The sequence below is a fragment of the Oryctolagus cuniculus genome, chromosome 10 (genome assembly GCF_051225735.1).
Source record: "Oryctolagus cuniculus isolate XC-2025 breed Fujian yellow rabbit chromosome 10, ASM5122573v1, whole genome shotgun sequence".
In the NCBI taxonomy this organism is placed as follows: domain Eukaryota; kingdom Metazoa; phylum Chordata; class Mammalia; order Lagomorpha; family Leporidae; genus Oryctolagus; species Oryctolagus cuniculus.
In genome coordinates, this window is record NC_142876.1 from 124171322 (window position 1) to 124242222 (window position 70901).

Sequence of the window (70901 nt, forward strand, 5' to 3'; positions counted from 1 at the left end):
CACCAACAGTGGATTAGGGTATCTTTTTCTCCACATCCTTGCCAGCATTTTTTTTTAATTTCTGGATCATAGCCATTCTGACTAGGATGAGATGAAACCTCATTGTGGTTTTTATTTGTGTTTCCCTGCTGGCTAGTGATCCTGAGCATTTTTTCATGAGTCTGTTGGCCATTTGTATTTTATCCTTTGAAAAATGCCTGCTCATGTCCTTTGCCCATTGCTTAGTTGGATTGTTTGTTTTGTTGTTGTTGAATGTATCCTGGATGTTAGTCCTTTATTAGATGCAGAATTGGCGAATATTTTCTCCCATCGTATTGGTGTCTCTTCAATTTATTCAGTGTTTCCTCTGCAGTGTGGAAGCTTCTTAGCTTGACAGAATCTCATCTGTCAACTTTTGCTTTTAGTGCCTGTGTTTCCAGGGTCATATCCAAGAAGTCCCCACCTGTGCTGGTGTCTTGAGAGCTTCCCTCTTGTTTTCCTGTAGTAATTCTACAGTATCAGGTCTTAGATTTAGATCCTTCATCCATAGGGGATTTTTGTATAAGGCGTGAGGTAGTGGCCTTGTTTCATACTTCTGCACCTGTAGATCCAGTTTTCCCAACACCATTTGTTGAAGAGACTGATTTTAGTTCCTTTGCTGATGTTTGCTGGTTGTAGCTGTGTGGATTAGCTTCTGGAGTTTCTATTCTGTTCCATTGTCCACCTGTCTGTTTTTGTGTCTGTAGCAGGCTGTTTTGATTATAGCTGCCCTGTAGTATGTCTTTAGTATGCTATTGTGATGCCTCCAGCTTTGTGTTGTAGTTCAAGATTGCTTTAGCTATTCAGTGTCTCTTGGGCCCCAAAAGAATTTGAGGGGAATTTTTTTCTAGATCTGAGAATACCGTTGATATTTTGACTAGGATCGGAATGAATCTGTAAACTGCTTTGGTAGTATGGACATCTTGATGATGTGAATTTTTCCAGTCCATGAACATGGAAGATTTTTCCATTTTTTGGTGTTTTCTTCTGTTTCTTTCTTAATGCTTTATAATGTTCAATATAGAGATCTTAGACATCCTTGGTTACCTTTATTCTGAGATATTTAAAATGTTTGTAACTATTGTGAACGGGACTGATCCTACGAGTTATGTCTCAGCCGTGGCATTGTCTGTGTATACAAAGGCTGTTGAGTTTTGTGTGTTGATATCATATCCTGAAGCTTTGCCCAACTCTCTTATGAGTTCCAATTGTCTCTTAGTGGAGTCTTTTATATATATATATATATATATATATATATATATATATATAATTATATATCTCTTATACATATATATATCTTTTTATATATAGAATCATGTCATCTGCAAACAGTGACAATTTGACGTTCTTCATTCTTCTTTCCAATTTGTATCCCTTTCACTTCTTTGTCTTGCCTATAGCTGTGGCTAAAACGTCCAGGACTGTATTGAATGGCACTGGTGAAAGTGGGCATCTGTGTCTGGTTCTGATCCTAGTAGGACTGCCTCTAGCTTCCCCCACTCAGTAGGATGCTGGCTGTGGGTTTGTCATTTATTGCTTTGATTGTGTTGGGGTATGTTCCTTTTATACGCAATGTGTTTGAGATTCTTATCATGAAATAATGTTGTATTTTACCAAATGCTTTCTCTGTGTCTGTTGTGATTTTATTCATCAATTTTGAACATTATACGTCGTGTTTATTGATTTGTGTAGCGGTAGAGGCCTCTGTCTATTAATTAAACTCGTTCCTAACTAAATGATTAAAGTTGTGGTAGAAGCCTTCCCAGGGGCAGAAGACAAAGGGAGGAGCCTGTCCTGGAAATGAGATGTGGCTGTTAACTGCTTGCCTGTGAGGTTACTACCAGCTCAGGCTCCTGCTTGCTCGCACCTAGGGATGGTGTTAACCCTTGCTAGACAGCGTGTAGCTCAGTATGTGTGTGGACAAAACATCATCGGTAACTATGTACACGTGCAGTACTGTATCGATTCCTGTGGCCACCATGAAACATTAGAGTAGCCAATCAAATGTATGATGTGGCCATGCAAGGGAGACAAAGAGACTAAAACCATGTGTAAGGAAATACCCCTTTTCTGGGCTCAGGCTCTTGGATAAAATTCCACCTGGGCCTTATGCAGGCAGAAATCCTAATGAAAGACTACGTCCTGTTAAAGGCCTGGGTGTCTCCTCTCTCGGTGGCTCCTGCTATGGAACCCGCCCTGCACACCAGGCACAAATCTCCTTGGTCTGGTGAAGGCCCCGTCTGAATGTTGCTGGATTCGGTGGGCAAGAACCTTGTGGAGGGTTTTTGCATCCGTGTTCATCAGGGATGTTGGTCTCTAGTTCTGTTTCTTTATTGTTTCTTCACCTGGTTTTGGAATTGAGGTGATGCTGGCCTCTTAGAAAGGGTTTGGAAGGATTCTCTCCCTTCTGATCATTTTGAACAGCTTGAAAGGAGCTGGAGTTAATTCTCTAAAACTTTGGGAGAATTAAGGAGTGAAGACGTCCAGTCCTGGGCGTCTCTTTGTTGGGAGGGTCTTCACTACTGACTCAGTCTTGGTCTTGGTTATTGGTCCATCTAGGTGTTCTGTCTTCGTGCCTTAATTTGGGTGGATTGTATGTGTCCAGAAATCTTTCCATTTCTTTTGGATTTTCCAGTTGGTTGGCATAAACTGGTTTGTAATGATTCCTATCTCAGTGGCATCGCCTGTAACCTCTCCTTTTTCCTCTCTGATTTCATTAATCTGAGTCATCTCCCTTTTTTTGTTAGTTGGGCCAGTGCTTTATCAATTTTGGTTTTTTGAAAAAACAGCTTTTCATTTCACTGATCTTTCGTGTTTCTTTTTTGAGTTTTGTTTATTTTGTCTCATTATTTCTTTCCTCCTACTAATGTGGGATTTGGTTGGTTTCTGTTTTTCTAGGTCCTTCAGGTGCATTGATACCTCATTTATTTGATGCGTTTGCAATTTCTTGTGTGTGCAGTAATTGCTCTAAACCTCCCTCTTAATACTGCACTTGCTGTGTCCCATAAGTTTTCATGGTGTATTATCTTCTTCATTCCTTTCAAGGAATTTTTTAATTTCCTTATTTATTTCTTGTATGGCCTACTCTTCATTCAGGATCATATTGTTGTTCAGTCTCCAAAGTTTGCATATTTTCTAGAGATTCTTAAGTTGCTAATTTCCAGCTTCCTTCTGTTGTGGTCAGAAAAGATGCATGGCATGATTTCAATTGTTTTTGAATTTGCTGAGACTTGCCTTATGGTTGGCTTGTGATCTTTCCTAGAGAAAGTTCCATGCAGAGATGAAAAGAGCGTGTGTTGTGTGGCTGTGGGGTGAAATGTCCCATAGGCATCAGGTAGGTCCATTTGGTCCATGGTGTGGATGAGCTCTGACGCTTCCTTGTTGATTTTTTGCCTCATTGATCTGTTATTGATGAAAGTGGAGTGTTAAAGTCTCATGTATATGTCTCCTTTTAGACCCATTAATATTTGTTTTGTGTCTATTTATACACTTGAATATTATAGGGTTTACAAAATATGTGTCAGCAAGCCATAAGAATGCCTGAATTCTTCCAGGTAGTTCAGCTGGTAGGAAAGTAGCCCGTTCATGGCTGAGATGGGACCTTTGGGTGACTGAAGGGCGTGGATGGACGTGTGGTGGGAACAGCCCCATTAGACGTGCCGGGAGTGATGGACGCTTCCGTGGATGGCAAGGGCTTGGACAGGCTGTGTGACAAGTGAGCACGCCACAGATGAACACAGCTCTGAGACAGGCTGCAGTCGCGCTGCTGCCAAATTTAGAGCCTCCCAGAGGAGAACGTGCAGTTGACTCGAATTTAAAGGTAAACCCCCGTGCGTCAGAGGAGAAACCGGAATGTACAGGAAGTGCCGGCATGAGGGAGGCTTCGCTCCGACCCTCAGGAAGCAATAAAGCAAAGTTACACCCTGACCATTTTCTTCAAATGAAGAGGCTGCATAGTGAGATGTGGAAGCATTAAAATAAAGTATTAAAATAAAAAGTATTAAAGTAAAAAAAAAAAAACGCAGCAGACTTCATTAAAAGCCACAGCTCTAAGTTCAAGAGTAGAAAATGTCTAGCTTTTAAATTTTAATTTGCTTTATTATGAAAGAAATAATTAAAATGTAATTGAAAATCACTTTCATTTCCTTAAAGTCAAACACTCGCAAGATGGCTTGAGAGAAATACCAGGGCAAGAGGCAAACTCTGGGGGGAAAAATGACTCCTAAGAGGGGCCAAGCTCATCCAAATTAACCCTGCTCGGGCATTAGCGTGTGGCTCCCCTCCCTGGGACGAGCAGTACGGGATTGTAAATGGCAGCTGAGCGGGATAATGTGCGGTTTTGGTGCACGTCACAGCCCAGTAAGTGCTCCTGGTGGACTGTGAGGTCTCATTTAGTCACAGGAAGGAGACACCCAGTTCACACTCGCTTAAGGAAACAGAAGCGAGGAGGCAGCTCCAGGGGTGGCCCTGGGGATCCAGCCATTGGGCTGCAGTGTCCAGTGAGCCCGCAGGATCCTTGTCCGTCCCCCTGTGCTACTCAGGGACAGGTGTTGTGTGCACTCTCGGTGGGCCACGTGGAAGCCACAGCTGTACACACTTGGGATCTGGGACCACACCTCCCGTTCCATAGCTCCCTAACTGGAGTTTCCTGGCTCCTGGGTGCCTGCGCCGACTCTGTTCCCACTCGTAAGTGGTTTCCCCTGCATTTCCACAAAGCAGCAGAAACCCCACTATGCAAGTTTTCCCGAAAGAGCGTCTGCGTTCTTTCTGCCATGTCCCCGAGCGCGGCAAGCAGAGGTCCTGAGGGATTGGTGGGTGTGAAGGACATACATGCCAGCCCTGCCTCCCTGGGGACGGCATCCCGGCCCCATCCGACCGCGGATATGCGGACAAACTGCATCTGTATGGAGCAGGTGCAGACTCCTTTCTCGTCCTTATTCCCTAAACACTGTAAGGTACAACCATCCACACAGCACCTGTGTTGCACCAGGCGTTAGAATTATCCAGAGGTACCCCGAAGTGTACCGAGCTTGTGTGCAGGACGCGAGCACCCCTGGTTGGTGGGGTCACAGCATCCCCGAGCCCTTCCCCCCAGTCCACGGGATAGCTGTGTGGACTGGAATGACCAGCACCGAGAAGTGAGTTTGGAGCCGGAAGGGCCCCACAGACACATTTTGTGGGAGGGAATCAGGGCCACGCTGCCTGTGGGTTGCCCTGGGGACGAGCCTAGGTTGACACCAGGATGCCCGGGAGGAAGTCCCAGGAGTCAGCAGTGACTGGTAACTGAGTCCCGGCCAGCCGAGGAGATGACCATTACCTCTGGGAACTGCAGTGGAAGGGAGTAGGAAGACTGGAAAGTGGACATAGGAGCGGCCATGCTCACAATCAGGAGGCACAGACGTGTGGCCTCCACAGGGCCCCCCACAAGGAGCACCCCGTTCTTTGCCCCAGTTCAAGATCTGTCCTCTCTGGAGACGCCTTGCCACCTGCTCCTTCCCGGAGTTGTCAGCCCTGGGACGAGAGCTGCGCCCTGGATCTCAGGACACAGCAGGTGAGGACCAAGTGGACAGGCGGAGGTGGGCAGCAGCGCTCCTGGCGTGTCGGGGTGGGGAGGGCGCAGCCACTGCGGGGAGTGCAGCAGTTTTGTGAGTAGAATTGGGCCAGAATCTGTACTGAAATGTGCTGCATCTGCGCAGTGCTGGAGACCAGTGTGGAGGGCGGGCACCCTGGTGTCCCAGGGGGCGCTGCCCGCTCTGCTCCCTGCTCCCCGGCTGTGTGCCTGCAACCCTGGCTCTGCAGAGCCGCACTGCCCCCCACCCCTGTTTTTATCGGGTCATTCCCATTGCACTGGGATACAACTCACGTGCTGTGAAACCCACCTTTTCAAGGGTGCCGTTCCAAGCTGTGTACATCTACAAAGTCGCACAAACTAGCCCCAGTGTCTGATTTCAGGGCCATGTGCCACGCCCACAGAGAGCCCGCCCCCATCGGCAGTCACCCCTGTCTGGCTTGGTTTTCTGTGATGGCTCCTTTTGCAGAGACGAGATCGGCTGTGGGTTTCTGCATCTGCCTTCTTTCATTGTGCATGTCTCTAGAACCATCCACGTCATAACACCGGTGGGTGCTGTGTTTCCTTTGGTGGCTGAATACCACTGCACTGTATGAATGTGCCGTTGTGTTCCTTCCTCCGCCTGTGACATTTGCTTTGCTTTTGCTCTGTGGCACTTGGGAGTAATGCTGCTATGGACACGCATGTGTAAGGTGTTTTTTTTTTATTTATTTAGTTTCTTGGAAGGCAGAGAGACATAGAGACAGAGGGCCCACCTGCTGGTTCACTCCCCTAAATGCCTGTGAAGGCTGGGTAGGAGCCGGGAACTCAGGCCAGGACTCCCACATTGCAGAGTGCATCACTTGAGTCCATGCAGCAGCCTCGCGGGGTCCACGTTGGCGGGAAGCTGCAATCAGGAGCTGGAGGCAGTGTCAGGGGCAGGCACTCTGACGGGAGCCGTGGGCGTCCTCCTGGGTCTTCCCTGCCAGCCCAGGGCCCCGCTCCATGTGTTAGCATGGACCTGTTTTAAGTTTCTCTGGGTGTGTTTTGGGAATTCTCATTCCTCAGATCTGGGCTCAAGGCTCTCTTTCCTCTGAGAAATTTCTGGTCCAGTGTATTCTGCCCCCGCTGCTCATTAAAGACTCTGGGATTCCACATGGCTTTTCTGCAGGAACCTGTCATGGTGGCTTTACTTTATTTGCTGGATATATTGGGTTAGTGGCCGTCAGCATTTGTTCAGTTAGCCGGAGAGGTTTCGACTTGGAAGCAAGGGTCCTGGCGTGCCCTGTCTCCTGTAAAGCTGGCGTGCCTGTGGCTCCTGCAAACCTGCTGGCTTCTCCCGTAGCTGTCAGCAGCTCACCCCGAAACAGGCTCCCGTGTGGAGGGCCATTCGCTGTCCTCCTGTGCAGTCGGCAGCTGCTCAAAGAGCTGTCCCATTTTCCTCCGCATTCAATCCTTATTTTATGTAACTAAGGAAGAAAGAGTTGATAAGGGAGGGACAGTTAACCAGGTGCATGAAGCCGCCCACGATATTGAATTCACTTGGAAAAAAGGAGCAGTAAAAGGTGTTACACTGTGTTCTCCACGAAGACACTTGTAACCGCACGTTGTGACTTGCAGCCTCTGCAATGTCATCACGGAACGTGAACCCTTAGAGAAACAGAGCAACTGTCCTGTGTGGCGAATACTACCTTCCAGACCCTGGAACTGAGCAGTCCCGACTCTCCATGCTCTGCCCATAAAACCAGCAGCAAGTCACTCTCTCTCTCTCTCTTTTTTTTTTTTTTTTTGACAGGCAGAGTGGACAGAGAGAAAGGTCTTCCTTTTGCCGTTGGTTCACCCTCCAATGGCCACCGTGGCCAGCGCGCTATGGCCGGCGCACCGCGCTGATCCGATGGCAGGAGCCAGGTACTTATCCTGGTCTCCCATGGGGTGCAGGGCCCAAGCACTTGGGCCATCCTCCACTGCACTCCCTCCCGGGCCACAGCAGAGAGCTGGCCTGAAAGAGGGGCAACGGGGACAGAATCCGGTGCCCCGACCGGGACTAGAACCCAGTGTGCCGGCGCTGCAAGGCAGAGGACTAGCCTAGTGAGTCGCGGTGCCGGCCAAGTCACTCTTCTAAGCTGAATCCCATCAGAGCTTAACTTACAGATCATGTGAAAGAACTAGCTGCAGTTTTTCAAACATTAAACAAGTAGTCTGCGTGCCACCTGCATTTTCATCTGGCAGCCCAGGGAACCCAAGCTTCTCGGAAGTTTTCCTTTCCTACAAATGATTTCATTGTGCTTGCTTTTATTTTTGCTTTTGGTTTTGTTTCTTGTGTATCTTTGGCCCCTGCTCTGCTGAGCCTGCCACGGTTTACAAAACCACACACTCTCAGCTTCTCCCACCTCAGCCAATACACCCCCAGCTTCTCCCAGATCACCCCCTACACCCAGCTTCTCCCAGCTCACCCTGTGCACCCTCACAGTTCCCACACTCGCCTGGCACCCCCTCACACTTCCCATGGCTCACTCCCTATACCCCTAGCTTCCCACGGCTCCCCCACACCCCAGCCTCTCATGGCTCCCCCACACCCCAGCCTCTCACGGCTCACCTCCCACATCCCAGTCTCTCACGGCTCCCCCGTGCATCCCAGCCTCTCACGGCTCCCCCACACCCCAGCCTCTCACGGCTCCCCCACACCCCAGCCTCTCACGGCTCACCTCCCACATCCCAGTCTCTCACGGCTCCCCCGTGCATCCCAGCCTCTCACGGCTCCCCCACACCCCAGCCTCTCACGGCTCCCCCACACCCCAGCCTCTCACGCTCACCCCACACCTCCACCCTCTCACGCTCACCCCACACCCCAGCCTCTCACAGCTCCCCTGTACCCCAGCCTCTCACGGCTCCCCCACACCCCAGCCTCTCATGCTCACCCCACACCCCAGCCTCTCATGCTCACCCCACACCCCAGCCTCTGACGGCTCCCCCCACACCCCACCCTCTCACGCTCACCCCACACCCCCAGCCTCTCACGGCTCAATCCACTTCCCCACCCTCTCACGCTCACCCCACACCCCCACCCTCTCACGGCTCCCCCCACACCCCAGCCTCTCACGGCTCCCCCCACACCCCAGCCTCTCACGGCTCCCCCCACACCCCAGCCTCTCACGGCTCCCCCCGCACCCCAGCCTCTCACGGCTCCCCCCGCACCCCAGCCTCTCACGGCTCCCCCCGCACCCCAGCCTCTCACGGCTCCCCCCGCACCCCAGCCTCTCACGGCTCCCCCCGCACCCCAGCCTCTCACGGCTCCCCCCGCACCCCACCCTCTCACGGCTCCCCCCGCACCCCAGCCTCTCACGGCTCCCCCCGCACCCCAGCCTCTCACGGCTCCCCCCGCACCCCAGCCTCTCACGGCTCCCCCCGCACCCCAGCCTCTCACGGCTCCCCCCGCACCCCAGCCTCTCACGGCTCCCCCCGCACCCCAGCCTCTCACGGCTCCCCCCGCACCCCAGCCTCTCACGCTCACCCCACACCCCCACCCTCTCACGGCTCCCCCCACACCCCAGCCTCTCACGGCTTCCCCCACACCCCCAGCCTCTCACGGCTCACCTCCCACACCCCGCACCCCAGCCTCTCACGGCTCCCCCACACCCCAGCCTCTCACGGCTCCCCCCACACCCCAGCCTCTCACAGCTCACCTCCCACACCCTGCACCCCGCACCCCTCACAGCTCCCCCCACACCCCAGCCTCTCACGGCTCCCCCACACCCCAGCCTCTCACGGCTCCCCCGCACCCAGCACTCCTCACAGCTCACCTCCCCCGCACCCCGCACCCCTCGCGGCTCCCCGTGCCCATCGCCCAGCAGCATGGCACCTTCACTTCTGAGAACATTCCATGGGAAAACTGCACTTTTGCTGAAACTCTTTTCATTGGAATTTTTATTCCCAAGTGGTTGAAAATTCACAGGAAATTGTTTTTTCTAAAAACAGGCCACATAGTTTTTGACTGTTTTTATTGTGTTACTAAACACAGTGATGTGAGCTGCATCACCCTAACCCCTTGGGAGTGGGCAGGTCAGTGGTGGTAAGTGTCCCCAGCGCCGGGCGACTCACGGCCGTGTCCTGTTGGCAGAACTGCCTGCCTCCCCAGTGTAGCTCTGAGCCGCGCAGCACCGACCCCCGGCCCCTCGCCCACCCTGCGGCCTCCAGTCTGCGGCCTGTCTCTGGGGTTTTGAGTGACAGGCTTATTTCACTATGTAGCATGAAGTCCTCGAGGTTTGTTAACACTGTAGCGTAAGTCAGGATTTCCATTGTTAAAGGCTGAGTAATGGTCCATCGAAGAGAATATACGTATGTGGTGGAATGAGGAGGCCATGCCAAGATGGCTGCTGGCAAGCGAGCGTCATTACTCAGGAATGGCTTTGAAACCCACCTGGCAACAGAGCCTGACTGGCCACAGGCTGTGATTGGATGGCTTTGGAAACTGCCTGGCAACAGGCTGTGATTGGTTGGGGCATAGACCGCCCCTTGACCGGATTGGCTGCCTTGGCTATATAAGCTGCTGTAGCAACTGAAATAAATGAGTCTGCGGGCTGCTTGCCTCTGGCCTGCTTTCACCCGCCTCCCGCCTCCCGGGGTCTGCGTGGTGACTCTGTGCCTCTGCCCCCACCACGCCCCTCCTCTCAGGAACGAATCCACTGCAACATTGTTGAGAAATCAGCTGCAACATCCATGTCTCTCATTTTGCTCATCCACTCGTGTCAGCGAACCCTTGGGCTGCCCCTGCATTTTGATGAACTTGATGATTCTGCTGCCTGGATCCTGGACGTGTAGATATCCTTTGAGACCCTGTCGTCAGCTCTCCTGCGTGTAACCTGAAGAGGAGTCGCCGGATCCCATGATATGTCTTGAAATACTGAAATATTAAAAGGCAGGTGACAAAGCGAGGGAGGGACAGAGGACCAGATCTTCATCTGTTGGTTCACTTCCCAAATGCCTGCAACAGCTAGCGCTGGGCCAGGCCAACGCCAGCAGCCAGGAACTCCAGCCAAGTCTCCCATGTGGGTGGTGGAACCCAAGTGCTGGGCCACCCTCTGCTGCCTTCCCAGATGCATTGGCAGAGCTGGACCAGGAGCGGAGCAACCGGAAACCAAACCTGCTCCTCACTGATGTGGGATGTGGGGGGTCCCAAGTAGTGGTCACTTAGCTCCCTGTGCACAGCGCCCCCTGCTGGCGCATCTTTTAAAAACTTTTCCAGGAACTTCCGCGATGTTGTGCACCATGACTGCTGTTGCGTTCTCCCACCACAGTGCCCGGGATGCCGATGTTGCCACGTCATCACTGACACTTGTTATTTTCCGTTCTTTTGCGTCACTGATGCAGGCCACCCTGAGAGGTGTGAGGTGGTCGCTTGTGGTGCCTTTGATTGCCTTTCCCTGCCGATCATTCTTATCCGGCATCTTTTTATGCGCCTTTGCATCTCGTGTTTAGAGAAACAGTTACTCGAGGCTTTTACCCGTTTCTGAATTGGATTGTTTTGTTGGTGTTGAGCTTTACGAGTTCTGTCTGTACAGTGGGTTTCAATCCCTTCTCAGATATAAATAGCGATCTGTCCTCTATCTCAGCTCAGTTTTTTTTTTTTTTTTTGACAGGCAGAGTGGACAGTGAGAGAGAGACAGAGAGAAAGGTCTTCCTTTGCCGTTGGTTCACCCTCCAATGGCCGCCACGGCCAGCGCGCTGCAGCCAGCGCACCGCGCTGATCCAATGGCAGGAGCCAGGTGCTTCTCCTGGTCTCCCATGGGGTGCAGGGCCCAAGCACTTGGGCCATCTTCCACTGCACTCCCGGGCCACAGCAGAGAGTTGGCCTGGAAGAGGGGCAACCGGGACAGAATCCGGAGCCCCAACCAGGACTAGAACCCAGTGTGTTGGCGCCACAAGGCGGAGGATTAGCCTAGTGAGCCGCGGCGCCGGCCTCAGCTCAGTTTTAAGATTGAACATTTCGGGGTTGGTGCTGTGGCATTGTGGGTTAAGGCCCTGGCCTGCAGCACCGACATCCAATATGGGCACTGGTTTGTGTCCCAGCTGTGCCACTCCCCATCCAGCTCCCTGCTGTGGCCTATGGCAGTGGAGGATGGCCCAAGTCCTTGGACCCCCTACACGCAGGGGAGGCCTGGAAGAAGCTCCTGGCTCCTGCCTTCAGATCAGCGCAGATCTGGCCATTGCAGCCATTTGGGGAGTGAAGCAGAGGACGGAAGACCTCTTTCTCTCTGTCTGTAACTCTTGCAAATAAATATTTTTAAATAAAAGAGTTGAACGTTTCATTCACAGAATTTAAAACTTTGTTTCTCTGGAAATGTTCTCATGACCTCTGCTCTGTTTAACACATATTCGGGAAGCCCCTGCTCTGTGCTGGGTGATCTCGTAGCCGTCAGTAAGACTCCCGCTGAGTCTCTACCAGGTTGCAGAGTGCACTGAGCAGTGTCTCACCCTTCATGGGTGGATGGAGACAGACTCTGAGAGCCCGGGGCAGGACCCCTCCCTTCCATGGGCGACTGGGGCAGCTCCAGGGACAGAGCCAAGCCCCTCCTGCCCCTGCAGCCTCGCGTGCACCGGCACTGGGTGACAAGTGAGTTGACAGCCTGCCCCTGCTTGACCAGAGACGGCATCCTGACCGTGAGATGCAAGCCGAGAACGCTGCCATGATGTTAAGGGTTTTGGCACTTTGATTAAATAGAGCAAATGGCAGACCAGTTGAAAGCCGCCGTGCCCTCTCTGTAAGAGAAGGTCCCAATTTGAGAGATGCTGAAGTTGCCGAGTGTAGGATGCACTCACGGAGGCTGCGCCAGCTCAGGGTCCGGTGCGTGTGCCCATGTTGCTGGGAATCTGGCTTTCAGACTGGTGATCCTGCCTCCCAGAGATCCTGGCGTCCACAATGCTTTTACCTCTCAGAAAAACTGAACACCTTTTATTTGAATCAAACACCCACGGCGGGAGAACGAGGCTGGGCCAGCTGAGTGGGTGGTGACAGGCAGAGGTCTGGGCTGAGCCGTAGGAGAACAGACCTCCTACTCGACTGTGAAGATTTCACTGCAGCCCTGGGGGCCCCGGCCAGAGGCAAAGCTCAAGCGCCCTGGCCTGGGAGCCATGGGGCTTCCCAAACCCTGGGCCTAGTGGGTGAAAACTTGAGTAGAAATGGAAATAGGACTGTGTGGTGGGTTGAATTATGTCTTCCCCCCAAAATATGTTCCAGTCCCAACCCCCACTTCCTTGGAATGGGACCCTCCTGGGAAAGCGGCCCTTACAGAGGCCATCGGGTTACCATGGAGGGGCGTCGTGAGTAGGCGGCTGTCCTTGTCCAAAGCGGAAGCCAGAGACAGAGATGGGGCGGGCGCTCATGTGGCTGGGACGCCTGCACCTGCCCACCAAGGAGGAGCAGACACCGCCAATGCCTGGTCCACTGCCTTGTGGGCAGTGCTTTGTGCTGCTGCGGCCACTGGTGATGGCACTGTGGACGGTGGCCCCGGGGAAACTGGGCAGGCCCCTTGCTGCCCTCCATCGGTCACCCATGGGTGGACGCCCATGCACTGGGGAGTGCAAGTTCATGGTGAAGACGTGAAACGCACAGTCCCAGGACACCCCAAGTAACGAGGCAGGAGGGCATCTGATGGAGGCAGGGAGGAGAGCGGGGGACACAGCCACACACCCCCTTTTCTGCAACATTTTAAACAGGGCTGTTGAGGTTTGACTCACACTCAGAGCATCCAGGCCAGAGGTTTCTGCACCCCGTGGGCTGTGGCGTGGGTTCTGCACCCCGTGGGCTGTGGCGTGGGTTTCTGCACCCCGTGGGCTGTGGCGTGGGTTCTATACCCCATGGGCTGTGGCGTGGGTTCTGTACCCCGTGGGCTGTGGCGTGGGTTCTGTACCCCGTGGGCTGTGGCGTGGGTTCTATACCCCATGGGCTGTGGCGTGGGTTCTGTACCCCGTGGGCTGTGGCGTGGGTTCTGTACCCCGTGGGCTGTGGCATGGGTTCTGTACCCCGTGGGCTGTGGCGTGGGTTCTGTACCCCGTGGGCTGTGGTGTGGGTTCTGTACCCCGTGGGCTGTGGCGTGGGTTCTGTACCCCGTGGGCTGTGGCGTGGGTTCTATACCCCGTGGGCTGTGGCGTGGGTTCTGTACCCCGTGGGCTGTGGCGTGGGTTCTGTACCCCGTTGGCTGTGGCTTGGGTTTCTGTACCCCGTGGGCTGTGGCGTGGGTTTCTGTACCCCATGGGCTGTGGTGTGGGTTCTGTACCCCGTGGGCTGTGGCGTGGGTTCTGTACCCCGTTGGCTGTGGCTTGGGTTTCTGTACCCTGTGGGCTGTGGTGTGGGTTTCTGTACCCCGTGGGCTGTGGCATGGGTTCTGTACCCCGTGGGCTGTGGTGTGGGTTCTGTACCCCGTGGGCTGTGGCGTGGGTTCTGTGCCCTGTGGGCTGTGGCGTGGGTTCTGTACCCCGAGAGCAACTGCAGAGCTCTGCATGGCTTTGAACAGGTGTGTGGCTGCCACAGGGAGGCAGAGAGCACGCCCAGCACCTCCCACTGCAGCCCAGTGAGAAGACCAGCAAAGGGTCCCGGTGGTGCTGGCACAGCCCCCGTGCACAGACACAGAGGGGGCAAGGTGGAGTCCGTGCTCGGTAACTGGGGGTGCTGCCTTGCCCGTGGCACCCGTCTTTCCTGCACCTGGGGGTGCCCGCTGAAGACTTGCAGGTGGTGGAGAACAGAGTGAGGCCCAAGCAGCCGGAAGCCCTGGCCTCCAGCCCTGCAAGGAGAAGTTGTTCTAATTCACCTCCCCCGGCAGAGCGGAGGAGGAGCAGGTGTGTGCCCCTGGGCAGAAGGGATTTTTTTGGCCTGGAAAGACGGGGGGGCTGGGGCTCAGGATCCACAGTGCTGACCGTGTGCAGTATGGCCTCCCTCCCCAGCAGAGGGGGCGGGGGGATTGGAGGGCGCCGCTGGAGGCCGGAGATGACGTGGTGACAGACCTTGTCACACACCAGCTGTTTCCTGGCTGAATGGCACGGAGCAGAAAGTGCGTTTCGGAGGCAAGCAGTCAATCTCTCGCACACTCCTCTGTCGCGAAGCTGGCTTCTGCACCGGCCGAGCTCTGCTCTTCGGCCCTGGTGTCTGCCGGGAGAACGTGTGGCGCCGAGCGTTTCCTGGGGGCAGGGACTCGTCATCTGTACACGAGTGGCCCACACTGGCACGGCGCGTGCTGCCGTGAGAACCTGCAGTGGGACCTCCACCCTGCCTCCGTTCAGCGACCCAAGGCCACTGCTGGGCTCCCTGAGGGAGACCCTACTGTCTGCATTTCTGGCTCCCGGGCGCCTGCCGGAGCGTCTGACCTGTGGGCTGGTTAACATGCGTATCCTGCGTTAGATTGCTGTCTTAGTGTTACTAGATTAATTGGAAATACAGCTTCCGGAGCACTGGAAGTTACTTCTCACGTGTGTTTTATGGCGGGCGGCCAGCTCTTGACCCCTTTCCTGCCGTACGTGCTTCTGCTGTGGTGGGTATGTGCTAATACTGTGTCGGGCACGTGGAGACGGTGGGACAGCTGGGCCAGGGCGTGGGGATCAGTAACCACAGTTACTCTGGAGGGTCTAATTCCACAAGGACACAGGAGACTTTTTAAAACCACAGTGAGCCGTTACTTTGTGTGGTTCTGATTCGCTAGTTTTAGGTGCCAGGGTTTAGGCAACAGGGGTTCTCTAACAGCATGGTTCCAATGTTGGCTGCCACAATATGTTGACTCTGAGTGATGGGACAGAGCAGGCTTTGCCGGGGGCTCTCCCGTCCTCGCTGTGAGCGACAGATGGGAGATGCAGCCAGTGATTCATCCTGTTACTTCTCAGTCTGCCAGCAACTCGGCACCGAGCACCTGGCGTCTGGTCCAGCGCAGCAGCGACGCTGGTAGCTGTGTTCCCTTCTTGTCTCCAAGTGAGAACCACAGGACGCGCTCCCAGCGTGTGTGTGTGTGTGTGTGTGTGTGTGAGTGTGTGTGTGTGTGAGAGAGAGAGAGAGAGAGAGGGAGGGAGGGAGGGAGGGAGGGAAGGAGAGGGGGAGAGAGAGAGAGAGGGAAACGGAGAGAGAGAGAGGGAGGGAGCAAGTGGCGGAAGAAACAAAGTAATGATTCTCGGAGGAAAATTCAGAGCTGACTTAGAGCTAAAGGAAACAGGTGGCTGTGGGAGGGGCGATTCCAGCCGTGCACGTGTGGATATGGCCAGAGCCGCTGTCAGCTTCCATGGTGGGGGAAGTTTGTGATGGAAATGAGGAAACCAGGCAAGGGGAAAAAACCCAGAGCACAGCTTCCCGGGGAAGGGCCTCTCAAAGATGCCTCACAAGCCGCGGGGAACTTCTGCAAACCTGGAAAGGAACACACTCACTCAGCCCCGGAAGACACGCTCACTGTCCGCCCTGAGTCACGGCCAGCAAGGTGGCACGCACCATCGACACTCCTCCTGATGCTTTTTTAAAACAAAGAAATAGTTATTTATCTAAGTAGGAAGTCAGGGTGTAGGAACGCATTGTGACTAGTGTTAAATTCCCTACACATCTGCGCTAAACAAGGAGACAGCGTGTGGTGTTCTGGCAAAGCATTGGTGACAGCCTCTAACAGGTGCACTTGCTTCAGCCAGCACTGTAACTTTGCTGTAAGGGACGCCCTGTGAAAAGCTAGGAGTGCCTGTACTTTTGTGTCCGTGATAAGCATTTCAAGACTCATTTATGTCAAAGCAGAGTTTCAGAGAGAGTTTCCATCCTCTGCTTCACTCCCAGATGACAGGATTGGGCCAGGCTGAAGCTGAGAGCCTGGAACTCTATCCCGGTCTCTTCCGTGGGTGACAGAAGCCCAAGTACCTGGACCATCTTCCACTGCTTTCCAAGGGACGTTAGCTGGATCGGCAGTGGGGCAGCCAGGACTGGAACTGACACTCACTAACGATGCCAGCATTGCAGGCAGCAGCTTACTCTCTGTGCCACAGCACCAGCCCCACAGTCAACTTCAGTAGCGATGTGCACATCACATGCAGAAAATGCCAAGTCCTACATGGACGGCCCCACGCTTTGGGTACCGTCAGGGTGAGGAAGAAGGTGGTCAGCTGTCTCCCAGACGTCTCCGGGGGGAGTCCTGGTGCTGAATGTTCACACTGAGCTCTGGAGTGCAGCGCCCGCGGGTGTGTGGGGAGCAATCCGGACTAGACTGAGTTACTGGAATTAAGACTTATTCTATGCATCTGCTCTCCCACAATATGGCGCTGGGAGAGAAGTAAACAGCTTCCGCACAGCTGCCTCCAGTTCAACTAATAAACTGTAGGACTTGCTATTGATTGGAGGAGAGCAGCGTACTCGGCGTGTGGGCAGCCGAGTTAGGATTGGCGGAGGAAGACTATAAAGGAGGAGAGAGACGGCATGCACCAGGAACATCTATGGGGAACATCTAAGGGGAACACCTGTGCAGCCCCCGAGAAGAGCCGGCCGGCGGTGTGCCGCTCCCCTGCGGAAGTGGGGAATGCGGCCGGGGGGAACTGCCCTTCCACGGAGGTGGAAGGGATAGTAGCCAACCCGGGAAGAACCAGCAGCAAACCCGGGGAGGGCCGAGCAGACGAAAGAACAGCGCAGGGTCCTGTGTCGTTCCTCCACGAAGAGGGGGAGCGACATAATGGTGCCGTGACTCGGATAGGAAACCTGACTCGGATAGGAAACTTAGGAGGGAAGAAATGACTCGGATAGGAAACCTAGCTCGGATAGGAAACCTAGGTCGGATAGCAAACTTAAGAGGGAAGAAACGGGAAGAACTGGGAAAATACCGGAGAGAGAGACTAGCAAACAGCCTAGGGAAAAGCCGGACGAAAAGGGTGCCGGAAGAAGCTATTGAAAGCCTAGGCATAGACTCGGATACGGACTACGGGGGGAAGCTGGGAGAAATCTCTAAGGTCGAAAGCGAAAGTGAAAGCTAGAACAAACAGACTCGGATGCGGACTGTGGGGAGAGGCCAGGAGAAATGAGGGAGGAGTATTGTTGGAGGAAAGCTTGGGGAAACATACCGGGTAGAGAAAAATGTTAGGGAAATTGAAGCCGCGGGGGGCAGGCCAAGGCGGACACGAAAGCCACTTTGGGGTTCTCAAGTTAGCCCGGGAATAGGGGGCGAAAAGTTGAAACCAGAAGCTGAAACGTAAGCCAGATTGGGATCCGTCTGATTAGCCCGGGGAGCAAAGGACGGGAAGCCAAACCGTGGGGCGGAGACGTATGCTGGGTTGAATTCGCCAGGCTAGCCCGGGGAACTTAGATTGAATGCTAGTGGTGGACACGTAAGCTACGCTGTGTTACTCGCGGAAGCCGCCGCGTGCAGAGAGAGCACGGGGCGTGAATAGATAGGGAACGGGGCTGGCGCGAGGCCGTGGTGCAGACGCGAAGGGCGTGGAGACCGCGGAGCGCGTGAAGCCAAGCCGCGCAAAGCAGGGAAGCTGCGCAGATGAAAGAGGCGCGGGCTGAAGCGGCTCAGCCGGGAAGCAGCCGAGAAGTAGCCTCGGGGCGGGCAGCGGGAAGCTGCGGGGATAAGAGAAACAGAAGTTTAGAAGTAAAAGAGAAATAGGAATGCTGGAAGATAGAAGTAAAATGGGAGAAATAGGAATGCCCGGAGATAGAGAAATAGAGAAATAGAAAGGCCTCCCTACAACACTGCAATGTGAGAGCTTGGATTCGGTCTGCCTGATTAAGTGAGGCGATGAGCACGATGAGCACCTGGGCGGCTAGCAGCTTATGCGCTGCAGGTCACCGAAGACAGGCACGAATTAACATCAGTAAGGCCTCCCCACAAAAAGGCAATGAGAAGGCTTGGATTCGGTTTGCCTGATAGAGCTTGTAAGCCCCTGCAGGCAGAGCAGAGCATGCGCTGCGGGGCACCGAACACAGGCACGCATCAGCGCCTAAAAACCTCCTCATAACATGGCGAAGAGAGGACCCGGATTCGGTTTGCCTGATTGTAAGAACCTGTGGCAACTCTAGCAAGTAGAGCAGAGTGTGTGCTGCGGGACACCGAAGACAGGCGCGTATCAACGCCAAAAATAAAAAGAAAGGGGGATCTGTGGGGAGCAATCCGGACTAGACTGAGTTACTGGAATTAAGACTTATTCTATGCATCTGCTCTCCCACAATATGGCGCTGGGAGAGAAGTAAACAGCTTCCGCACAGCTGCCTCCAGTTCAACTAATAAACTGTAGGACTTGCTATTGATTGGAGGAGAGCAGCGTACTCGGCGTGTGGGCAGCCGAGTTGGGATTGGCGGAGGAGGACTATAAAGGAGGAGAGAGACAACATGCACCAGGAACATCTATGGGGAACATCTAGCTGAAGGAACACCTGTGCAGCCCCCGAGAGAGCCGGCCGGCGGTGTGCCGCTCCCCTGCGGAAGTGGGGAATGCGGCCGGGGGGAACTGCCCTTCCACGGAGGTGGAAGGGATGGTAGCCAACCCGGGAAGAACCAGCAGCAAACCCGGGGAGGGCCGAGCAGACGAAAGAACAGCGCAGGGTCCTGTGTCGTTCCTCCACGAAGAGGGGGAGCGACAGGGTGCTCCTGGGTCTTCTGCCCACCCGCACGCCCGTGAGTGTCCTCCGCCGTCTTTGGCAGCCTTCGCTCACTCGTGTTGCTGCTCCGAACCCTGGTGCATGACTGTGGCGTGGCTCTCCCTGGTGACAACCACATGTGCCGTGTCTGGTTGAGGACTGTTGTGACTATGCGCCAGCAGTCCCTCTGGGCTGTGGTCCACTTACACGCTTCCTTCACGGGTGTGCTTGGGAATGAGACGTGCAGGTCACAGGTTACACACGTGCTCAGGTCTGCTCAGCACCACCGGCTGTTTCCACAGCAGGTGCACCGGTTGTCACTCGCACCTGCGCCACATTTCATCCACAGCTGACACCAGTGGGCGTCCTGATCACTTGTTTTCTTTGTAAAAGTCCTGGTGGATTTAGCGATGGGTTTTATTTGCATTTCTCAGTGACTAACGAAATTGAGCACTATTTAGCTTGCTTACTGACTATTTGAATGCATTTCCTTGTGAAGTAACTTGCAGTGTATTTTGTCTATTTTGAAATCGGATTTTCCTTTTTTTACATGTTCATTGGTTTTCAGTTATACAGATGCAAGTCCTTGTTGGGAGTGTCAGTGTGGAAGACTGTTGAGGAACCGCGTTTTGACTGTTGTCTCTGCTCCTTATTGCTTTTCTGATTTACCAACGTCTCTGGGTATCTTCATCATTTCCTACTTCCTGCTCGCTCGCAGGAGAGTTGATTTGCTAGAATGTGTGTGTTTGTGCGGTGGATTTTCACTCTTCCCTTCTAACAGTCTTCACTCGTGACTTGAACTGCCCCCTACGGTTTTCCTATTTGGTTTTCAGTCGTCACTCAGCTCGGAGCACTTCCTGGTTGACTGTGGTTTCTCTTCTCTTACGGGGTCAGGAAGCGCCGGGCTGTGTTACCCGACATGCGACATGCGGGTGCTCTGCCCTGCTTCATGACGGGTTTGCGACTTCCCTCCGCCTCTCTGTGGTTTCGGCTGAGCCTTGCGCAGGGCGCCCACACCGTGGTCACTGTTGGTGAAGGTGTGGCAGCCGCCTGAAAGCGCTGTGTGTTCTCCGGGGGCTTCCCATGGTGCGGCGGGTGATTGGCAGACCATGCTCCCCGCGGCCGTGGGGGGCCTGTCAGCGTTGGCACGGAGCCGGCGTGAGCACCCACCCGGGCCTGCTCTCTCCTCTGCCCTGTGTGTGTGTGGCTTCCATTGAGAGGCTCTCCCCAGGTGGCTGTGAACCCGGACCACAGCGTCTTGGTGGGTGGACTGGTTTAGCCCCGTGAGGAGCCTCCGTTTGTCTCTGCTGGTGCTCTGCCCCATGCGCCTGCTCCGTCTCTTGGGAGGCGCGTGTCCTGAATCACGTGGTGCACTTTTGGTCCTGACTGCACCATCCCACCGGCATGTTTAAGACGTGATCCCATAAGCAGCAAGGACTGGGGCTCCCACACACGTGGCCGTGCCCCCAGGTGGTGGCTCCGTCTCCCACATGCACGGCCGCACCCCCAGGTGGTGGCCTTGGTCTCCCACACGTGTGGCCAGGCCCCCAGGTGGTGGCCGTGCCCCCAGGTAGTGGCCGCCTCCCGTACTTTCAGCGTGGCTCCTGCCTCACCAGCGGCGCCCTCTGTGTGGGCTCAGCTGCGCGGCCGTCTCTCTCGTTGTTACTTCATTTCCCCGTGGCGTTTCATTCCTTGCTCTACTCCACTCCGAGTGATCTCCCTGAACGTGACACAGCCGCAGTGACTTCTTACTCCTCCATCTGGGACTTTGCCGGCTGACGCAGGTGTATTTCAGCTGTCCCGGCCTCTGGTGCTGCTATAATCCTGTCTGCAAAGCTGCAGCTGCCCTGGTCATCAGAGCCTGCTTCCTGCCCTAACCTTGCGGGTGTACAGCACAGTTGCCCGCCCAGCGCTGGTCCACACACACTCCTGGGTGGACCCACACGCACACACACACTCCCGGGTGTACCCACACTCCCACCCACCCGGCGCTGGTCCACACACACTCCTGGGTGTACCCACACACACTCCCGAGTGGACCCACACTCCCACCCGCCCAGCACTGGTCCACGCACACTCCTGGGTGGACCCACACACCCGCCCACCCAGTGCTGGTCCACACACACTCCTGGGTGTACCCACACACCGCCCATCCAGTGCTGGTGCACACACACTCCTGGGTGTACCCACACACACTCCCGGGTGGACCCACACTCCCACCCGCCCGGTGCTGGTCCACACATGCTCCTGCATCTCCGCACTCCAATGCATGCATTTTCGCTCTGCTGGGGCAATCCGCGAAGCATTCCCTGCAGCGCAGCCCTGGCAGGCATAAATTCTCCATGCTGCTGCTTGCTGACCTTCACGTCTGAGTGGGTCAGCTGTGCTGGGAGGACCCCCTTTGCTGCCCTGAGCCATCGCCTGTCCTTGTCTCTCCCTCTGTGTCTGCCCCTGCTGCTGTGAGAGAGGTCGGCCGCCTGCCTGCCTCTCCTGATCCCAGGCTCCGGCTGGCTGGGCACCTGCGCCTAGGCAGGCTCCCTTCTCCTGCGGTCGGGGCAGCGGCACCGTGATGGGTCTGTGGCTGTTCCGCTTCTGCTCCCAGCACTTGTGCCATGCGTTTCTGTCTGTTCTGGAAGCTCCCCGCTGTGTTTTCCGACACTGCGTGCTCCTTCCCCGCTGCAGTGCCACACGAAAGCTGGGAGGCATCTGTGGCTCTGCAGGGTGTTGCGTTGTTTCAGAGAGACGCTCCCAGGAAGTCGCCGGCTGAGAGCAAGGCTGGACGCGAGCGGATTTCCCAGGCAGTCAGGGCAGTGCCTCACGTGGCCCTCTCGCTGGCCGCGTGGCTCCCTGCACGTGGGTGCTGTTATGCTGCAGCCGTCCGCAGGGAGCCAGGACCAGAGAAGGCCGAGGTGCTCATGGCTGTGGCTTTTGACGGCTGGATGTCCCCACGGGCTCCCACAGGGAGGCCGCCAGGCCCTGCAGAGCCGGTGTCCACTCACTTAAGTGCAGAGTTAGCGTGAGATGAATAGAGGTGGAAGGTGGGGGACAGGGAGCTGTGAACTCAGCTGCTCCTTAGGGGTGGCTGGGGAGGGAACCAGGGCATGGGGAGCACGAGGGCCCTGGGGGGCTCCCCGATTGCTGCGTCCACTTGGATTTAAGATGGTCCAGTGCACCAGCAGCTGCCTCCCCCCATCCAGTAGAGAACTCAGGGTCCCCCTGTACCTGCCCCTGAGTGTGTGTCGCCTGCAGGGCAGGGCCTGACCTCCCCTGCTACTGGTTTCAGGCCTTGAGGTCAGCAGGATGGGCATTGTCCACGGTGCACCTGCCACAAGGGGACTGAGCAGAAGAGACAAGTGTGGGAGGTGGGGGGACAGCTCATCTGTACACGGGGGGAGGCTGCTTTGGTGGTGATTCCTCGCTCACTCCCACCCCCAGCTGGTAGCCCCCACGTCCCCTCCTTGTGGGCCAGACTTGGTCTGCTTCCTCCACATGACCCTGCGGGACTTCTGTGGTGAGGCCAGAGAAGGCTGTGCCCCCGCAGGCACTGCTGTGGGGAACCTGTACCCCAGTCCCTGCGGTCACCACCCGCCCAGCAGCAGGGCCGCTGTGGACCCCGTGGGAGCCCCGCCCTCGACGGCCAGGCCAGGGGACCCTTCAGCAGGCGGATGTCTCAGCCTACCACTGACCACAGCCCTTGAGAAACTAGCTAGAGTGTCCGGCCTCAGCCGCTGCTGAATTCCTGAGCCACACCCATGCAGCGAGACAGAGGGGTGCTCTCTGTCCCGGAGTTTGGGGACAGCTTGCTGTGCGGTCATCGGAACCACTGGCCATGGTGGGGCCATTTCAGCGTGCATGCCTAACCACAGTCTCGTGTGAAACTGTTTAAAACTGACCAGGGCGCATCCGTCCCTGAGTGGAGGTCCTTCCCCGGCTCCCGCGAGTGGAGGTGGCTGGAGAGCAAGCATTGCACTAGCCTCTGTGCCTCGAGGTGGAACTCAGGCCAGCCCCCGCACGGTCCCACTCCTGGTCACCAAGGGACGCCCAGCCTCGCTTCCTTGCCCGGTGTGGTGCTCTGGGAAGGATGGTCTCTCCCGTGCAGACCCCTTGCAGTTAGCTCGGAACACTAGAGCCCCAGCAGTCCTCCTCCCCCCTTCCTCTTCACTCCCGCTCCTCCCCTGGCCCACGAGAGGAGGGGAACAGGCTGAGACAGGTCCCCGAGCTGCAGCCCCGCACGCCTGTCCCCCCGGGAGAGGCACCCCAGTGGTGCTCATCACACGCTGCGTGGATTGTGTGTCACAGTGGCAGGGTTGTTTGCAGCCGGGTGAATTGTGTGTTACAGTCGCTGGGTTGCTGGCAGTTACGTGAACTGTGTGTTATTGGCGCTCGTGGGAACCTGCGCGTGTGGTGCCAGTCCCAGGCCTCGATGCTCTTACTTGCTGCCTGCCAGTCCTTAGGGAAGACAATGTGACCCAGGAGACAAAACTGTGCTTGGGAGACCCGGAGAGCAGGTGCAGGTGGTGATGGGATATGCGTGTGCATCTGGGAAAAACATTCAAATGTTAGACAGCACTGCTTCCCCTGGTCCTCTGCTCCAGTGCTGATTGAGGCCCGAGACAGCCAGGTGGGGCGCTGTGGCTTGGCCAGGGTCTCTTCTCCAGGCTGGGGTCTTGCAGGGAGGGGTCTGCCGCGTCTGGTTCTGCCTGTCTGCAGAGCTGAGTGTGCGCATTCCGCTGGCACGGTCCCCGCGGCAGCACGGGTCCCGGGTGTAGCAAGTCTGCGGCTCAGAGCCCCCTGATAGGCTGTTCTCCGCCTCACCCAGTTCAGAGAAACAAGACCTCAATGCAGACCGCCACAGGTCTGGGTGGGGATTAGTGCTTGTGATTCCTTTAATGACAGAAACGCCTTGCCAGAATATGTGGAGGACGTCGGAGAGACCGCACAGCAGGGCACGAAAGAGGAGGTGACTGTTAAGCCCCAGTGCCGGGCCCCCAGCGACCCAGCACAGGTTAGGAAATGGAGCAGGAGCAAGCATTTCATGAAGAGGCAGTCGGGCATTTGTGTCCAGCGTCAGGACGGGAACTGAGAGGGCAGGGGTAGAAGAGGATAAGCTCATTCACAGTCACCATTTTGCAAACAAACAGAAGCTGTTTCAGCCACACCGGGAGCAGGGTACTGGCCTGCGTGGGTTTGCCATCGTCACAGAGAACAGGAGCAGAACCGGCGGCACAGAGAACAGGTGCAGAACCGGCGGGCACGGGCCTGCCTGCTCCCGCTAACGTACTCTGGAAGAGCTTCTTGGGAGAAAGGCTTATCTCAGCCCTTGCTGCGGGGGTTACAGCTCAGGATGGCTGGCCCGTATCCCACCTCTCTGCAGGTACTGTCACACGGTGAGCCTGGGCGTCCGGGCTGAATGTGAACTCAGAAAGTCGTCCCCCCGTCCCAAGAGCCACCCTCTGAGGTCAGAGCCGGCCCCACCCCTGTCATGTCACGTGCACCAGGGTCCTCCGGCCGCTAGCATCAGGTGCGTGGGTTGTGGGGACATCTGCTACCAGCCCACAATGTGGAGGCGTAAGAAAGCATGCGTGGGTGGAGTGAGGAAGCTCGCCATCAGGCCACACGGGGAACAACCCTGAAAGCAGACATCCTTCTTTACACTCAAACGTGTACAGCCCATAAGGATCAAAGTTTGCGTAAGAATGCCAGCTGTAGAGTTTCTTGGAATTTTTTTTTGGAAAGTTTTGATTATTATTGTTATTATCCTATGTGGTTCAAACAGGAAGTGAGGAAGTAGATGGCTGGGGCTGGCATGGTGGCACAGTGGGTTAAGCTGCCCGGGGCAGTGCAGTGCCACCGTCCCATTTCAGAGTGCTGGTTCCAGTCCTGGCTGCTCTGCCTCTGACCCAGCTCCCTGCTAATAGGCTTGGGAAGACAGCAGTGCTGCCCTAAGTACTTGGGGCCCTGCCACCCCCATAGGAGATACTGATGGAGCCCCTGCCTGCAAGCTTCCGTGTGGGGAGCGAATGAGAAGATGGGTGCACGCTCTCTCCCTCTCTCTCCCTCTCTCTCTCTCTCTCTCTCTCTCTCCCCCTCCCCCTCCCTCCCTCCCTCCCTCCCTCTCTCCCTCTCCCTCTCTCTCCCTCTCTCCCTCTCTCTCCCTCTCTCTCCTCTCTCTCTCCCTCTCTCTCTCTCTCTCTCCACCCTCCACCCCCCCTTCCCTCCTTCCTTCCCTTTGAATAGTCAAGCTTTCTGATTGGAAATTAAAGAATAAGGAGAGGGGCATTTCACCTTTGGGGTTTTTTTCTTTTCTCCAACATATTTTTCCTGTAAATGGAGAAACGTCCCAGGGTTTTCCAGTTTGCTTAGTGGACTCCGAGCTGCATCGCACAACAGCCCATGGGGCAAGGAATTTAGAAGAAACAGTGTCACCTGCTCCTCTTCCCTGGCCAGCGTTTGTTCCGCCCCTGTAAATACCTGTGTGCATCGCGCACAAAAATGGAAACAGAAGGTGAGAGCAGTTAAGTTTTGCATAACGGGGAAGTCCACATCCACGGGAAGGGTGGGGTGTGTGAGAAGTGCAGCCGAGGAGATGCTGACAAGGGAGAAGCTGGGGCAGTGGTAAGCAGTGACCCCGATGGTGCACGGCACACAGCGGCTTGTGGTGGGGGAGGCCCCTGCGCCCACCCAGGTCTAACTGAGTGGCCGAAGACAGCGGCTTCACCTCCCTGACCCTGGAGTCTTTGTCACTTTAAACAACATGGTCTTTCCCATCGATTTCTGGAATTATGTCCCTAAAATGTGACAGTGTGTAGTTATTTTGTGTGCTAGGTGTTTTGTAAGCAATTGTAGGAGCAGAGTAACCTGTCTCTGTCGTATACCTGGATGGAGGGCGGCGACCTGGAGACCAGAGGGTGGGGCCCCTAAGAGCCCCTCATTCCCTGCCCAGCCCCTGCTCAGCCCTGGGCGAGCCTGTGCCAGACAGGGGCACCCAGCACACAGGCTGCGGCAGGGCTCCCCTAGGTGCCTGTGGTTTTCTGCCTCGGCCATCTGTGCAGTAAGCCCGTGTGTATTGAGACTTGAGGAAATCGCTGTCTAGAATGTGGCTCATAGTTCTGTTGAGAATAATCCCGCCGCAGAGGTCGGCTCTGTGAGGCAGCGGGATGCAGGTGCGGGGGTGCCGTGGGAAAGCCGCTGTGTGGGAGGCCACGCCCGTGGCAGGGTGTTTGGAATCAGTCCTGCCTCCATTCTCAGTCCAGCTCCTTGCTGGTGCACCTGGGAGGCAGCAGAACATGGATCGAGTGCTGGGGTCCCTGCCGCCCACGCGGGAGACTGGGATGAAGCTCCTGGCTTTCCGCAGCCCAGCCCTGGCCGTTGCTGACATCTGAGGAATGAACCAGTGGATACACGTGCTGCCTGTCTGTGCCTGTATGTGTCTCTGTCTCTTCCTTCCTGCTACCCTCTCTCCCTCCACCTCTGTTACCCTGCCTTTCAAATAAATGAATAAATCTTTAAGGAATAGTGTAAGAAAATGAATATACCAGGGGCTATTTGCATAAAGGAAATGTGTTTTTATGTATTTTTAAAACCACCTGTTTTCTTAGCCATCATGGTCAATCCATCTTAGCCATGATTTCATTCAGCTTTTTTGAGCAGAGTGGAGGTTCCCCGGGGACAGCCATTATGGCGACTGCTGCACAGTCAGCGCTAGAAACATGCTCGCCACGAGTAAATATACAGCAGTGTATTTACTGATTCTCTTCTCTTCTGCGGCACAGTAGTTTAATTTAAAATTATTAAAATAAAAATAAACATGGAAAAATCAGAATTTCCTATGGGTATAGCAATTTTTAAAAATTGTCTGGGGAGACAGTGCTGTGGTGCAGTAGGTCAATCCTCCACCTGCAGCGCCAGCATCCTATGTGAGCACTAGTTCGAGTCCCAGCTGCTCCTCTTCCAGCCCAGCTCTCTGCTGTGGCCTGGGAGGGCAGTGGAGGATGGCCCAAGTGCTTGTGTTAGAGTCCGAAAACGCCCACTGCCCGAGGGACATCTCCAAAAGACCTCTCTCATGCAAATTGCAAAGGGCTTTATTTTTATTTTTCCAGCATGCTGGGGCTCTCTGATCAGACCAGAACAGAGCAGCCCCAAGGAACTACAGCATAGGGTTTATAAAGGCAAAACCCGCAAAATCCGGAGCGGGGGGGATGCACAGTTGCTATACAAGGTTGCTAAGATCAAAAAGAGAGTACATAGTTACTGGGGTCAACATAACCTAAGACCTAGGTGAAATTAATATCCATCATAATCTTGACAATACCAGTTACAATCGTACAATTATCATTTATGATCTTGACATTAATCCAAATTATAGGTAAGACATAGACAAATCTCATCTTTATCGTTAGCCCAGGTGCAACCTTTCCACTTTCAAGCTTGAGCAATCATGCTAGGGGGTTTCTGTGCTCTGCCAAGGGTGATGTAGTGCACTGCTATTGTCCGACTATTTGAGATCATAGTTTCAGACCAGAGTCTCAAGGGGGGGGGGGTGTTACTTTCCCAGAATGCAGTCTCAAGTGCTCCAAAATGGAGTCCCTAGTGTCAAGGTGCTACTTTACTTGGACCCCTGCACCTACATGGGAGACCGGAAGAAGCTCCTGGCTCCTGGCTTCAGACTGGCCCAGCTCAGGCCATCATGGCCAATTGGGGAGTGAACCAGCTGATGGAAGACCTTTCTCTCTGTCTCTCCCTCTCACTGTCTGTAACTCTGCCTGTCTAATAAATAAATAAAATCCTTAAAAAAATTTATCTGGATCAGGGTTTCCAAGATTGGGGTATAGGGACAGGATGATCCGAGTCGGGAGGGGCAAACTTGGTAATTGAAAAGGAGAGAAGACGCACGCCCGAGACAAAGCTGTGGGAAACTCGCAGCGGGAAACCGGAGAGAATAGTAGAGCCTGGGCAGGTCCACGGCAAAGGAACAGATAAGCAAGGGAAGTGGCAGCGGCTCGGACCAGGGAGGTCAGCTCTGGCCCCCAGCAGACCAAGAGAGATAGGAATCCACGGGGGCCATGGAGCTGCAGACAGCAGCGGGAGGAGAGCTCGGCTGACTGATTTTGAAGTTCCTCGCGGGGAAAAGAGAGGAAATATAGAGGAATAAATGGAGAGGTCGGGCAGCTCCCTACCTGCCTCCCCCCACACACCCGGGCTTGCAGCCGGCTGGGAAAAACCACTTTGCACCTTCGTTTGTTTACAGTTTTGGACGCAAGCAGGGGACTACGCCCTTGCCTCTCATGTGAGCCCATCAAAGGCGGGGGTCACCTCACCTACCCCCACCCAGGAATGAGAACCACAATTCAGAAGAATTTCTTCCCCCACCATGCAGGCTGTACAGCAAGGAGAAGTCCTGTCAGAAGCCTGGCTGCAGTAGGCGGGGCTCCACACACCTGAGCTCATACCTGCCCCGGCCACCATTGAGAGGTGCGCCCGGCTCCAGGAGGCGGGGCTCCACGCACCTGCTCTACACACACAGACCCAAAGCAGCTCAGAACAGAAGGAACCGACCCCACAGGAACGTTTCCACGATTAGCAGTGCAGTTCATTAAGCAGGGTGATCTAAAGCTGCACACACCAGGGACTAACAGCAGAGAGTCCGCAATTGTGCAGAAAGGGGGGTGACGCCAACAGAAGTGAACAAACTCCTCCAACCAAATAACCAGAGGAGAGGTGCAAAGCCCCACAGGGGTCTTACATTGGATTCCTACTCCACCCTGGAATACTGAACGGAGCACCCAAGCCACATCCAGCACACACCTCTGGTGCTCACTGAAAGTGTACATGTCCCACCAAACACAAAGACACAAATCAAAGAGAAGGGCAGCCAGACAAAAAATACACAAATACTGAAAAACAAAGGAAAAACCCTAGATAAGGATAAGGAAGAGACTCTCAGCCCCCCAACGGAACACAGCACTTGAATAGTGGAAGGTGAAGATGAAGAGATCGAAGATGCACCAGAAATGAAATTCAGAAAATTAATCATCGGATTACTTAGAAGCAATCAGAAGCAAATTCACAAACTAAATGAAAAGTTTTCCCATGAAATTGAAATGTTAAAGAGAAGTCAGAATAAAATACTAGAAATGAAGAATTCAGTAGGTCAAATAAAAAATGCAGTGGAAAGCGTTAACAACAGAGTAGGTGAGACAGAAGAAGGAATATCAGAAATAGAAGACAAATTTCTGGAAATATTACTGTCAGACAAAAACAGAATAAGTTATAGAATACTGGAAAGCACTGTCAGAGATCTACAATATTCTATCAATGACCTAACATAAGGATCGTGTGAATTCCGGAAGGTGTGGAAACAGAGGAAGGATTAGAAGGCCTTCCTAACGAGATAATAACAGAAAACTTCCCCAATATGGAGAAAGATAGAGACATCCAAATACAGGAAGTACACAGAACTCCCAGAAAAGATCTTCACCACGACACACTGTAGCAAAACTCTCCACAGTAAAACTTAAAGAAAAGATCTTAAAGTGTGCAACAGAGAAATGCCAAATCACATTCAGAAGAAACTCAGTTAGACTCACTGCAGACTTCTCATCAGAAACCCTACAGGCTAGGAGAGAATGGTGATATATATTCCAAGTCCTAAGAGAAAAAAAATATCAATCCAGAATAGTGTACCCTGCAAAGCTCTCATTTTTGAATTGAGTAGAAATAAAGCCCTTCCATGACAAACAGAAACTGAAGGAATTTATAACTACCCCTCCAGCCCTACAAAAAATGCTCAAGAATTTGCTGCACACAGAAATATGCTCAGTGCTATGAAAGAAGATGAATGCATAAAATGTCCCAGTAAAAGTACAAAGGAAATCCAAATAAACAATCGGAATATTTATGGAAAAATGGCAGGGCCAAGCTGTTACTTAACGATAGTCACTCTGAATGTAAATGGTGTCAATTCTCTAGTGAAAAAGACACAGTCTGGCTGAATGGGTTAAAATAGAAAACCCATCTATTTGCTGTCTCCAAGAAACACATCTCACCAACAAAGATACACACAGACTGAAAGTAAAAGGATGGAAAAAGATATCCCATGCTAACAGAAACCAAAAAAGCACTGGTGTAGCCATCCTAATATCAAACGAAATAGACTTTAATACAAAAACCATTAAAAACGACAGACACTATGTAATAATTAAGGGATCAATTCAACAGGAACACGTGACTATTACAAATGGATGTGCACCTAATTACAGGGCACCTGGCTATTTAAAAGAAATGCTAAAGAGAGACATAAAATGTTATACAGTAGTAATGGTGGACTTCAATACCCCACATTCAGCAATGCACAGATCAACCAGACAGAAAATCAGCAAGGAAACAACGAAGTTAATTGACTCTATAGACTGAATGGACCTAACATATCTACAGAGCTTTCTACCCTACAGCCACAGAATACACATTTTCTCAGCAGTGCATGGAACTTTCTCTAGGATTGACCACATGCTAGGCTCTAAAGCAAGTCTCAGCAAATCCAAAAAAATCAAAATCATACCATGCATATTCTCTGAACACAGTGGAATAAAGTTGGTAATCAACAAATCGGGAATCCCAGCCTGGTACTGGTACAAAACGAGAAGGGTAGTCCAATGAAGCAGCATAGAAACACCTGAAAGCCATCCCAATATCTAAAACCAACTATTCTTCAACAAAGGAGCTAAAATCAACCCCTGGATCAAGGACAGTTTCTTCAACAAATGGTGCTGGGAAAACTGGACCCCCACAGGCAGAAGCATGAAACAAGACCTTTACCTGACATCGTTCATCAAAACCCACTCAACATGGACTAAAGACCTAAATCTATGACCTGACACCATGGAATTGTTAGAGAACATTGGGGAAACCCTCCAAGACATTGTCATAGACAAAGAGTTCCTAGAGAAGATCCCATAGGCATAGGCAATCAAAGCCAAAATAGACAAATGGGATTACATCAAGTTTAGAAGCTTCTGCACTGCAAAAGAAACAATCGGCAAGGTGAAGAGGCAACCGGTAGAATGGGAAAAAAATATTTGCAAGCTATGCAACTGGTAAAGGATTAATAACCAGAATATATATTAAGAGATCAAGAAACTCAACAACATCTAAACAAACAATCCAGTTAAGAAATGGGCAAAGGACTTAAACAGACATTTTTCCAAAGAGGAAATCCAAATGGCCCACAGACACATGAAGAAGTACTCAGGATCACCAGCCATCAGGGAAATGCAGATCAAAACCACAATGAGGTTTCACCTCACCCCAGTTAGAATGACTCTCATACAGAAATCAACAAACAACAAATGCTGATGAGGATGTGGGGGAAAAGGTACCCTAACCCACTGTTGGTGGGAATGTAACTGGTACAGCTACTATGGAAAGCAGTATGGAGATACCTCAGAAATCTGAATATAGTCCTAGCACATGACCTGGCCATCACGCTCCTGGGCATTTACCCAAGGGAAATGAAATCAGCATATGATGGAGCCATCTGTACTGCATGTTTATCACAGCTCAATTCATAATAGCAAAGATGCGGGATCAACCCAAATGCCTGTCATCTGAAGACTGCATAAAGAAATTATGGGATATGTACACAATGAATACTGCACAGCAGTAAAAAAAAAAAAAAGAAGATTGGTCATTTGCTGCAACAAAATGGACAAACATGGAAAACATCACACTTGGTGAAATAAGCCATTCTCAAAGGGACAAATTCTGTATGTTCTCACTGTGATAACTAATAGAACCTAAAACGCAGCATGTAGAAATGAAATCGACACTTGGAGAAGCAATGGTTTTGAACAGCCCTTCTCTTGACTGTTGAGGAAGAGTTTTTTATTCTGAATTTTTGGTTTTCTTTTCTTTTCCTTTATAATGCTTTCCTTAGCTCTTTCTCTTTCATATGAATCATTGAACTCTATACTAAACGTAGAGTTAATCATATATGTATAAAGTTAGTTTTAAATAGATTCTACTCTGTCTCTGGATCTTTCTCTCACTCTCTTACACTCTCCTCCTCTCTCTCTTTTTCCTTCTTCGCCCCCTCTCCCTGTTCTGTCAGGTTTCCCCCAATAAACCCTTTCCTTTACTCCAGTGTTTGGTGTGTTTTGTGGCAGCCTTACACACAGCACCTATCCTTATCACACAGGCAATAAAGCTTTCCTCTGAGAAAAAAAAGCTCTTATTAAGGGTAAGAGTGAGAATAAGAAAGGGAAGAGGAAGGGGGGTGTGAGTGTGGGTGGGAGGGTAGGCGCGATGGAAGAATTACCATGATTCTAAAGCCATAATGGTGAAATACATGAAGTGCATACCTGCAAAGCAGTATAGTCCTACATACTTTCCTATGACTCACTTCTAAGGGTACAGGTAGGTTAACAACTAGCCATGGGACCCCAAAATCCCTTAAGCTGGCTGATAAAAATAGAAGCTTAAGTGTTAAAAGACCAGACTGATAGGATTAAGTGGTAAAATGACCAATTAGATAGGATCAAGTGATCATATATATATATGTATGTATATATGTGTGTGTGTGTGTGTGTATATATATATATATATATATAGGATTAAGTATATGGAAACAATGATAGAATTAAAATGGCCTGAAGGCTCCAACATGGGAAGCAGTCCACACAGCAGACTCATGGAATGACAATAGCTTTAAGTAGCACTCTGACCTCAGAATCAGCCCTTAAGGCTCTCCAGTCTGGCTGGAAAGTCCAGGGAGAGCATGTCAGGCATGGAAAGCCAAGACACAGTGACAAAAGATATCCTACATAAAGGACCCCTGTGGGTGAGACCCCAGGGGAAAGGGGGCCACCAAAGAAGGAGGTACTTGTCTCTGAAGGGAGGAGAGAATTTGTACTTTGCTTATGGCCTTGTTGAGCTACTGGATCCAGAAAGATCCCATAGCTGAGGCAGCTCATGTCGAGAGCCTTGGGCGATTACTGATGTCATACACAAGAGTGTTATTTGTTAAATAAGTAACAAGAGCACTGTGCACTAACTTCCTGTGCAGAATCTGTGTCCCCAAAGAGTTGTATCACGAGACTCGATAGTAAAACTTGCTCTCAAGAATCACTTCCGTCCAGCGCTGCGGCTCACTAGGCTAATCCTCCGCCTAGCGGCGCCGGCACACCGGGTTCTAGTCCCAGTCGGGGCGCCGGATTCTGTCCCGGTTGCCCCTCTTCCAGGCCAGCCCTCTGCTGTGGCCAGGGAGTGCAGTGGAGGATGGCCCAGGTGCTTGGGCCCTGCACCCCATGGGAGACCAGGAAAAGCACCTGGCTCCTGGCTCCTGCCATCGGATCAGCGCGGTGCGCTGGCCGCAGCGCGCCAGCCGTGGCGGCCATTGGAGGGTGAACCAACGGCAAAGGAAGACCTTTCTCTCTGTCTCTCTCTCTCACTGTCCACTCTGCCTGTCAAAAAAAAAAAAAAAAAAAAAGAATCACTTCCTTTGAGTGTATTAAATGGAGGATATTATTATGTCTCATAAGTTATAATCATGTGTAACAGCTCACAAAAGATGTATCATCCGTGGATTCTGCTTCAAAGACAGTTAAGTTGCTAAGCAGTAGCAGAGCAGCCTTTGTAGAGACTGTTGAAAACCACTTCTCTTAGTTTTCCTTACTCCATTTGTTATTTTTTTTCTTTTTCTTTCTTCCTTTTTATTTTTCTTTCTCAGGTAAAACAGAAGAGGGAACATGGAGTGGGGGAGGATGGGTGGGATTGCAGGTGTGGTGGGGAGAATTGCTATACGTACATAATGATGTGTTTATGAGAAACATGAATTAAAGATAAATTTAAAAAGAAATACACTACATAGTATATGTTTGGTAGTAATATTTCAGACATATATTTTAGGAAAGATGACTGTTATGGATTTCTATAATTTTATTTATGTTAAATTTTTGAGGATTCCCAAGATTTAAAAAATGCATTTTTAAATGTTACGTGATAGAAGAAAAATTTGATTTAATCACTTGTGTAAATTCAAGATTTTAGAACCAAGAATACACATGGTGAAATGAGAAGCAAAATGGATGTTTATTTCCTAGTAAGTAACAGAGAAAAGGCAAAAAATGGAATAAGAAAAATAAGTTCTGTGTTGTTTACCAAAAAGAAGCAATTCAAAAATGCAATAAAATGTGTGAAAATTACTGCGCATTCAATCTACTCATGAAGTCCTTGTGATGAGCGTGACAATGGTGTGACACTGCTGTAGTTCTGTTTTTATAAAACAGAAGCTCAGAATTTACTCTGGAGTTAAATAATGAGACTATTCATAGGTTAATATGCGAGGGCATTCAGAACATTCATGGAAAAATGCAATTAAATATAACTTTATTTGGTGTACATGGAAAAACAGCTTGTCTGTTTGTCCTCTGCTTTCATCAGGACTCATGGAGGGAGCCTGTTGGCCCTCTTGTGCAAATGTCCGCCTGTGTCTGTGCACAGTACACATGTGTTCACGTGTTTCTGTTTCATGGACCCGTATCCCTCTGTGTGCATGCGCCCAGAATCGGCGCTGGTCTGTGCACACTCTGTGCAGATACCCCGCCCCCGTGATGGCTGCGGAGAGCTCAGGGGCATGAGCGCATTGAGGGGTGCTTAAACAGTGCCGACTCGCGACTGGACGGAGCCTTGTGCCGGGCGGGAGCGTCTGTGTATTTACCCTGCGGCAATGCACAGCTCACAGCTCGTTTTGAGTCAAAGGGTGTGAACGTAGAATGGTGTCCGTGAGTGCGGCTTCCTCCTCCCGTGCCTGGGATGGGGAAATCTCTTGGCTTTTCAAATGTGGACTTGAAAAGAGATTCCAGCACTTCCAGTTACTGCGAGGTCAGTGCTGCCCACTGTCCCTTTATTTACACGTTTGTCTTCACGTCACCACCGCCCCCGCGACAGTCCCCTTGCCTTGGGGCTGATTCGGATCTGCTGTCCATAGTGTGTGCTCCCAGCAGGCACTGGCAAAAGAGCCACCCCCAGGGACCCCCTGTCCACATACCCTGCCAGAGCCCGCAGGCGGCCAGTGGTCTTGGGACCTGTCTGTACCTTGTTTTGTAGTGCCTGGTCTCTGCACACGCCCCCTTCCCCACCTGGGGCACAAGGAGGAGTTCAGAGTGAACAGCGACAGGAGAGCCCGGTCGGAGCAGGTTCTACGGGGGGGTGGGGGAGTGGGGGGGGCGTGCAGCAGGTGCAGACAGACAGCTTTCACCAGAGGCTCTGCCTGGAGGAGCCCGGGGTGGGGGGTGGGGGATAGGAGGTGGCAGAGGGCTCTTCAAGACGCTGGTGGGGGTCTCTCAAAGAGGGGGAAGGGTGTGAGGGAGGCTTGAGTGGCAGCAGGAGGGGGCAGGTGGAACACCAGGTGCAGCCAGAGCCCAGAGGCGGGTCCTGTGGTCTGCGGGCCCGCGGGTTCTCTGTTCCTTGCTTGGTTCTTCTCCGTGAGGGAGGAGAGTGTGTCTGCAGCTGTGAATGGGGGGCTTGAGAACCCAGTAGGAGGTGTGGCGTGGAGCTCCGGGAGTGCCGGGGTGGCCTGAAGCTGCGGGCTGCATGGGACGATGTGCAGGCCCCCGGGATGGATCATGCGTGTGCGCTGAGCTTCCTGCACACAGCGGAGTGGAGGAGCCAGACGTGAGAAGTCAGTAACAGGGCTCTGAGGATCTGAAGGCCTAGTTGGATGCATCTCATTCGTGAACGCAGCTTCGAATGTTAGAAGTTTGTAAGCAGAAACCTCCCTAAACAGGCTTGAGTGATTCCTGGTCTCACTGGAGTATCTTAAGAGGTTGTAGAAGCTTCCGGAAGAACTAAAGGTGGATTTTTAGCCAGCCACGTGAATAGCTTTAGAATCAGTTATGCTGTTGGTCCTGTTTGTTCCGAGGCTATCCCGGAACCACACGGACGTGATTATTTACGGCTGCTGGGTTTTCCTGTAGTGCTTTGGTTGCATGGGTTCCCTGTGTGGTCAGGGAGGGACAGTGTGGTTTTCATGGCCGGTCAGTGATCTCAGCATGATCTTGTCGCACCAGATGTAAGCCTCAGTCATGCACTGAATTCCCAGACACGCTCATCTGCTTCCAGACACGGTGTCGCGTTACTGCTCAGGCTGTTTCGACAAATGTTTCTTGTCCTGTGGCCGCACTTTCCCACAGGATAAAGCACAGAGCTTTCGTTTGTTTTAGAGAACGTGGGATACACTCCTGTGCATTCTCCGGACGACCTGTAGGATCTCCAGGATTCAGACAGACATCAGTGTCGGTGTGCTAACCGGAAGGACATTGAACTTGGAGTTCACCGCGCACAGGACCTCACGGTTTACAATCCTACAAGACTCCATGGTACTGCTGTGGAGTGAACAAGGACATCATCCCAACAGAGCTCTGGACGCTGCTTCATGGGGCCATTGCTGACCTTCAGCTTCCGCAAAGGGCAGAAAACCCTGTCAGCAGAGCCCTGCTAACCTCTATTTGCTCGGCCCACCACTGCTTCTGGGAAATTTGCACCTCCCAGGTTAGTGCTGGTAAAACACAGGAAACTGAAGACAGAGGATGAATTCTCAGGTTTCTACCACCCACAGATAGTTTTAATATTTCAAAGTTTCAGTATTTAATACATAACTTCGTGGAAGTATCTAGCATCAAAAACTCGTGGAAATGACTCAAAACTTAGTTTAAGGGCAGGCGTGTGGCTCAGCAATTGAGACACCGGTTAGGATCCCTTTGTCCCGTGTCAGAGTCCCCGCCTCCACCTCCCTGCTAGCACGGGGCTGAAGTGGCCCTGTTGGTGCAGGTCCTGGGGTTGTTGGGCTGGGGCTCCGGGCTCCTGGCTCCTGGCTCCTGCCCTGGGCTGGCCTGGTCCCATCTGCTGCAGAGGTTTAAGGAAGCAGCCAGCAGGTGGCACTACTCTCTCCCTCTCTCTCACATCATTAAAATTGTGAAGTTTATTTTGGTCCAAAATATTTTGAAATCTATACACAGTTTCTTGATAGCATACACTTTCCGCGAGTCTTTTGGAGATTCTTGTGTACATAACTGTTTTGCACCAAAATGAGCTTATCTTCCAATTCCATTTTCAAAGAATTTTTCAAAACATCTCATGTTCTTCATCAAGAATCATTTCTTAGGCAAATATTTTTACTTTGCAAACCTGGCCGCCTTCCTCCCGGATGCTCCCCCGTCAGCTCCCTCAGGACAAGAAGCTTGCAACGTTCTTATCTCCACGGACTTGAAGGAGCCGAGATGTCCTTACTGCCGTCCAGGCCCACAGGGAGATGGGAGAGAAAACCCTTCCTTTCAGGTCAGCGCTCAGGGCTCCCCTGGGTGGAGTGGAGCTCAGGGCCCTGCTGGCTCCCCTGGGCGGAGTGGAGCTCAGGGCCCTGCTGGCTCCCTTGGGCGGAGTGGAGCTCAGGGCCCTGTGCTGGCTCCCCTGGGCAGAGTGGAGCTCAGGGCCCTGCTGGCTCCCTTGGGCGGAGTGGAGCTCAGGGCCCTGCTGGCTCCCCTGGGTGGAGTGGAGCTCAGGGCCCTGCTGGCTCCCCTGGGTGGAGTGAGGCTCAGACCCTGTGCTGGTCTCCTGGGTGGAGTGGAGCTCAGGGCCCTGCTGGCTCCCCTGGGCGCAGTGGAGCTCAGGGCCTGTGCTGGCTCCCCTGGGTAGAGTGGAGCTCAGGGCCTGTGCTGGCTCCCCTGGGCAGAGTGGAGCTCAGGGCCCTGCTGGCTCCCCTGGGCGGAGTGGAGCTCAGGGCCCTGCTGGCTCCCCTGGGCGGAGCTGAGAGCCCTGCCTTGGCTATCTTGGGCCTTGGGGATTGGTTGGGGGGAAGGGAGCAAGAGATCAAGAGAACAATAAAGGCTGAAAATATTTCACCAAGATTCTGCCCCCTGAAATACGGTCAGGTTGGTATTTCTACCTAAGCTATTCCCTGGCTTCGGCCGCTGCGGACGCTGGTTACAGAATTACAGGCACATTTGGGAGCTACGGCTCGTTAAAGAGAGATGCATTTAGACGTACTGGAAACTGTCCATCGTGACCAAGTGTTCCAAAGCAAGTGTGATGGCTCAGAAGTCGGGTTTCAGCACAGGGAAACCTTTCTACAAGGCCTTGATTCTCCTGTCTAAACGACCGTTCTCGGGCCCAAGCAGCCATCAGTGCTGACCTGCTCAGGGGGGTAAAAGCTGGATACAAACACTCTGTCTGCCGGGACTTGCGTTTGGAGAATGGATCGAATGAGATAACTAAGAGGGTTGCAGGAGAGACGTCTCCTCCTTGGCACTGGCTGCCGTTTAGTAAAGCCACGCGCCCCACCGGAAGCAGCGTGTTTTCTGGAGAGCAGACGAGACCTAACACCGGAGCAGGGCGGAGACCATGGCGACGGTGACCTTGGTGATGGCTGTGTTATCCTTGCACTGCCTTGGACGTGTGTGCTGGGTGGTGTGTGTGTTGTTCCTAGTCGTGTCTCAGCCACGTTGTACCTGGGGTGCAAGGCAGACCCTGCACAGCTCAACATCACACGGCAGGAATGTGTGAAATATGGATGAGGTGCGGATCGATCGTCTCAGAAATGTAGATTAGAAGGAAGGCAGGGTGCCTTCCACGCTGCTTCTCCTCCGTGGGGCAGCATCCGTCAGTTACGCCGCCCAGCCCCCACAGAGAAGGGGCTGTTTCCATGGCCACGGCAGACACCAGAGGCAGAGGTCAGCTTCCGCTAGCTGTGTACCAAGGATCGGAAGGTAGCCCAGTGCATTCATGGAGTCATTCACACGTTCTGTCCTTCATTCAACAAACGTTTACTGCATATGCCAGATACTGTATCGGGCGGGCACGGCGGCGTCGCGGGTTAAGCCTCTGCCTGTGACACTGGCATCCCATATGGGCGCTGGTTCAAGACCCAGCTGCTGCATTTCTGATCCAGCTCCCTGCTGGCATGTCTGGGAAAGCAGCAGAGGATGGCTCAAGCCCCTGAACCACTGTGGGAGACCAGATGAAGCTCCTGACTCCTGGCTTCAGCCTGGCCCAGACCTGGCTGTTGCAGCCATTTGGGAAATGAACCAGCAAATGGAAGATCTTGTGTGTGTGTGTGTGTGTGTGTGTGTGTGTGTATCCATGTCCTCCTCGCCATATAATTCTGCATTTCAAATAAATAAATAAAATACTTATTCTCTATAAAATGGTGCCAAATTTAAAAAAAAAGATGCTGTGTTGATTTTGTAGAAAAGTCAAATACAGAGTTAATGGCACAAGTAAAACTCAGAGCTTCACAGGGGCTGTGAACGAGAGCTATGAGAGGACAGCACACACCAGAAAAATTCAGCCTAGTCGTGGGGCCGGGGAAGGCATCCCTGGAGAAATTCCACATGGGGTGAGGGCTGCAGGGCGGGCAGGCGCCAGCCAAGTGCAGACAGACCACGCACAGGGCAGCGTGGGCAAAGACCTGCAGCAGGAGGAAGAAGACACGGAAGGCGTGGGGGACCCGGAGGCCCCGCCTCAGACATGGCAGAGGGGACCCAGAGCTGGCTGTGGGCGCCGGCAGAGCCTGGGACGCTGCAGACAAAGCTTTGGGAGCTGGAAGAACCGAGGCTGCAGGCGTCAACACGGAGGAACGAGCTCAGTGCACGAGCGCCCCAGCGACCATGTTCGCTTTTTATCCTCTCTCTGGGCGGAGGCAACTCCGGACGTCACCGGTTTCTGACTTCCTGGACGGGAAACTTACACGGAGCTGGGTTTCAGGTGCTGTCTTTTGGAGCTCAGGACTCCTTGTTTTGCAGACTGTTTACAAATATTTTGCAGAGTGAAGAAAATATTTTCAAGGTTAAAAAAATTGTCCTTTATCAGTTTCCTGCTACTACCAAGGAATTTACAATATCCTTCAGAAACCTTTCTGTGGTCAGTACAATGTGACTCAGGAACAGGCATAAAGAAAATATGTTTTAAATTTGGTAGCAGCCGTCTCGGTTCAGAGCCTTGCTCTCCCAAATTTAGGTTTTGTGTTGAATGTTCCGTACTGACTGCCATCGTGGGCTCTTATTCTAAAATCTGAGCCGCGACCCCTCGCACCGTGATAAACTGTTTACGTCTGGGCCACTCCTGACGAGAGCCATGGGCATGGTTGTGTGCCAGTGGCTCGGGCTGTCATTTCTCGAGAGTATGGGAGCCTGGGGGGCGTTGATTTGAGGTTTAATGATTTTTATCAGAATGGAATAAGCGTCTTATCTCTGGATTCGCTCTGCCTCTGTCTGCAGCTGCGCCTCAGCCTGCGGGGGCTTCTCCTGGGCTCGGTGCCCAGCAGACGGGCTTCGTCCTTGTTCTGCGTCGCGCTGACTTTGCGCCCATCCTGGCACCCGTCCTTTGGCTTCCCCTGGATCTCACGGCTCTGCAGAGTTGACACAGGCATTTTCCTCCTGTCGCCGTTCCTCCTGATGCGTTCCTCCATAGTACGTTTCGGAAACCTTCTATTTTTTACTGTAAAACCTCACCGGCTGCTCTTTGAGGTCTGTTCTTTGCCATGAGATACAAGCGAGTGGAACATTTCTATTGAGAATGAAAAACGCAGGATCAAGCTGGCTGGGGAGCGCTCGCGTCTGTTGGTCCCTGCTCTGTAACCAGGCTGCGTCAGCAGGCCTGGTGGACGTGGCTGACGCCAGCAAGTTCTCCCACTGCCAGGTGCATTCTGTGGAGGGCAGAAGCCAAAAGAATGTTCCTGCTCCTCCCGCAGTCCTCCCGTGGTCCCGCTTTGTGCCGGGACTCACTGGTGGAGAGCGAGCGCCCTTGCTCTCCTGTGATGGTTCCCGGGAACAGTCAGGATTTCTCATGAGTGTTTCGTGGTTTGCCTTCAGACGCGGCACATTAAGCAGATTAAGTTCTGCAGATGGAAAGTTAAAAAGATCCGGACGGTGGTTACCTTCTGTGAGTGTTTGCCGAAGCCTTGCGTCTTTCATGAGGCCGTTCCCCTACTTCCTCCTTAGAAAGAGCATCATTAGAATGGTCACTGTCCCATCACCGCAGCGTCTGAAGTCTTGTTTGCGTTATCAGTGCGATGACTCTGGCCTCCCTCCCTGTCTCTGTGTGTTTAGTAGACGAAGGCCTGGGATCTTTAAGAAAGTTGGGCCTGCATGATCGTCATGGTGCTGGGCTCCTTGTCATCCCAGGGGCCAGCCTGGCCTGCCAGAGGATGCTCCCTCACAAGCCACCTGCCCAGGTGCTCGGCTTGAACCTGACCTCCATGGTTCAGTGTTTTCCACGTCTGCAGGGAGACTGAGCCCTGAGGGTGCATCACACATAGGAAACACAGGGGACTGACAACTGTCAAGGATGGGATCTGATGTTGCATCCCCAGGGTGGAATGGGCGTGATAATACCGGCACAGTCCCGGGATTACGTTCTGAGCGAAGTTCTAATAGCAGCCTTTGGCTGGAGGTCTTATTTGGTTCCACGCTGAAATTTCAGATTCAGGTACGGGCTTTTGTTAATGCACAGTGTACTAGGTCATCCCTTCTCATGCTGAGTGCCCTACTTGGGAGATGCATGTGCAAGGGAAGTCAGTTTGGGCACAAACCTGTTTTGAAATCTGTGCATCAGAGGGATCATCTCAAAGTTCATGGGCAGTGCTATGAAAATCCACGCGTGAACTTCACAAACAAAGTTTCAAACAAAAACAAAAGCAAGCATCTCTCTTAACTGCATTTTCAGCAAGCTTTTTGAAGCCCTCCTGTGTGTCACGGCCTTTTCTCTGTAGATACTGGAAAGCCTGGTTCTAGAATCTGAGAAAAGCGCAGGGATTTCCCCAGACTTCCCCAGGCATGAGCTGGTGACTCCACAGAACGGCGGCCCGAGCCGGAACTCGCTCGTGGAGCCGCTTGAAATTCCCGAGGTTCAGTCGAGAGGCGTCCCCCTTCCCGGCCATCGTCCGTGAAATGTGCAGCTTTCTTCTCTCGTGAATCCCACGGTTTCTCACGTGGGCTCGCAGGTGTTGCAAAGGGGGGCTTCGTCTGAAGTACAGCTTCCGTCTCTCTGTTAGGCCTGCCCCTGCGTCCCCCATTTGTTCAGGGATGGACATGGGAGGTGGGGCCTGGGCTGTTGTCCCGCGTTCCTTGCTCTCCGGTTCCTTTTTGACTCCAGATCCTCAAAGGCTGGCTTAGTGGACTGTTTGGACATGGGTGGAGCGGGGAGTGGGAGGACGATAACCATGCAGGAGGGAAGGGCTTTGTACCAGCCAGCTTGCGTGGGGTGAGCACGGCTGGTGTTGCTGTCTTGTGCTGATGCCTGGCGTGCTCTGACTACCTCGTTCTCTCTCACGTCTCAAGCTTGGACACGGCGGTCACTCCAGGTCTGACTCTTCCCGGGAGTGCACAAGGCGTTCTTTGGAGACTCCAGTGGGGCCTTCAAGTGCACCGCCCTGTTCTCTGCTCACCTTTGCACAGGCCCTCGGGTAGCTCCTGCCCTTGAGCCCATCCCCTCTCCATGGCAGGCAACTCCTGGCCACCATTCTTTCAGCCTGGTGTGGCCACTGGGTGTTCAGGGAGTCCATGTGGTGGAGACAGAGCTGCTGACCCCACACTTGGCCCTGGTACCATGGACAGCTCCAGGAACCAACCAAGCCCTCCCAGTCCTGGAAGGAAAGGGCAGCTGGTCCCTTCCTCATCCCGCGAATTTATTTCAAGGAATTCCTCGCATCAGTCTCTCGCTGTTTCTCCAGCTTGCATGGGGTGGTCCCTAGAGGGCTGTTGCTGTCTCGTTGATATCTCACCCGGCGTTAACATCTCATCAACATCACTCCTTACGATGCTCACTTATCCGTGGATCTCGGTTTTGCCGTCGGAGCCAGTATTTCTCTGTCAAACGAGCAGGAATTTGGCCTCCATTACAGCAGTGTTGGGAGGGGTGGGAACTGTGAGAGGTGAAGAAGTTGTTCATGGCGGCCACGCGTTTCCCTGAGACTGGGCCAGGTCTCGCAGGAGTGAGCGCATCCTGGCCGTGGTGGAGACTGGTTGGTTCCCAGGAGGGTTGGGGGGAAGGCTGCCGGTCGTGCTCCCACAGGGCCTGCCTGCTCTTCGGCTTTCAGGCCGTGTCGTGACACACCGCGAAGCCCTGGGCAGGTGCCGGCAGCGTGTCCGGGGCTGCTGGCCTCCAGAACGTGAGGCCGAGCAAGCTTCCTGCCTTTACCGATTACCGAGCCTCGAGTGTTCTGTTAGAGCAGCAGGAGATGGACGAAGGACGTGGTCACCGAGGAGCAGGGACACGCTTACTCTGGGCTTACGGAGGGCACGCCTGCCCTGCCTGGAGCCCCCTCAGGCACATTTGCAGCACTGTTGGAAGCCACGGGAGAAATGAGACATTTGCACTCTTACGAGCTCTTGATGGGGCCAGCACCCAGGTGTGAGGGAGAAATGCTGCATTGTTTTTCTGCGTCTGGCTATTTCAGTTCACATGGAGTCCTGCATGACATCCATCTTGCTGACCATCTTGGTCATCTTGGGACCAAGTGCTGTGCACGGCTGGATACTGTTCCACTGCGTGTATTTTACATTCTCTTTGCACACTGATCTGTGTACGGCTGGATACTGTTCCACTGCGTGTATTTTACATTCTCTTTGCACACTGATCTGTGCACGGCTGGATAGTGTTCCACTGCGTGTATTTTACATTCTCTTTGCACACTGATCTGTGCACGGCTGGGTAGTGTTCCACTGCGTGTATTTTACATTCTCTTTGCACTGATCCCAGGACAGACACATTGGTTGATTCCAGTTCTTGGCTCTGGTGAATGGTGCTGCAGTGAGCTGCCGGATCAGTGTCTCTCTGATACAATGTGTCCCTGTCTCTTGTCTGTGTACTCACTAGGCAGATTGCCAGATCACATGGCACTTCCCTGTCTAGTTTTCTAAGAAGTCTTCATACTGCCTTCCACCATGGCTGCACTAATTTGCATTCCAGCAACACTGTGTGAGCTCCTCCTCCTCCCGTCCTCACCACCATTGGTTAGCCTCTTTGTGATGACAGCCATTCTAACAGGGCTAAGTTCTTATCTCACGGTTTCGCTTTGCATTTACCTGATGACGGGTGACGCTGAGCACATTTTTCATATATTGTTGTTATCCATTTGTATTTCTTCTTTTCAGGACTGTTAAAATGCAGACATCCTGAAAACCACCTGCCCAAAAACTAATTTAAAAAGCCCTTGGGGCTGGCGCTGTGGCATGATGGGTCAGTCCTCCGCCGGTGGCGCCTGCATCTCAGAGGAGTGCCTCTTCTCGTCCCACTGCTCCTCTTCTGAGGAGTTCTCTGCCATGGCCTGGGAAGGCAGAAGAAGATGGTCTGAGTGCTTGGGCCCCTGCACCCACATGGGAGACCCAGAGGAAGCTCCTGGCTCCTGTGTTCAGATCAGCTCAGCTCTGGCTGTTGCGGCCATTTGAGAGAGTGAACCAGTGGATGGAAGACTTTTCTCTCATTATCTGTAATGCTAACTCTCAAATGAAGAAAGAGAGCCCCATTGGTTCAGCAAGCCTGTGCTCTGTGGGAAAGGACGTGAGATGGAACCGAGCACTATGGGAAGTGAAGCTGAGGACAGGCGCACTCGGCCATCTCCCCCTCGCCACTGAGGCGCCGCTGCTGCACCCTGGGTGTTGTCCCAGATGGCCCGAGCAGCTGCTGGGGAGCCAGCCTCCGACAGGACACCCCGTTTCCATGTGCCACGTCAGGAGCGCACTGGGAGAGCCCCAGAGTGGGTTCTCGGATGAGCTCCTTCCTGGCGCCGTGCGAGGTGGGATTGCCCCTTTCCACGGGTATCTCATCTGCGTCGAGCTTCCCACCGGAGAATCTCTGAGGATGGCAAAGTGTGGGTGGCCGATGAGCCCTGTGCGTTCCATGTGTTTAGCCTGGGGGATGCTGTTGCAGTTTGAAATGTCTCCAACAGTTTCTATTTTCTTTGAGCAAGTCCTTTGAACTTCACATTAATCTACAGTATGTCCCTGGTGGTTTTAATGGAAAAACCCACGATCACTCACATTATTTGCCATTGGATCAGGCTGCTGCCTCTCTACCGTGCCCACAGGCACGCTGGCATAAACCCCAGGGACAGCACTGTTTCTAGGCTCAGAAGATAAATGCAGATAAACGCTGCTTTCTTGGGCTAGGGAGTAGCTCTGAGCGTGTTTGAATCTGATGAACACTTTGAGAGTTTTGAATTTGTTTCCTTTTCAAAGGTAACAAAGGAGCTCAAGTCTCCACATTGTATCCAGAAACAGGATTTAATCCTAAGAGATGTAAACATGAACATCTCAGGCAGAACAGCTCGCATAATGCCTGGGACTTTTCATGGGGCTGCATGGTAGCGTGGCAGCTATGAATCCTGCCCCTCGGCGACGTCTCTGCTCTTTGCTGGGCTGACCTAGCGTAAAGCATGGCTTTGCTACCTCCTCTTGGCAGGGAAGGCATTTGAGGGCTGGAAGCGTGCAGGGGATTTGCCTGTGCCCTGGGCTGAGCACTCCGCAGCCTGTGAGCGACGTGAGGCAGGACTCTGCTCCTTCTCCAGCCTCCGGCGCTGTGCCGGAACCAGGAGGCACCACCAGATGTTTAACCAAATAGCGGAGCTGCAGACTTCTGGCTCCAGCTTAACAAGGTCTTCCCGCCAGAAGAAATTAACAGACCGGTGACCAACAGGGAAATCAACGCCGTCAATCTTCTTCCCAGTTTCCTGAGGACTTGCCCTGAAATGCTGTATGGCAGTGGACAATGCGGCTATGACAGAAATGTTTCTTTTCCAGAACGGGGCTCTTTGGGCAGACCCTGTCCCGGCGGAAAGGACAGCTGCTCAGGGAAAAATGAACTATGCTTTCTGTACCGTTCTGGAGAATTCGGGGAGAAAACGCGGAGGAGAGCTTTGTCATCCCACAGACGGCGTGATGGTGGCAGTCACCGCTCCACCATGAACCACGGCAGATGGCCCCCAGCGCTGGAAGGAGGGGCGTGTGAGCTGAGGCTTTGCGGCCTTTGACTCGCACAGGGACCTCGTGTGAGATAACGCCGTGTACAGCGAGCGTCCCGCGTCAGCTTCCCAGCTGCCCGCACCATCGTCACACGGAGGTGGAGACGCCCCTCCCTCCCCTGCCCCGTGTCTCTCCCTTTACAGGAATCAACTCAGAATCCATCCAAGACCTGAGTGCTGTAGTGCGGCCGGGTAAGCAGCCTCTTGGGACACCCACCGGCATCCCATATCTCACCTACTCTGCCATCAGTCCAGTCCCCTGCTGGATGAAGCTGAAGTGCGTGGGTCCCTGAACTCCTGGGAGACCAGGATGGAGCTCCCTCCCCCGGCTGCAGCCTGGCCCAGCCGCACTCTTGCTGTCGTCTGGGGAGTGAACCAGCAGAGGGAAGGTCTCTGTCTCTCCCTCTCTCATCACTGTGTCTTTCAATCAATCAGTCGATCAATCTTAAAAAAATAAAATGTAAAGCTGTTTGAAAATACTATGGGGAGACATAGGGAAAATGTCCCAGGATGGTGGAAGGGGCAAAGATTCGTTTGTGGATCGGGCTCCAGAGACACGGGGGGAAAACAGGATTACATGAGACTCAAAAGCGTCAGCCCAGCGAAGAAAGCAATCAATATAGTGAAGACACAGCTTGCTCTATAGCAGGAAATATTTGTCAACTGTGTGTCTGACAACGAGTTATTATCCAGAATGCCTAAGGAACTGAGACAAATCAACAGCAAGAGGAAAACCATGAATAATGCAATTAAAAACGAACAATCGATGCAAACAGGCATTTCTCGGAAGATATAAAAATGGCCCACAGGTGAAAGAAAAAGTCGTCAGTCCCAGTCATCATCAGAGTAGTGGAAATCGGAGCCCCCGTGAGCTGTTGCCTCCTTCCGGTTAGGATGACTGACAACAACAACAACAGCGGGGAGAACCAGCCCTGGTGGGGCTGTGTGTTAACCGGTTCCATTGCACACTGCTCGTGGGAAGGTTCCTTAACACAGCCATCATGGAAAACAGAACGAGACTTCACACTAAATTAAAGACACACCTACCATACCCAGCAATCCCACGACCAGGCGCGTATGTCCACAGGAATGAAACCCGGGTGCTGAAGGGGATTCTGCACTGGCACGTTTATTGCAGTCCTGTTCACAGCAGACAAAGAACGGGAACAACCCAGGTATCCCCCCACCTGTCAGTGGACAAAGGGAGCGCAGTGCACGTCTGCAGTGGTGCAGTGTTCAGGGCTGGGGTGAAATCCTGCTGTCTGGGACAGTGTGGCCGAGCTACACGTCATTCTGAAAGTGACCAAGCACAGAGACACAGCTTCCTAGGGCGACCTGTGGTGCAGCAGCTGAAGTACCGTCTGCGTCACCTGCATCCCGTGTCAGTCACAGTGCGTGGGGCTGACTTCCAGCTCTGCTTCTGATCCCAGCTTCCTGCTGTGCACACCTGGGATGCAGCAGGTGATGGCTCGAGTCCTGGGATCCTCGTATTGAATGGGAGACTCCTAGCTTCAGGCTGGTCCAGCCCTGCCTCTTTGTGGGTGTTTGGGGAGTTGAACCGGAGGACGAGTTGCCCAAGTCTGGAAAAGGAAAAAGGTGGAGAGGAATGGGGAGGAGTCGATTACAAGCACTAAATTACAGTTACACAGTGCCAGGAAGCTTTGGGTTGTTGTGGTTCCGTAGCGTGAGTACAGATAGCAGTCACGTAGTTTATATTTAAAAGGATGTAAAAAGGATTCTGCATGTTTTCCCTGCTAAGAAATAATAAATGCATAACTCATACATAATATCTATATAATCACAAGATGCCCTGTATATGAAGATGTTCCGTTTTCCCATGTCCGTTTTTAAAATAGACTTTGTAAAAAGTAGAGCTGTAAAGAGAAGAAGGCACTGACCCGTGGTCACACATGCCTTAGGAAGAGCTGGAATTTAAATGCAGGCTTTGGACCCCAGAGCCCCTCACGGAGCTGCTTTGGGGTGTGCACGGTGCCCCTAGGCTGCAGGCGTCTGATGAGCAATGCTAATATTTGAAATGTTTTTATGGTGAATGATTTATGCCACAATACATTGAAAAATCAGAGCTTAGTGGATTATTGCAGAGGGAAAACCCTGTGTTCATCTCCCACATCCAGAAATGGAAGATGGCCACCATGCCTGTGCTATCCTTCACCCAGCTAGTGCAGCCCTTCTCTGCGGCTTCCACCACACAGGTGTGCACCTGATCCCGTGGTGTGTACTCAATGTGTGTGCTGGGCAGGTGTGCACCTGTGGTGTGTACTCAGTGTGTGCTGGGCAGGTGTGCACCTGCTCCTTGGTGCATATTCAGTGTGTGTTTTGGGCAGGTGTGCACCTGAGTCCTGTGATGTGTACTTAGTGCCTGTGCTGGGCAGGTGTGAATCTACCTCCTGTGGTGTGGAAGTGTGCATCCTTTAACACTGTGCATTAGGTTTACCTGTTTTGAACTGCATATAAATACAGTCATGTAATATGTAATTGTTTGGCTGATTTTGATCACTTTTTTGAGATCCCACTCATCACACACTGTCTTGTTGATTGTATTTCTTTGTATCACTCTAGGATAATGGATGTTTGTATTGTTTGTCGTTAAGGGCTCCTGGCAGTGTGCACGGCCATGACTGTCCTTGTCCCTGTTACTTACCTCTCATACATGTGCGTTCCTTTTGTATTTGTGTAGGGGGGAGACTTGCTGCTGGTCCCTGGACACGCACCATGCAACTCTGCTGCCCTCCCCAAACTTGTCCAGCGGTGGGCAGGAGTTCCTGTTGCTGTGCCTTCACTTCCGCTCACTCTGTTGAACTTGAGCCACTCTGGGGAACTGCACGGTGGTCTCCCTGGTTCCCGTCGATGTGGCCGTTGTTACTCGAGGGTCTGAGTGTCCTGTCCCAGGTTCAGGGTCATTTTGATGGCTTTTTCTTCAGTGACGCATTCGAGGGTCTGGCTGCGTGTTGCGTTGGGTTGTCCAGGTTTTTCGTATGATTGTGTGTTGGTTGTGTGTTGCGTTGGTTGTCCAGGTTTTTCGTATGATTGTGTGTTGGTTGTGTGTTGCGTTGGTTGTCCAGGTTTTTCGTATGATTGTGGTTGCTTTGTGAATCCTTTTCAGAGATGTGTGTTATAAATACGCTTTACCACTCTGGGTGTTCCCACACTCTACTAATGGTGCCTTTTGAGGAATAGAATTTTTAAATTTTAGTCTAGTACAGCTGTAAGTATTTTTCTTTTTGGTCAGTGCTTTTTTGGACTTATTTAAAATGATCCCTTTCAGAAGTTGTGAAGGAAGTCACCTGCATTACCTCCAAGGTCTTGGCCACTGCTGCACCTGTGCATGGACGCCAGTCACGCACTGTAATTGCTTCTCTATGGTCCCAGCTAGAGCTCACTTTTTTCCTGTCTTGACATGACACCGGTTGTCCCAACACTGCAGATTGGAAGGATCGTCCTTCCCCATCACTTTAAAGAGCTGTATGTGTCACAGACCAACTAGCTGCACGGGTGCACGCCTGTCTCTGTGTGTCTGTCCTTACACTGCTACCTGTTTATTTTTTGAGATAACGTATCTTTCATTTACATTGTGTCACGCACTCCACGTTTCACTGGATAAACTGGCCAACAGGCAAGTAGTGAGAAGACCGTCGTTCACCAGGAACATGGCAAACAATAATGCGAACAGCAATCGAACAATTACTCCCGCTCTTGGAACAAACATTTCCTCCTGAAGTGTCTCTGTTTCACCAACTCTCTCCATAGCGGCGTCGAGTCGTCTGCTGCAGCTGTCCCCAGTTCTCAGTCTGTTAGTGGAGATCTTCTGGTCTAGAATTTCTGTTTGGTTCTTTGAGGCCTCGCCGTTCGTGTAGCCGCCCATTGCCTGCCAACCTGAAAGAGTAAGCGTCGTCATTTTACAGCTCCAGTGTCTGAAGACGTGCTGGGTTGCTGTCTGCACTTTCTGGTGTGTTTTGCTTTCTTGTCTTCTGCCCTGTTGGGTGTCTGCCTTTCTTCCATTGGTGATGTGCCAGCCACTGATCGGAATGACCCTGGGGTTTTGTAGTGGCCTAGGTGACGTCGCTGTCCTAGGGTGACGTCGCCGTCCTCTGGAGAGGGCTTCTGGGACTGCTGCTGTCGGGGGTCAGCGGTGGCTGTGCTGGGCTCTGTCGCAGGTGAGCTCACCTGAGAGGTGTTTTCCTTCCCGTTTGCCCTCCATCCGGGACAGATCCCTGCACGCACTGCAGGGAGCTGGCCAGGACCCCTTCTTAGCCAGCCCGGAACTCGCCCTGCCACCTCCCTCCTGCAGGTCTTGGCCTCAGCCTTGGCTTCTTCCTCCACGGTGAGAGAAGCCGAGCGCTCTGTTTCCTGGGTACTAGCTTCCCTGAGGTTGTGGCCTCGTAACTCTTTTATTATTATTCCAGTGCCGCTGTATTTCTGTTTTCCATATTTGTCGCTTCTCCTCATTAAAGGCTTGGCCTGGTGACGCCGTGAGCAATGCCCAGGAGCCGAGCTGTCTGGACCGAGCTGTTCTGGACCGGGCTGTTCTGGACCGAGCTCTCTGGACCGGACTGTTCTGGACCGGGCTGTCTGGACCAGGCTGTTCTGGACCGGGCTGTTCTGGACCGAGCTGTCTGGACTGGGCTGTTCTGGACCGTCCAAGGCATCGCGCAGGGCCTGCGTGATGGAGGCGTGTCAGTCACGGGCTATCTTCCTGTTTCCTGTGATGGAGGCGCGTCGCTCACGGGCTGTCTTCCTGTTTCCTGATCTGGGCAGAAAAGCCATTTGGTTCTGTCTGTAAAGAAGCTCTACGGGCATTCTGAAGCTGTGGGGTTCAGGGTTCGAGACTCAGGGAATGAAATTTTGCATGAATTAAGGTTATTTTCTCCACACCAGAAACCCCTGTCCAAACCAGCATTTTCAGGAGAGAACAGGTCCTGTCGGTCCAGTGACTGGGGCGGGGCTTCCCCGTGGGCTCAGGCGGTGCTTGGGGCCTGGTGTTCGTCTGTCGGTCTGTTCCTTCCACCACAGTGACTTCCTGCTCCAGTGCTCCGCGGTGGCCTTGGAGCCTCCTTGGTTAAAGGTCATAAAACGTGGCCAACAGTGCCAGAAATTCTACTTCCCGTGGCCCTCTTGGGGCCTCGCTGACCCAGGACACCATCTTACAGCGGGAACGTGGCACGCCAACACTGAACTCTGCAGCCCCAGAAGCAGCCACCGGGGCAGACAGAAGCCCGGGACCTGGAAGTGGTCAAGGGCTTGATTTGCTCGGAAAAATCAGGGGACTGGATTCTGGGTGACAAAAGACAGCCGTCGTGCACCAGGGCAGCCAGCGGAGACGGAGCCAGGGTCCTGAGAGCTGTGTGCCTCCCAGGACCGGTGAAAACATTTCCACGTTGAATTTATGACGCTGCCACAGGAACCCCAGGTCCTGCCTTGCCTCTCGGGGGTGTTTGGTGCTGAAAGAGGGGGCCACACGATAAGGCAGTAGCAAAGAGCCGTAAGCTGCCGGGGCTGGTGACCAGAGGAGCAGCTTCGTCGGCACCCTGAGCACCAGCCCGATGAGAGTCCCGTGGGACAAGAGGTGGGGCTGGGAAACGGGTGGAGCTGGTGGATTCAGGGTCAGGCCCCAGAAAGGCCTGCGCCGTCTGTCCCAGACTCCGTGGACGTGGACTGATGAGCCGGCTGCTGCCAGCAAGCCCAGCCGGGGAGTCTGCCGGCCGAGCAACCTCCAGCTGTGTGGCCGCAGGCCACCTCGCTCCGTCCTGTTCTCATTAATTCGGGCTGTGATGAACGGCCGTGTCCACAGCCGCTACGGTGGAAATGAAGCCCTCATCACGGGCTCATCTGTCTCCTTAGAGGCAGGGAAAACCTCGTTTGTCACCGCAGACTCGTCCCAGATGGTCTCGGCGGTGCTGGGGGAGTGCGACAGCGCCCGGCCTGCTGAGTGCTGTGAGGGCCCCGTCCGGCGAAGCGCACGGAGCTCCTTAAACAGAGACTGCCTGTAGAGGCCACCAGCTGTGCTTTCTGTGTGCTGCGAGTGAGGCTGAGAACACGGGCAGCTCTCACAAACGCCCGAATGCAGACAACGCAGGGCTCTGGGAATGAACGCCTGCTCTCCTCTCCCTGTGCGTTCTCCCGAGAGAAAGTCGCCATCGCGAAGGGGAGACACAGGGAAACAGGAGCTGCCACCCGTGCTGGGGACACGTGCCCAGCTCAGCAGGCCCGCCCCGGCTCTCACAGCCTCTGCTCTTCCAGGTCTGCCCTGCTGGGGCTTCTCTGCGTCTGGGGTGAGCTCTTCTCCAGCACGCAAGAGGGTCTGCAGCCGCCCGGTTGCTGAGAACAGGGTGAGGGGTGAGGAGGCCCAGGGCCCAGAGGCTTGGAAGTGTCGCTGGAACTGTGAGCCACGGGGACTGGGGCAAGCGTGGGGGCAGCCGCCGGCCCCAGCTCTCACAGGTACGTGCCTGCGTGCAAATGCCCGTCCGTGGGCGAGGCTCCTTCTCTGGAAAGTTGCTTACCATAGCAAAATGTCGGAGCAACCTGTAGGGCTAACAAGTGAGAGAAAATGAGCCGGATCTGTTCGGGGAAAACAGTTTGGAAAAGCAAGGAACCCGCGGAGGTGTCGATGGCACTAATTTTCAGGAAGAAAACAAGGAAGTGTCTGTGATTCGGTCTGCATTAAACAGGGGCTGCACAGACCCTGTCTGCGCGAGGAGACGTGCCGCGTGTTTCGGGCGGTGTCTGCAGGGTTAAGGAAGGAATGTGACACTGACGGTCTCCCGGACAACACAGGGAGCTTGACGGATTAGAGAACTGCTGTGGGTGTTTTGTGTATTTTACAGTTCTCTTGCCATGGTGCGAAACAACCCATGGTGTCAGGCGTCCACGGGGAGGCGCCAGCAGGGTCAGAGCTCCGGGTGTTGGTCACCTGCATCACCACTACCCGCACCATTCAGGTGTTGTGTTGTCCTAAGAATCTGATGCAGTCTTTGGGAGAGTTCTTGTGAGCCCAGCGTCTTGGCTGACCTCTCTCTCTCCGTCTCTCGCTCGCTCGCTCTCTCTCTCTGTCTTCCTCTCTGCATCTCCCCATCTCTGTGTCTCTCCAGCTGTGTCTCTCCATCTCTCTCTCTCTGTCTGTCTCTCTGTCTGCATCTCCCCATCTCTGTCTGTGTCTCTCCAGCTGTGTCTCTCCATCTCTCTCTCTCTCTCTCTCTGTCTGCATCTCCCCATCTCTGTGTCTCTCCAGCTGTGTCTCTCCATCTCTCTCTCTCTCTCTCTCTGTCTGCATCTCCCCATCTCTGTGTCTCTCCAGCTGTGTCTCTCCATCTCTCTCTCTCTCTCTCTGTCTGCATCTCCCTATCTCTGTGTCTCTCCAGCTGTGTCTCTCCATCTCTCTCTCTCTGTCTCTCTCTGTCTTCCTCTCTGCATCTCCCCATCTCTGTGTCTCTCCAGCTGTCTCTCTCCATCTCTCTGTCTCTCTGCATCTCCCCATCTCTCTCTGTGTCTCTCCAGCTCTCTGTCTTACCCTTGCTTTAGCCCTTTGGGTGCAGCTTGAGGAAGAGAGGCCAGTGTCTGCCTCCTGGCCACAGCTTCAGAGGGCTTTGTTCTGCAGGTGGGGTTTGGAGCCTGGACTTCCTGTGTGGATGAAGGAGCTGTCAAATTCCTGTGAAGTCGCTCCACTCCCAGGCGAGAATTGATCTCCCACAAGGAGGCGCTCTCTGCCCACGGTAACCGTTACCAAGGGGGTGAAGTCTGGTGAATTTACAAGAGTATTAATAGCACAAGGGGACTCCAGAGACTTCCAATGGGAAAATGGGCCCAAAGCATCGATTTATTTTGGTGCAAAAAGTTTTGAAATCCATGCATAATTTTTTATAATACATAGTTTCCATGAACTTTCTGAAGATTTCTTATATGGCTGGATTTCAAAGATTTTTGCACCAAAGTAAATTGACTATGTAATCCCATTTGCCGTGAGCTTTTTGAAGCATCCTGTAACACTGGCGGAAGTGGTAATCCTGATAAGCAGGCTGGAAAGAGCCTATGGCAAGAAGCATGGACACCCCCCGAGAGTTAGCCACCAGCCCGGGGAGCGAGCGGGCAGATGGACTTGTGTGCAAGACCTCCCTGGATGTTACGGCCACAGCTGCTGAGAACCCTGGAACCCGTTCTCTCCGTGCGTCGGCTCCCCCCTCGTCCCTCCGTGCCCATGGCAGCTGGGCGCCAGCATCAGTGTGCATGGCTGATGGGACACGGAACAGGTCACACGGAGCACTCTGGCTTCCTCCAGGGTCGTTCTTGCATCACTTGCTCTGGGGGACGTCACAGCTGTGTCAGGACGATGCTACATAGATCTAACAGAGGTCCAGGAGAGGGCACAGAGCTGCAGCCGGCATGTGAGTGACCACTGTGCACGTGGGTCCCCGCCAGCCCGGCTGTGGGTCACTCAGCCCCAGGCTGCGTCTGGAGCCGTAACTGTGCAGCGAAGCCTCTCTGGGTGCTGCACTCTGAAACTGCGTGGGGCGCTGTGTGTCTGTTTTCTCAGCCACCACGGTTTGGGGGAATTTATTATTGTAGCCATGAATTACTGACGCACAATAGCAGTAGCAATGGCAGCAGGATCTCGGAGAGGTGAAGGGATCTCCGAAAGCCGGAATCAGACCCGGCCCTCGCTCTGGAACCCGTTCTCTCCGCCCCACTGTTCATGGGGGGAGAACACGACCCTGAGGCTCTCCGGCTTTTAGTGTCGACCCAGCCCAGCGGCCTGCAGAAGTCACCTGAATGGTGCGGGTAGTGGTGATGCAGGTGACCAACACCCTGAGCTCTGACCCTGCTGGGCCTCCCCGTGGACGCCTGACACCATGGGCTGTACTGACCCCAGCGTGGCTGCGCTGTCCTTGTGCTGCCTAAGGTGTAGGCACAGCAGAGCTTAGAAACAGGAGGACAAGAACCTGCAGAGGGAGTTCTGTGGATGTGGTCGGGCGCTCCCTCCCTCCCCCTCCCTCCCCCTCCCTCCCCCTCCCTCACTCTCCCTTCCTCCCTCCCCCTCCCCCTTCCCCTCTCACTCTCCCACTGTCATTCACAAGAACCCAAACATCGCAAGGAAAAGCCCGGCTTCCGTGGGTGGGAAGAGTCGGCCTCAGCTCCCCCTGTGCAGGTGCCCGGGGCCCGCATCCCCCTCACTGTCGCCACAGCCTTGTTCTGTGTGACGCTTGGCTGCTTGATCGGCAGACGTCACATCTGATCGTCACAAGATCTGTAAGATGAGGGGCGACGCCAAGGCCTCTCAAACATTCATTTATTTCAGACGGACAGGCGCACAGGGAGACAGAGCTACCAGCTCCCAGTTCACTCCGCAGATCTCCGCAGTGGCCGGAGCTGGGGCAGGGCAGTCCCATTCTCCCACGGGGCGGCAGGAACCAGTGCCGGCCCAACACCTGCCGCCTCCCCAGTCAGCAGGAAGCTTCCTGGTTTCAGCTTAAAAAGGAAATACAGGGTCGGGGAACGTGATGAAGGGAAAGATGGGGGACATGTGCTCCTGGCTGTCTCCTGGGCGCAGTGAGTGCCCCCATCACAGCGTGACTGTGAGGACCGCAGGGCTGTGGACTGGTGAGCAAGGGCTGGGCACAGCTGCCCACCGGGGCACAGTGCTGTGGCCAGGACGCTGACAGAAGGCAGAGCTCGGCGTGGCCTGCCTCCTCCACTTCTTTGTTCCTACACCACTTGGAAATAGCTGCCTTTTTCCTCTAAGTGTTTGGAAAAGGAGCCTCAGGTTTACGGACTCTGCAGGCAAAGCCGGGAGGGAGGGGGACCAGGCGTGGCTGAGTCTGCGTGGCCGCAGCACTGCAGAGACTCCCTCCCCGCTGGCCCCTGGCACACCTGGGCAGACAGACGCAGGCCGGGCGGGCCGACAGTGTCCCTGAGAGCTGTGGCTGTGCTGTGGAGCTGTGCGCACTCTGCGAGCACACTGCAGGGAGCTGCTTTGAAAAGGGAAGGAAGAAAGAAAAAAAGTTGCGAAAGTCTGCAGCAAAGAACTCTTGTCAGAGCACTGGCTGCCCGTTCTGTGAAGAGAAAAGCCAGCGCTCGGTCCCCAACTTCCGAGGCCGCTGGTGCACATCAAGAGCCCTCCAGCTCTGCTTCAGGTGCAGGGCGGCTGGCTTCTCCCACACCCTGGTCTCCCAGCTCTTCAGGCCTCCGGCCTGCACTTCCTGGGCCGTTCACAGGGAGAGTCAGACCCTCTGAAAGCCCCCCAGGTGCAGGGCCGGCCCACCGCCCCGAGACCTGGGAGCAGCAGGTGCGGCCCCTTACTCAGTGGCCTCTGAGGGCCCCTGGCTGGGAGACGGGGTCGGCCCTGTGCCAGCAGCTGTCGTCCGTTTTCTTCCCTGTGTTGGCCCAGTTATTACATGGGAGAAGGGTGAAGCAGCAGTGTGGCGTAGCCAGGATTTTGTAACTACTGCTGTAACATGAAACCGGCTTTTCTTCTGGCCGACTGGGAGGGTAACTATCGGGCCCTCGTGCAGTTCTGCAGTTGGAAGGCTGGCACAGGGGGTGATTTTTGGGCGCCCAGGTGTGCGAGGCCGGGGTTGGGGGCGAGAGGCAGGGGTGGGCGCTGGTTGAGTGCATTTGAAGGTCAGACTCCCCTGAGCTCTTCACGCTTTCCTCCCTGAGCTGAATTTCCTGATGGCCAGGACCCTGGGCTGTAGCCCACAGTGGGGCTCCCATGGGGGGACGCAGCCCAAGTGCTCCCCCTGCTCGGCCACAGACAGAGCCTCCTCTGGGGTCCTGATCAGCGAAGGGTTTGAGGATGTTAGTGTACAAAGTGGCATTTCTGAAAACCCTCTGGAAAAGCAGAGGAAGATGGCTCACGGGCTTAAGCCCCTGCACCAGCATGGGAGGCCTGGAAGAAGCTCCTGGCTTTGGATTGGCCCAGCCCTGGTTGTGGCCATCTGGGGAGTGAACCAGTGGTTGGAAGACCTCTCTTAGTCTTTCCCTGTCTCTGGGGGTGAGGGGTGCCGCCCCCTGCTGGAATCCTGCCGTGAGTCCCACAGCACTGGCGTGTGGTGAGCTTGGCCGACGGAGTTATTCTCAGTAACTGAGTTATTTAGGCAGACTTGGATGCTCATCATTCAGGCTGTCTGCTTCTCTATTATGTTCCTGTCCCAGCGCACAGCCCCCAGGTCCCCCACCAAGATAAACGCACGTGTGAGGCCTACGGTGACTCCATCACCGGCGTCATCCGGTCGGCAGCTGCTGGGGGTCACTGTGGACCCAGGAGGCGGCTGAAGCAGCATGGTACCCAGAGGTGTCGCTGAGACCTGTGTGGTGCCTGCCTGCCGGGTGCAGAGCCCACGGGAAGCAGCATGAGTGATGAGAAAGGTTAGATTCTGAGGCTGCCCCCTTGGAGTGCACTGGGGGCTCGAAACAAGAGCGTGCCGTGGCTTTCCTGAGGGCGTGGGTGATTTGTGGAATGGACGGTGCCCCTTGAGAGACAGCAGACCCCAGCCACCGGCCGCTGTGTCCCATGGGACACATCCCTCTCCTGCGGGAGTAGTGGCATAAGGGGGTTGGAGGTGAGACTCGTGGTTCCGCTCCCTGCCAGGAGACAGCCCAGCTGCTCGGGCCGGCTCGTGTTTTCAGGGGTGGTAAAATTCACACAGCGCTGACTTTGCCGTCTGAGCCACCTCTCGGCCACGGCTCGGTGGCGTGGCATCCGTGCGTGCAGCAGTGCGGCCATCACCCCCACCCATCTCTAGCCCTCTGTTCATTCAGCACTACTGAAACTCTGCACCCATCAAAGCCAACTCCCAGCAGCCCCTGCCCTACTTCCTGTCTGTGGCTGCTATGGGTGTCTCGTATAACTGGAATCCTATACTATTTGTCTTTTTCTTACATTGGACTATGTAACCGATTATGATGTCCGTAAGTTTCGCCTGATGTTGTAGCAGGGGCCGGACCTTCCTTCCTCTGCGTGGCTGTATAATATTCTATTGTGGGGCTGGGGCCATGGCTCAATAGGCTGATCCTCCGCCTTGCAGCACCGGCACACCAGGTTCTAGCCCCGGTTGAGGCGCCTGATTCTGTCCCAGTTGCCCCTCTTCCAGGCCAGCTCTCTGCTGTGGCCAGGGAGTGCAGTGGAGGATGGCCCAAGTACCTGGGCCCTGCACCCCATGGGAGACCAGGAGAAGTACCTGGCTCCTGCCTTCGAATCAGTGCGGTGCGCCGGCCACGGCGGCCATTGGAGGGTGAACCAACGGCAAAGGAAGACCTTTCTCTCTCTCTCTCTCTCACACTGTCCACTCTGCCTGTCAAAATAAATAAATAAATAAACAAACAAGCAAGCAAATAAAATATTCTATTGTGGGTGGGGACCACATTGCCGATCATTCATCCACCAGTGGGCGCCTGTTCCACGTTTCGCCTGTTGTAAAGAAGTCAGTCTGCCTCATCTTCAGTCTAGTGAGATGCTCCTTGCGTGCCTACCATGCAAGAGAACCGTGATGTGAGCGAGCCATAAACCGACCTTAGCAGTTTTTACTATCGTGCCAGCTGTTCTACAGCAAGTCAGGTGTCCTGTGTTTAGCGCTGTCTGAACTGGTCTTGCTTTGCACTTTCTTTGCGATCTATCAGAATCACTAGTGTTTGTGGAATCAAATTAGATGACACGGCTCAGCAGGTGATTTTGTGGCATGAAAGCCAAGTTCTGTTTTCTTTGTTCAGCTTTCATAAAACGGCTGGAGTAGCGCAAGCATCATTTTATGAAATACATACATTTATGGGCAAATCACATTTAAGGTGACTGATCTACATGTATGATCCATTTTATGGGAAGAGGTGGGGAGGATGTGTACAGTAAGCATTTTTTCTCTGAGAGAAATGATCCAGTCGCATGGACATAGAACTTACTGCAGAATTACATTTGAGAAGTTGTAAGACAAGTTTCAGACCTGACCCCGTTCTGCAGGTGTCTGTGAGGGAGCAGGGTTAGCCGGAAACCCAGCGTTCTTACACGACCGGCACAAAAGCAACAAGCGCCACTGCACTGCTGCCAAGTGGCCGCGAGCCGTCTCGTGGTTCGTGAGTGAAGATCTGGGGTGTGTTTTGCTGGGCAGAGTCTGCTCACAGGAAGAGGAACACAACGTCCAGCATTAAGTGTCGGAAGAGGACATAAGCCTTGATAGAAGCAGGCAGAAATCTTATTTAAAAAGATTCCATGTATTTGAAAGACTCACGGACAGAGATCTTCCGTGTGTGGGTTCACCCCCCAGATGGTGACCACGGCTGGGGCGCACCAAAGCCAGGAGCCTTCAGCCAGGCCCCCACATGGGCAGCAGGAGCCCACGCACTTGAGCAGCCTCCCCTGCCCTCCCGAGGCCACAAACAGGAAGCGGCAGCACGGCTGGAGCAGCCGGGGCACCAGGCATGCCCGTGTGGGATGCCGGCGTCGCAGGTGGCGGCTCTGCCCACTGCTCCACAGCGCCGGCCTTCTCCTTTCTCCCTTGGGACAACACGCAAGGCGTCTTTGGCCGAAACAGGAACCTGGTTGGCCTTGGCTCTCTTCAGCTTGCCTTAGCGTGAATCAGCAGCTGCGCTGGGCATGGAATGGCCTGAGCAGAGCTGGTGGGGTCAGATAAGAAGACAGCAACCAGCGACGCCCATAACCCAGAGCTGCCCCCACCAGCAGTGGCCTTGACTCTGAACCAGGCAGACTGACAGACTGTGGCAGAAGACAACTTCATTCTTTTCCCGTCTGAACCCTCTAGGAAAGCGACCCCCAGGGCACGGTCCCCGGGCCGGGACAACCACCACCTGGGGACTTGTTCAGCCCCAGCCTGCACCTGCTGTGTCAGACACTCGGGGGGGCGGGGCCTGGAGTCGGTCTCTTAAGAAGCCCCTGGGGTAAGCCAGGAACGTGCTAGCACCCAAGACCTGCCTGCGCCAGCCGGGTTGGCCAGTGCCGCTGTTGGGAGGGAAAGGGTGGATGACCTCCAGTTGTGGCTCGAGAGAAACCTGTGGTACAGCAATCAAGATGCTTCGAAGAGTGCTGCGGCACCGCGGGTTCACAGGCCCTGGCTGCACGGTGCAGTGACCGGGAGAGACCTACAACCCTGGCCTCGTCCAGGAGGCTCTGAGTCATCTGGCTCTGGGGGCCGTCTCAGGCGCAGGTGTCTGCTACAAGTGTGGTCATGCATGCAGCACCCTGGACACAGCTCAGGGCTGGGCAGTGTTGGTGGGTGTCGGGGAGCTCCCTGGCCGTGTCCTATGAGGCACAAGTCCCGTCCATCAGAACTCAGCCCTCCTGCCCCTCTCCTGTCCCCACCACCTCGGGCTGGGTTTCCCGTGTGTGTCCATGGCAGTGCCCCTGAGCCTCGCTGGGGCTGCGAGCTAGTGGTCCCAACGCCAGACTCCTCCCGGCTGCCAAGGCCGCTGCGCCTGTGTGGAAAGAGTGGGATCCGGGGGGGGGGGGGTCACGGCAGTATCCACGCTCTGTCCCTGGAAAGGAGGCTGCTCCCCGCCGGGCAGGTGCGGCCGAGCCTTCGCGTCAGATGGAGAGCTGGGCTCCGAGTGGAGGGGTGGAGCGGTCCTGAGTCAGTGGCAGCCCCACCCCGGCCACGTGGTGCAGTCCCTGGAAGGAGGCGGGGCACTCCCATAGCCCCGTGTGAGGACCCAGGCGGGCGCGGAGGAAGCACTGGGCACTGCGCCCATGACCATGACGCACGGAGGGCCCAGCACGGCCCTGTTGCTGCGGGCTCCATCCCCACCCTCCCGGCTGCTCTGGGCTCAGGCAGGCCCGGCCCGCAGCCCTTGGCACTTCGTTGTGTATGTGTGTGTATGTATAAATGTGTATGTTTATATTACGTGTTATGTACATGTACATGTGTGTGTGGTGATTCGTTGTGTTCCCACAGTGCTTTAAAAAGCACTTTACTTGCAAATATTCCTTTTTTATAATCTGGGAATTTAGAGGCAAACATCTCCCGGTCTGTCTTGTTTGGCTGTAATCCCCATCAGAGTATAAAAAGTGCACGCAACAAAGTGAATCGTGGCCCAGAGCCATGGCCTCGCACGGTCCACGTGTGTTGCACAGCTGCACGCTGAGGTCTGCTGGACAGGAAACAGCAAGGAGGGACCGGTCCCCACGTCGGCCCCAGGGTCAGGGCTGCATTTGCGGTGGTCACCTTTTCATGATGACAGCCAAACACCCGTGAAGGCGAAAGACAGTTTTTAGCTTGTAACGTTGGGGTTCGGGTCCAGGAAGGGGCAGCTGCATTGGTCAGGCCTCTGGGGAGGGCTGTGGGGGGCGACAGAGGCTGCGTGTGGGGGTCCTGGGGATCCCAGGGCGAGGCAGGAGGCAGAGAGGCGGGGCCCAGAGTCAGGCTTTCCTGACCGCACCTGGCAGGAGCTGCCTGTCGGGAGCCTCCCTGCCCTGGGCCCTCCCGCCTGCCTCTACCTCCTCCTTGTGCCCCAGGGGCCGAGTGTTTGACACAGGGGCCTTGGCAGGCCGGTCAGGGCCCAAAAGAATGCCCAAACCACGGCAGCGTGACTGTAGGGCCCTCACTGTTCACACGTGCACACGCGGACACCAGCTGCCTTTGCACCAGGCGCCGCGCCGGGGCAGTGGGATTAGAAAAATGTCACATCATGCTTGCCCTAGGGTGCGACGGAGCGTGCGTGGGAACTCAAGCCAAACAGGAGGACAGGAGCAGCCGTGGAAAGACGTTGGGATTCAAGAAAGTTTTGCTGGAAAACGTTGCCTTCATCCTGCCCTTCAATTTCTGCCAAGTGTCAGGAGTTTGGAAAACCAGGATGACCCCTGGAGGCCACCAGGGCTGCGTCGGCACACACCAGGCACGGCAGCACATTGCCAGGCTGCACAGACACCAAAACCCCACCTTTGTTCCCGTCTGGTTTGGGGAGGCATGGGCGTTGCTCTCCTTTCCCGATTTTCTGGAGCGAGGAGACGGTGGTCTGATGTGGTCTGATGGAAATGCACCAGCTCCGACGAGAGCCCCTCCCTCCCCGGCCCATTCGTGGGACTCGGAGGATTCTTGAAGGGCCTTTGAACTCCTCCGGTGCGCTTTGAAAACGTGGAGAGCGCCTCCTACCCGGCGTTTAGCAGCCATTAGCAATCCCTCCTAATGGAGCTCGGCCGGAGTCCGCCCCTGGGTGATTGCAACAGTTAGCACTTCACACCTTGCCCAGGCTGTGGAATGCGGCGTCTGCTCTGTTAGCACTGTGGCTGGAATTAATGGAAACCAAGCAGCGCTGGGAACCAAGGCAGATTTTAAGTAAATAAAAACCAATGGTCATTTGCAAGTATCCAGTGTTCATAAAACAGGGCTGCCTGGTGACGTTCCTCCCATCTTGTAAACGTCCGTGGGCAACGTGGGGCTCAGACTGGCTCTCACCTGGCCACGAAGGCATCGGTGGCCGCCCACACGGATGCTCCAAGGCCAGCCGCACCGCAAGAAATCGGAAGTATGAGAAATTTCTTCTCTGATGAATTTATTTATTGTGGCGAGAGCCACAAGGGTTGGTGGAGGCGGATCCGTGGGTGATGGTGTAGGCTGAGATGGAGAAGGATGGGGGACAGTGCTGGGCTCTTCCTGTGGGCCAGGTACATCGTCCCTGTCGCTGTCACCCCCAGCAGCACCAGGAAGCAGGTGACCACGCCTCACAGTTGACAAAGCAGACCAGACACGGTTCAGCAGCTCAAGTGTCCTAAGAAGATGAGAGGTGGGGTTTGCACACAGGAGGCGGGGCTCCGGGAGCCCAGGTCCTGCTCACTGCTTCCACACATGCTTACTGAGCATGCCCCGTGTGCAGGAGCTGGGCTAGCCCATGGAGGCGAGACCATCCCCGTGGCAGGGTAGGAGGCCGAGGCCCACAGGGAGATGCACTGTCAGGGCGGACAGAGGAGGTCTCTCAAGGAGGCACCTGCGCAGCGGGACCTGACCCTGGGAAGGAATTTGCCACAAACAAAAGCAGCCCACATGAGACTCACGGGCCTGGGGGGCCTCGCGGAGAGGGAACTGGATTCTGCCATGTGATGAGGGTGGTCCAGGAACTACGATGCACCAGGGCCGGGGAAGGCAGCAGGGTTTGCATGGGCTGAGCCGGAGCCGGGTCTGAGCCCTTCCCCCAGGCACGCAGGCGCCTGCTGGCCATGCAGTCCCAGCCACTCTCAGGCTCCTGCGCCGTCTCCTGCCTGTGTGCACCGAGAAGCGCAGCTTCCTGCAGCTCACACTCCACAGCGACGTCTTCTCGCTCAGTACCTGAGTGGGCCGCTCCCCTGCGCGGGTGCAGACCCCGTGGGAGGAGCAGGGGGGCGGCAGGAAGGCGGGCTGCGGTGGGGGAGCCGGACCCCTCCAGCACAAGCCAGGCCCCTGTGGGCCCAGCCGGGGTGGGAGGCTCGGGGGGAGTTTAAGTAGACATTGAACACACATTCATGTGAGCAAACCAGGGTGGGCTAGAGACCCGCCCACGATGGCAGAGGCCAGGAAGAGGTCACACCTGGGCCACAACTCTGTCTCTAAAGTTTGCAGCTGAGAATGCCTTTCTGTTTCTAAATGATGAGGGGGAACATCCCAAGACGAGGGTTCCATGGTGCACAGCCGTGCCTGGGACAGGGCAGAGCTGAGTGGCTGGGGCAGAACCCACATAGCCCACGCTGGTCCTGTGCAGAAGTCATCTGACCCCTGGCATCAAGGGTTGCGGTGGCCATGACTGGGTCACAGAGGGACAGTGACTCGGGAGCAGATCCACGAGGTCCTTCCGAGTGATGCTGGCCTGGCTCTCGGGCACGGGAGGGAGTCAGGTGAGGAGGAGGCGGAGGAGCACCCTGAGGACAGCAGAGCCGCTGAGTCCCCCTGTTTGTGACATCAGGACAGTGGTCTCAGCAAGCAGTTTGCCAACCCCAGAAGCTCAGAGATAAGCAGAGATAAGATAAGGGTGCCTGTCGCTCCCCGTCTTCGTGGAGGAACGACACAGGACCCTGCGCTGTTCTTTTGTCTGCTCGGCCCTCCCCAGGTTTGCTGCTGGTTCTTCCCGGGTTGGCTACCGTCCCTTCCACCTCCGTGGAAGGGCGGTTCCCCCTGCCACCTTCCCCACTTCCGCAGGGGAGCGGCACACCGCCGGCCGGCTCTCTCGGGGGTTGCACAGGTGTTCCCCTTAGATGTTCCTGGTGCATGTTGTCTCTCTCCTCCTTTATAGTCCTCTTCCACCAATCCCAACTCTGCTACCCACACGCCGAGTACACTGCTCTCCTCCAATCAGGAGCAGCTCCTGCTGTCTATTGGTTGAACTGGAGGCAGCTGTGTAGAAGCTGTTTCCTCCTCTCCCAGCACCATATTGTGGGAGAGCAGATGCATAGAATAAGTCTTAATTCCAGTAACTTAGTCTAGTCCGGGTTGCTCCCAGTTGCTCCCCACAGGTGCCCAGCTCGCTGCAGCGCCTGTCCACCTGCCGCGCGCTGTTGGTGCCATCCTCGTTGCCACGCTGGGAGCAGGGAGCGAGGCTGAGTCTGAGCTGGGGACAGGAGGGGAGGAAGCAGCAGGTCCTGTCCGGACTTGGAACGCTCTGACCAAGCAGGAGCCTCCCAGGCGCCAGCGCTACCCAGCACAGACCTGTTCTCCAATTCACTGCATGGCTCCCATCCAGTCCCGGGGACCTTGCCCTCAAGCCACGGTGCAAGGGAAGAGGGCTTCAGAGCCTGTAAGCCGTTCTTAGCGACTCCAGTTTGCAGAGAAATTCTCCCCATGTGTGCGTCGGCCTTCAAGGAAATCACACACAGTCTTGGCATTTCCGCTCTAAGCCCCTGAGTGGCGCTCTCTCAGGGGCCTCCGCAAGGACCACGGTGGGTAGACGGGTAATCGGCGGTCTCACCAGGGTGCCTGTGGTACCTCGCTCTCTCCCTCCTCTGTGCCTCGCCGGTTATCTCACACCTCCTGGCCATGCTGAGAAGTATTCTCCGCACAGAGCCCCCCAACTCCATGGCTGGGAGTGAGCCAGGCGCAGACAGGAGTGAGTGATGGGTGCTGGAAGCAGCTGAGGCACCCACTCCTTCCGCCCCACGCTTTCTTCCTGAGCTCAGCATAACCAGCCGGCCGTTCAGAGCCCTGTGGAATTACAGAGCCACACCCCAAAGAGAAGGGCGGGGCCCATGGCTCCTCTTTCCCCAAAGACCATGTTGGTGGATCTTGACCACTGTCCGCGGGGGGGGGGGGGGGGGGGCAGCTGACCATCTCTGAGACGGAGAGCTGGCCAGAGAGCGGGGCGGGCAGGACGTAGGGTTCTGTGCTTCTCAGCTGGAGAACCCTGGATTTCACAGGAGAGTGGGCGGCTGTAAGCCTTGCTGAAGGCCTCCCGAGAAGGCAGGTCGGTCATTTGCCGATTGAGGAAGACGGCTCCCTGTGACCCTGCGGCATCCGTTAACACCTGCCGAGCTGTTTCTAAAAGACTCAAAAAAATAGAAGCAGGTACGACTGAAACCTTTGTGTGCAGAGTTGCTGGAATCAGCAGAGGAAAACTTGGCATGCGGTTAATTTCATTTAAATAAACAACGAGTCGCGTCCTAAGGCACGTCTGTTCCATGCCATGTTTGGACGTGCTTCGCTAAGATCCTACCGTCGCTCATCTGAAATACAGATTCAGCCGAGTTCAGGTGTTTTATTTGGAAACTGCTTCTGTAGGCGGCGCTGGCTATGAACAGTGTAGATTGCTGCTTTTCCCAGGGTCTGGATGTCCCTCTTCCTCGCCTGGAGCCTTGGTCGCTCCCTCCTCCCTCTCCCACCTGCGCGGGCACAGTCCCTTTCCTGCCCCAGTGGTATTGGCATTGGTCCTGTAGGGCTGTGGCCAGGGCTGAGCCCAGTGTGTGAGCAGCCGCACTGGTGCCCTGAGCCCCTGATGCTGGGCAGTTTATCAGCAAGGTCACCGTGCAGTCAAAAAATACGCTTCTCCCTTATGGCACATGATCCTGACGTTTCTATTTATGCCAACAATCAAAACCTTTTTATTTTCAAAAATGAATACATGTGGCTCGAACGAAAGGAATCAGCTTAAACAACAGCTTTGAGACACATCAGCGTAGGTGTTCCCTGGTGCTGTCGGACCCCTGGGCGTGCTATGTGAGCGCCTGGTGGATGGTGAGGCGCTTTCCCTGTGGTCTCCCGAGTCCCCCCCAGCCTCACAGGCAGGCTCAGTGCAGGAGAAGGCAGCAGATGTGCAGGGCTGTGGGGCCCTGTGTGCAGGGCCCCAAGGGCTGGACTGTGACTGGCTGCAGCAGCTAACTGCTCTGGGTGCCTCATTTGTGCAGGTGGAGTGATGAGTGTCCCCGCTGCACAGGGCGGCACCGTGGAAACCAGCGCGGAGGTTTCTCTAAAAACCTAAACCTGTACCGCAGTTTCCACCAGCCCCGGTGCTGGGCGTACGGCTGCAGCAAACAAAACCAATCTGCCAGAGAGACACGTGCGAGCCGCCCAGGGAGGGACAGAGCCCCAGAGAGAGGAAGCGCGGCAGGCCCCTCCCCGGTCCTGCTTCTGTGCCCAGCCCTGCCCCTAGCCACCACCTGAGGATGCTGTGCAGTCAGCGACATGGAGGAGAAGCAGAACAGAGAGGATTACCCAAGGTCAAGATCAGCCAGGGACCGTGGGTCAACAGCTGCCTGTGGCCGAGAGTGAGGGTGGGGGTTGGGGAGAGAGCCGGGAGTAGGGGTGGGTATGGCAGTGCTGCAGTCATAGGGCAGTGGTGCAGTGACACCAGGTGCACAGACCACACCTGGGACACCTTGGTCTGGGTGGGAGCGAGGTGCTTGGGGGGTGGGTGGAGCCTGTTGAGCCGAGCACCTTTACCGTGGACGTGGACGGGGGCAGGTGTCTCAGCCGCGCTGGCTCCCTCTGGGAAGTGCCGGCTTCCTGGGGTTCTGCCAGCTCCCAGCCCACCCCTCCCCTGTGCCGCGGCCCCCTGCCTCTGCGTTTACCTCTGACCCAACGCGTTTCCCACGTGACAGAGCCGCTCACTGTTCACCACGGCGATTCTCCAGCTTTGGGATTTTTAAAGATTTATTTATTTTTTGGAAGGTTGATGAGCTGGATACCACAGAGTCCTCTCATGTTAAGTGTGCAGAGAAAGGAAAATCTCAAGATCAGATTATGGGTTTATCCCAAAAGGGTCTCTTAGCGATAGCAAAGGGGTTCTCTGTGCGCCGTACCTCTGTGTGCTGTGTGAATGTACACACACTTGTGCAGAATGCCCAGGAGAAGCACACACACATACAAAACACACAGGCGTGCAAAATACGCACAGACAGAACACGAAGTCTGCCTCTGCCCTGGGAAAGCCCTCTCCCAGCAGAGGTTCTCAGCCTCTTTCTCTCTGGCGTCCCCTTCCTCCAAAGAGCTTCGTCCCTCAGCCACGACACCGCATCACCACGGAGAGGCCGCGCCCGCCTGCTGGGCTGCCCCCCGGGGCCCTGCCTCCCACTGCAGATCCGGCCTCTATTCTCTGCCCCACCGCCTGCACGGGAGCCGGGCTCACCACCCCGGGGCCCCATCGCCCCGTTCAGGTGCACACAGCGAGCCAAGGCCAGTGTGTGACTCGGGCGTCCAGTGACATTCGGAAGGCACCTGCCCGCCTCTGGGCCACAGTCCCACACTCAGCAACTCACCCTGAAGCACTCAGCATGTCCTTGACGCATTTCTCCGTGGCAGGTCTGCCTGAGACAACACGATCGAGTGTGAAACGTTATTCCAAAAATTAGAACATCCGGAACCTGCTAGGAGCAGCGGGCTCTGCCGAGCTCCAGCTCACGCCGGGGGGACCTGGGTTCAAGGGGGAGTCTGAGGGTCTGGAGGGGGAGGGGCAGGCCCTAGCACGTCAGGTGCGTGTGGGTTCTGTCTGTGTCTCCACAAGTGGGGACTGGAAAGGTTGGGCTGCTGGGGCTGGAAGGGAGGCAGGCGTCCGTCTTCCACACCACCCGTGCTGCTTCTTCCTGAACCTCCCATTGTCGCTCCCCCTCTTCATGGAGGAACGACACTAAACCCTGCCTAGGCTTCCTATCCGAGTCACGGCACCATTATGTCGCTCCCCGTCTTCGTGGAGGAACGACACAGGACCCTGCGCTGTTCTCTCGTCTGCTCAGCCCTTCCCGGGTTTGCTGCTGGTTCTTCCCGGGTTGGCTACTATCCCTTCCACCTCCGTGGAAGGGCAGCTCCCCCTGGCCGCATTCCCCACTTCCGCAGGGGAGCGGCACACCGCCGGCCGGCTCTTCTCGGGGGCTGCACAGGTGTTCCTTCAGCTAGATGTTCCCCTTAGATGTTCCTGGTGCATGCCGTCTCTCTCCTCCTTTATAGTCCTCCTCCGCCAATCCCAACTCGGCTGCCCACACGCCGAGTACGCCGCTCTCCAATCAGGAGCAAGTCCTACAGTTTATTGGTTGAACTGGAGGCAGCTGTGCGGAAGCTGTTTACTTCTCTCCCAGCGCCATATTGTGGGAGAGCAGATGCATAGAATAAGTCTTAATTCCAGTAACTCAGTCTAGTCCGGGCTGCTCCCCACAGGAGAGCAGATGCATAGAATAAGTCTTAATTCCAGTAACTTAGTCCAGTCCGGATTGCTCCCCACACCCATTGCTGGGAAAATGCCGGCCGTGGTGTTGGGGGCCGATGCGGACAGCTGGGCGGAGCCTTTAAGCTGCCCCTTCTCCCAGGAAGACGGGCACAGCCGGGCACAGCGACCTCTCTCACTGAGGGAATCTGCTCTCTCGTCGGGCACGGCCATGACTCAGGATTCTCTTGTTTTCCTTCTCAGCTGGGCAGGCAGCGACCCGGTAATGAGATGGGCGCATCGTGTAGCAGTGCAGCTTCCCAGACGACCTGGCCGGGCTCAGAGCCAAGTGTCACACGGCTGCACAATGTGCTCACGGCCAGAGCTGGAGGCAGCCCGATCTCCCCTGGCCCCAGCGGGCCTCTCCGCTCCTGACAGTCTGTGGGATTAGAGTGTGCAGAAAGCCACCGCTGCATGTCTCAGCGTCTCTGCGAGCGCGTTAGCCAGAGCATGATGGAGTGAACTTACTCCCCGGGACGACGTCTGCAGGTGTGTGAGGTCTGCAGAGGCTGGATTTCGGGAGCTCTTGTGTTTGATCTGCTTTCTGTTCCATCGTAAGGAACACGGTGGATTTGGGGCTGTGTGCGATGAGATTTTCCTTCCGCAGGGTGTGACCTGCACGTGCGGGAAGGGCTCCACCACGGTGTCGTCTGTGCTGTGCACCTGTGCCCTCGGCTACTCCCGGAGACACAGCTGCTGCGGGGCGTGGCTATGCTGAGTTCTTGCTAATTGATTTTGGAATACGGGCCTGCAGGAAATAATGAAAACCCACTGCCCCTCGGCTGCTGTGTTGGATGCAATTCTTTCATAGCTCATTGTGGCTGAATGTGTATTGTTGAGTGTGGTGAGCTGCATGAAGTTGACCTAGGCATCAGGTCTTGGGCTTAAAGCAACTGTGTTTTTCTTTTTCATTTCAAAGATGGATTTGTTTATTTGAAAGGCATAGTTGCATAGAGAGAGGGAGAGAGGGAGAGAGATCTTCTGTCTTCTGGTTCACTCCCCAAATGGCCTCAACAGCCACACTGGATGAGGCCGAAGCCAGGAGCTTCACCCTGGTCTCCTACGTGGATGCAGGGGTCCAAGCACTGGAGCCATCTTCTGCTGCTTCCCCAGCAGGGAGCTGGACGGGAAGTGGAGCAGCTGGGACTTGAACCGGCACCCTGTGGGATGCTGGTGCGGCAGCTGTGTTGCTGACTTGCTGGGTGACTGTGTTACTCTGCCTTGCAAAGGGTGGAGGGACAGCCACTCTCACTGGCCACCCACAGGGCACGATCTGAGGCACACACGGCCCCTCCCAAACCCACCCCAGGGCTGAAGCTGTGCAGTCAAAGCCAGCTCTGTGCCAGGCCCTACGGTGGCAGATGCGGGAAACCTAGCACGCTGTCGCCGTCACACAGAGCTGATCCGTTCTGCTGAGGAGCTGAGGAAGGAAAGGAATCGGGGGATGTGCGCCCAGACCCGGGAGCGTTCTCGGGGCTCCTGGCGGTTGTGTGTCTGGTGTCTAAGGAGCCTCCGGTTGGGGCAGAGGAGAGAAGTCACCCACGTTACGAGCTGAGCTCCCTCTACGTCATGATTGCTCCTCAGCTTATTTGGACAATTTTTATCCCCACTTGATGTTGTCACATGATGGTAAAAATGGCATTTCTAGCCTGTGAAACGTGCGTTTGTGTTTGGTGTAGAGCTGAGGGAGCAGGGGAAACCTCCCACCAGGAGCAAAGGGCCAGGCCGAGGGTCCCAGCCGAGCGTCCTGTTGGCCAGCCGTGCCCAGAGGGGCCCGGCTCTGCTGCGTGAAGCTGTGTCGTCCCACGGGAAGCCCTGCAGACTGGCAGCCACGACACACCTCCCTGCGCGGGCGAGCAGAGCCAGGAGACGGATGCAGAGGTGTGAGCCTGTGTGCAGCGTGGAGAGCGCGGCCTGAGGAGCAGGCAGGTGCAGCCGTTTGTCCTGGGCGACCAGCGCGCTCCTTGGCTGGGCACCCACACAGCCTGGCCTGGCGGCTCCGTTTCAGGGCCGTTCACGGCCGGAGGCCACACCAGGGCCAGGGTTTCTCAGAGCGGCGCTGTTCCTGCTTGGGACCTGTTACTCACAAGTGGTGGGGACACTCCTCAGCGCCTTCCACAGTGCAGCTCTGACACCCTGGACGCCCTGGACACCAC